Genomic DNA, 69,290 nt, shown 5'->3' with positions numbered 1-69,290 from the left:
GGCTCGACTTCACACTAATGCTCTCAGACTCTCAGTAGTATAGTCCACTTGAAAGTGAAAATAAAAGCAATGAAAGGTTAAATAATTGAGACTAACACGACGATTCAATAGATTCTTTCACAGACCAAAAGAGTCAATCGAAAATGGACCCCCCATTGTTCTCTTTCTGAGTAAGGCGTCTCTCAGCCGTCCGATCAACCGAGTCTCACTCCTCCTCTGCTCGATTCCCAACGCCCTTTACTGCCTCTTTTTCCGGTTCCATGCAGAAAAAGCCCGACATTTTTCACAAACTCCAACAATTTCCCCCTTTCTCTCTCTCCTATTCAACTCACTGCTGTATTCATCATCACACACTTATTTATTGCGATTTCCAACTATAATCTTCATTTTCTAGCCTGAATCTGAGCCTCTGGTATGTGAATTTCGATTTTCCTCTTTTGTGTGTGTGTGATCGAAGTGGAAATTATTTGCTGATTTTTGCGATTCGACTCTTTCTGCAGTGGTTGGCGAATGATTGGATGGTGATGATGGGGATGAATTGCGACTGAGTCGTTATTTCTTAGTTTGGTAATTTTACCTCTGCTTTTTCTGTGAGTGATGTTTTTCAGGGTGTGGATTTCCTTTCCAATGCGGTGATTTTGTGTTTGTTGATTCGGATTTTGTTAGGTTTGTGAGTGAAGAAGAAGGGCAGAGGTATATTTTTTATATGCAATTTGAGGAATGACGGATTCTTTTGGCAAATTTAATTGTGTTTGGTTACAGAGTGAATCTATGTTGCAGAATTAAAGAAATAATGGCAGGTTTCTGACGAATTTTGATGATTTTTTTTGTGGCTTTAGTATTAAAAAGGGATTTTATATTTGGTGAAGCAGATCTCACATGTCAGATTACTCTATAAAAAGCCAATGCCTATTTTTGAGTAAACAAGTGTGTTTTTCCCAACCCCTTATGAATTCATGTCTTGAAAATCTCACTTGTTGTCTTTCCCACTTTTAAATTTCTGGGAAATGTTGTGTAGAGGTTTTTCCAAGAGTGAACTTTCATTTATTACTTTTTGTTTTTACAGTTTAGAATTGGATTGGCAACTACTGAAATCTTCAATAAATGACTTGAATAGAGTTTGAGTTTGGTGTGATTTATTTCTCTTTAGCAAAAGGATTCATCTCACTCTATAAGGAATCATGAAGAGGGTGCAGATACATCAGAGTAACCATCCATTTGATCCATATCGTAAGTTCAAAGCCAGTTTATATTGTTCGTTGTTCGTTATCTTGAACACTGCCACTTACATGCTTCACTCACATCAATTTCATTTTCCTCCATGATATAGTAAAAGCCATTTCTAGCCTTTTGTAGTAATATCTTCTTTAATATGAATTGGTTATCGAAAATATTTATTGACTTCTAGCTTTTGCTTCATACTTTACCAATTCGTAGCGTTTGAGGCCTTTTGGAATGGCTCATGGCAACCTGTGGAGCGCCTCAAGATTAATGGTGGGGCTATCTCGTCACACATCGTCGAAAAAGGAGTGGTCATTGACGAGGATCTTCCAATGTCGCATCTCCGTGTAAGGTCAAAAAGAGCTACTGTCTCTGACTGTATATCCTTCTTAAGGCAAGGGGTTGATGTTTGTGTATTCTCTACATTTCACAATCCTGAAGATTCAGACGATGAGAGGAACAACGAGCCTGTAAGTTTTAACAAAATATTCATTGGATGTGCTGAAGTTTGCCTCTAGTGCCACATTTCTCTTCACATTTTGCATAATTTGAAGTGTCCTGTCATTTTTAGCTATACTTTTCCACACAACAAACTAGACCCGCATTTGTCTTTGCTTGATTATATCAACCGGCGTTGATGTGGTTTAGGTCTGGGTTGATGCGAAGATAAGATCCATCGAGAGAAAACATGATGGCGTGTCGTGTAATTGTGAGTTCTATATCAGTTTCTACCTCGACCAAGGCCCTGATCTTTATCTGTTGAACAAAAAGCTTTGTAAAGCAACAACCATGCTGAAGATCGACCAGATTTCTGTACATCAAAAGCTCGAACTGAAGCCATTAGAAAGCCAGTACTACCGTTGGGGATCTTCTGAGAGCTGTTTTTCAGTTCAAAAGTCCAAGCTGTTTAGTGGGATGTTCTGCACCGATCTCTCATGGCTCATTGTTGCATCTATTCTGAAGCAAACGGCTTTTGATGTGAGATCGATTAATAATCATATTGTCTACGAGGTTACAGAATATAATCCCGACAGAGGTCAAACGGATTCTCCAAATCATTCATATTGTTTGAGTTTCAAGGTGGAAAATGAAGTTTTGACCCCTTTGGTTATGCAAGTTGATCCAACCACCAAGGAGGAAGGTTCCGAAGGATGTGAGCTCGGGATCTTGTGTCCGTACGATCCCACTGAACTGCGGAGATCAAAACGTCGAAATGCACAGCCAGATCGTTACTTGGGCTGCGATAACCTTCCAGATTACGAGGTTGAGGTGACTCGTTTAGGTGAGAGCAAGACGTACATGAAGGAGTATGATGAGAGCTCATCAGAGGAAGAAGAAGAAGAGTATGATGAGTATCGGAGGGCTCTCTCAGTTCAGGATGACAACGAATTTCAGCAACACCGTTCAGGTGAAAACGGCAGTATCTCTAGTAAAAGAAAGTCCAAAGATGGCGCTGGAAGTGATGTGGATTCAGACGCGCCTAAATGTAAGAGCAGTAAGAAATCGGGCATGTCTAAGTTTGAACGGACATTAGCTGCTCTCAAAGCAGCTCGATTAGAAGAGCTTTCTATCGTTCCTACAGACGGTTCTGCAGACAAAGGCCTCGATAAAAATTTCATGAATTTCAAGGTCCCTGAGGAGAATCCGAAAGATATCGGAGAAATGGTTTCGAAATATTTCTACATGAATGGATTTCAGTCCACACAAAAAAGGAAAACATTGGACTTCATGGATGTTGAGAGTGGAGGAAGGAAGGGTTTAAAAGCCACACGTCGAAAATATCAAAGAGTGAGCAGCCATATGAATAGTTTGAAGAGGGATTGCTTTTATGTTCGAGAGAGCATCTACGACGTGAGGAGTTTCAGGAAGGGATCTGTAACGGCACAACTATGCCGAGAATTGATCAGAAGATGTATGAACAATATTGATGCCACTCTAAAAAATGAGCCGGTGCAGCCGCCAGTGGTTGAGCAGTGGAAAGAGCACCAGTCGAAGATATCCTCGAATGAGAAGGAACCGGACGAGAAACCTACTGTGAACAATGATGGAGGGAACAATGAGGAAGGAATATCGGAGATCGATATGTTGTGGAATGAAATGGAAGTTGCTTTGGCATCATGGTACCTTCTTGATAACAATGAGGTACAGCTTTTGAATCTTCATGAATTTTGAATTTTTCATGCTTAATATGGTTGAGTTACAAAATGATTTAATTATCGACTTTGTCTCTTTGGAACATTCCACAGGAATCTCATGTCAAACCCTCTGATGAAATGCAAAACTCGAGCTGGATCGGAGCGAATAATAGGTGTGCACATGATTATCGACTCGATGAGGAAGTTGGAATGGTTTGCCAATTATGTGGATCAGTGGAGACCGAAATAAAGGATATTTTGCCACCATTTGTGAGTTGTTTTTTCATTTGGAATTTCAATCTTTAAGACTAGTTACAATTATTTAGTGAACTCATGAATATTAATCTTCTATTTCTTTTTTTGTTCTATAGACTCCAACAGCACATTGCACTCCAGCGAAGGAGCCAAGAACCGGAGACGACGTGGATGCAGAATACAAAAAGAGCGAAAATAAAGATCTGGAGCAGCTCTGCATTCCTGCTCCCTCGACTGCGCCTACAATAGGAAACGGGGAAAACAACGTGTGGTCGCTGATCCCAGAACTCAAAGATAAGCTACGGAGCCACCAAACGAGGGCCTTTGAATTTCTTTGGAGGAACATTGCTGGGTCATTGATCCCAACACGAATGGAGAAGAAAAAGAACAGACGAGGTGGCTGTGTCATCTCTCACACTCCTGGAGCAGGGAAGACTTTGCTCATCATCGCGTTTCTTGTGAGTTACCTGAAGCTTTTTCCCGGGTCGAGGCCATTAGTCCTAGCTCCAAAAACGACGTTGTACACGTGGTACAAAGAGATCATCAAGTGGAAGGTGCCGATTCCTGTATACCAAATCCATGGTGGTCAAACATATAAAGGCGAGGTCTTGAAGCAGAGAATGAAGCTTGCACCGGGCCTTCCCCGTAACCAAGACGTCATGCACGTTCTTGACTGCCTTGAGAAGATGCAACAATGGCTTTCACATCCCAGCATCCTGCTCATGGGGTACACCTCGTTCCTCACTCTGACTCGGGAAGATTCACCCTATGCACACAGGAAATACATGGCTCAACTACTCAAGCAGTGCCCCGGAATCATGATCCTCGATGAAGGGCACAATCCGAGGAGCACAAAGTCGAGGCTCAGAAAGGCTCTGATGAAGGTTAATACAAGACTGAGGGTTCTGCTCTCGGGGACATTATTTCAGAACAATTTCGGTGAATATTTCAACACACTTCTCTTAGCAAGGCCGAGCTTCGTGAACGAGGTGCTGAAGGAGCTGGATCCCAAGTATGAGAAGAGAAATAAAGAGAGACTAACGCAGTTTTCTCTGGAAAATAGGGGACGGAAGCTTCTCATCGATAAAATCTCGAAGAAAATAGACTCCAATAAAGACGGAGAAAGGGAGCAAGCGCTGAAGACGTTGAGGAAGCTGACTACTAAGTTCATAGATGTGTATGAGGGAGGCAGCTCGGACGAGCTCCCCGGCCTGCAATGCTACACATTAATGATGAAGTCAACGACCCTTCAACAAGAGGTTCTGTTGAAACTTCAGAACCAGAGGCGGGTGTACAAGGGATTCCCTCTCGAGCTCGAGCTACTGATCACCCTCGGTGCGATCCATCCTTGGTTGATCCGGTCGACAGCTTGCTCTGGCCAGTACTTCAGCCAGGAGGAACTGGAGGATCTCGAGAAATTCAAGTTCGACATGAGGTCGGGCTCCAAAGTCAGATTCGTTATGAACCTTGTGCCTAGATGCCTTCTCAGGAAAGAGAAGCTGCTGATATTCTGCCACAACATCGCCCCGATCAATCTTTTCCTGCAGATATTCGAGAGGTTCTATGGCTGGCGCAAAGGGCGAGAAGTCCTCGTGCTTCAAGGAGACATCGAGCTCTTCGAGAGAGGGCGAGTCATGGACAAGTTCGAGGAGCCAGGGGGCCCATCGAAAGTCATGCTGGCCTCCATCACAGCATGTGCTGAAGGCATCAGCTTGACCGCTGCCTCGCGCGTCATCTTGCTCGACTCCGAGTGGAATCCCTCCAAGAGCAAGCAGGCGATCGCTCGAGCATTCCGGCCCGGCCAGAACAAAGTTGTCTACGTGTATCAGCTGCTGGCCAGCGGCACACTAGAGGAGGAGAAGCACAGCAGGACTACTTGGAAGGAGTGGGTTTCGGATATGATTTTCAGCGATGAACACGTCGAGGACCCGTCTCACTGGCAAGCGCCGAAGATCGAGGACGAGCTGCTCCGGGAGATTGTCGAAGAGGACCGAGCAACGCTGTTCCACCGGATCATGAAGAACGAGAAAGCCTCCAATGTCATTAGAGGGAAAGGTATGCTCAAGAAAATGTGATAAATGATATATTATCATGTTTAGACTGTGACTAATGTACATTATGGTCCTTAATTTTATCCTGTTTTCATGAAGAAGTTCATGTGTTTGTCCATTTTCTGGACAAAGAGATGAATAATAATGACTCATTAAGACAATATGAAATTATGTGATTGAAGACAGGATGAATGAATAATTGATTGAGGACATTATCATTCTGTAGTAAATTTTGATCTTTCAAGTATTCTTTCTTTATGCACTTTAGTTAAATTTGTGTTCTGTTCTAGTGTTATACTACTACATAGGAAATTAGGAAAAATGTTATGCCAGATATCTAACGTTATTTATTTTATTTTATGTATTTATTTTAATTTTAATACTTTTAAAATTGCTATTGACATTATTAATTTTATGTAATAAAAACAATTTATTATTTTATTCATTTATTTGAAATTGTATTAAAAATTATAGCATAATTATTCTATTTAAGTATTTTAATTTATTTTTCCCCTTAGTCAGTCTAATTTGCCAGACTGAAGTGAACAGTATTAATTGAATTTTTATATCGTCAATGCATCCTCATATATGTAGGGCTTAAGTTGTTTTGGTGAGTGATGATTGTCGACAGAAATAATTTCAGCTAATTATTAGTTGAAAGTTTAAATGAGCACTTGGTATAAATCGAGAGTGAAAATTTCATCTATCCATCTTCCACTATTTGTTAAATAATTCAAAGTCATCTTGACAAATTCTAGATTACCATTCTTGGATAGATATTTTATTTTGTTTTCTTCCACTATTTTATTTTTTATATCTTTTCTTATTTGGGAGCAATGGAAGTTTTAATTTGTGTAAAAGACTTGGCAAGTAAGACTAAAAAACTGTGGGCACGTTTTTATAAATTAATTTAAGCTTCACTATCAAATAAGTCTAGATCAATCCAAAAATCTTCGTCATTATAATTCGAATTAATTCACTGTGTCACTGTGCTTATACTACTGTGCTAGTAATAGTTTATGATCGATTATATTCCCAAAATGCATTTGTTGCATGACTTCCATGCATTCACCATGTATTTTACTCACACATGGAGAGTGGTTAAACTAAGTACTATTCAATATAATGAAAGTGAATAACCATTTTTAGTTTTTCGATTACAGAAATTTCATGGCAGATATATTAAATAGTAAAAGTAAATAAGATATTTAATAGTTCATGTGATATATCAAAATGATAAAATAAGACATTTAACTGAGGATCAAATGAGTAGCAGATATGAATCTAAATCCGTACAATATTTCTAGAAATCCAAGTGAAAGTTCAAAATTATCCCACATGCAACTTATTCAATGAAAAGAATGATCCTATAATTTTTTTTCACATTTTTAACTCTTCAATTTTAGCAAAGCAAACGTCATTGCATACATAAGGATTAAGGAATATGAATAAGATAGTGGGTGACTTTCTCCTTTGTAAAATGCTCCTCTTTTTTGCAGCTGAATTCGAGAAGTAATAAGTTATGATTAAATACTGTTTGAAATTTGTGTCATTAAGTTTCTATATTTTTTATTTTTATTAAATAGCTACGTCCCCTTTTATCAGTCTTAGATAAATCTGTCAAGAGTGGACTTCTTGATATGAAATATTGTAACAATATAAAAAATTTATACAAATAATACTATACAAACTACTCCATAAGATAGGGTTTATCTTGTGTTGTGCTATATATCATAAAACAAAATAATTCAGGGCAAATAACTTTAGAGTTAGTCAATCCATCAAAATAAAACACATTAACCTATATTAGGAAAATTGTCAGAAAAATCATGAAATTTGATCTAATTTAGGTTTGTACCACAACTTTAAAAATTCGTCGAAAAAACCAGGGGGTTTGAATTTATTCGCAATTATTCCACATCGATTTCTTTTTGTGAAATTGTATATAGTATACAACTTTAAAATTCATACATGAACGTCAGCCGATGAGATAAGCAATGTCGTCTATTTATTAAAAAAATTTGAAGTTGTCAACAATATAATACATGTAGGTGATCAGATATTTTCGACGTAGGATAATTGTGAAAAAGTTCCAAATTTGCCACATGTACATCCAAGTAATTAGAGACTCGGATCGAATCAGTATTGATATACCGACCTATACACAATTCATTTTACCAGACTCTTTTCTCTTAAGAAACGCTAGTTTCAAGAATAAGTGATTTTCCTTCTTCGACCCTTAGTGCCCCAACTTGACCATGGATGGTTGTGCATCATGTATTTGACATTTTCATGCCTAACAATTTTGAAACGTATCTCAAACTCTTATCAGATGGAGTTGAAATTAATAACAAGGTGCAACTTGATCAAGAACATGATGTCCATCACCAATAAAGCAACTAGATCCATTGATTTTCTCAAATTTTAACTACATGTTGCCTCTTTATGAGTCAATCTTTCTAGCAAGAAGATAAACTAGTTGGTACATTCGCTCTATTATAAAAATATTTTATATCATTACATTATTGCTATGAATATTATATACACATAAAGGGAAATGCATCCTTTGCTACATACAATGTACGGTACATGGGTTTACCAAATTAATAATTAATATATATACATGGGCTTGATTAAATTATATATATGGACTTCAAGATTGTAATCCAAAATTTTTAAAATTAGTGAGATTTTGCCATTAAATGTAGTATTGTATATATCAAGCTTGAATAAGTCCAGAGTGGTAGAGATATTATCACACAACTTGCCCAATTTGGTACACTACTAATTAATTTCTCAAACTGGTCATGCATGTGTTAGCATAAAGCTAATCTCTCTCTAGACTATTGCTCAATGTAGTTTCTTAAATATTTGTATTTTGCATAATCCAATTGCTGTTTTTTGTCGTATGTTTTTGGTTTTATTGGATTGAATTTGGGAAGATGATTGGGTGAATAATTTAAATCACTTACTTTTCGTTAGATTTCAAACTATCCACAAAATGACGTGAACTCATTAATTTGCTACTATTATATACGAATCTCAAAATGTTATTTTATTCATAGAAGGACAACTTTAGAATTCCATTTACAAGTAAAACATAATTTTAGTCTAATATGGATTTAGTATTCTACCCAATAAAAATAGTCTCATCTTTTTATCTTTTTCATTTTGGTCCGTCTCAAAATTACTCTCATTTCTATCTGAAGAAACTTTCTCACAACTTTTTTTTTCTCATACTTTATCCACTTTTTATCTCATAATATCATTACCAATTCAGCATTAAGGGTTTAGGGTTACATTCTACAACGTACGTAAGCATAATTGTATACAAGTACCCAAGACATGCGATTTTTCTCACTTCTACAATCATCGTACTCCTAATTCGAGCAATCTTTATCGACCGTAAATAAAATTTTCGATTCACATTTTTCTAGTTAAATTACTCAATCTAGCATGCTATATCATTATTCTAGCATGCTATATCATTATTCGAGCATCAGAATATTTTTGTTGGGATATAAATGTGATTTTTCGGAATTTACCTAAGATTTTAAAATTAAAATTGCTTAGGGTTTCTAGTTTTCTCTGAATCACTTTTTTGTTTGATTTGCAAAAACATATTGATCTAATTAAAGAATTAGAGAGATGAGGCCTCAGTTTTATACACATAGTTGAGGCCTTTTTGAATCAATAATTAACCACTTATATTAAGATATATATTAGTGCTGTGTTTATCTATATATAATCAATTATCGATTACAAGTATACGTTAAAAAATAATGTTAGTAGCCAATAAACAAAAAAGGGAAATCATGACGACACCATGCAGGAAAATTAAATAAAATTCATAAGAGTAGAATTATATTCTTTTCATTATGAATATCTTCTTAATTATTTGGAAATGTGCCTAATAATTTTTAACACCAAAGCTAGTTTTATCAACAAACAAACCGTAGGGTTTGAATTTAAGAAGACTCTCAAGTTGAAGAAAGATCTTTAGACAAAACGCAAACAGCTTGTAAAGAGTGACTACGAATTTATTAAAGATTACAAGTTGATCAAAGTTGGTGGCAATAGACAAATGAGAAAGGGCTCATAGTAATTGTCAAATTGGGTTATTTAAACTTATGTTAAATATGTAGAAAAAGAGAAAAATCTACGAAATATATTTGAATTGATTTATTCCAAAACAACTATAGCGACTACAGATAGTACCATACGGCGAGGTCTAAAAAATTGACATAATTGATGTTATAATTTGAGTATATATAAGTGATGGTTTGGCGAATTTTTGATGGTGATGAATGCAGGAAAATGCAGATCACGACACAGAGATTTACGTGGTTCGATTTACTGAGGTAAATCTACGTCCACGGGAAGAAAAGAGGGTAGAGTTGTATTGCTTGATCTGTTTTCTACAGCTTACAATACAGACTTGCTATATGATCTTTTATGTATCTCGAGAGCTCCCTTTTCCTTCTGATCTAAGTTCTATTTATACATTGAACTAAGATCGTGGCTTGCATCACCACTAACTAGGTCGTGGCTTACATCACCACTAACTAGGTCGTGGCTTACATCACCACTAAGTATGTCGTGGATGTCGTGGATGTCGTGGAGGTCCTGCATGGGTCCACTATCTCCCAGTTCGGTCGAACTATCCTGCATGTGATCCTGCATGAGTTGACTATCTTCCAGTTCGGTCGAATACTGAGACCGAACTGCTGAACTATTGCCGAGCAGCTTTAGCCGATCTGAGAGTAGAGCTTGACTGGTCGGCTTTTACCGAGCTGTAGGCTGGGGCCGAACTCTTTGGTAATGCCGAACTGATACTCTTCCTTGGGCTTTGGGCTGATGGGCCGTCACTGCTGTTGGGCTTGTTTAGTCCGTACCCCATCACTACCCCCCCCCGAAAAACGAAGTGAATCACTTCGGCGAAGCGAGTCACTTCGGCATTTTGATAAAGGTGCGGGGGAGGCTGACGTCAGGGGACGTGCCTTGCGCGTGACTGCATTAAATGCGACAGTAAAATCCGGCCGTTGAATCCTAAAAAGGTGGGATTCGAAACGGTGCGATGATTTTGAAATCTTCTCCGAATCTGATAAATACGCCCTTTCTTCATCCTTTGAATACTTTTGCTATTGCTTCTTCTGCACTCTGTCTCTTTTGCGTAAAAATTTCCTTCCGCTTTCAAGAATTTCTTCAGAATTTCTTCAGATTTTGCAAAGAGTAAGAACCATGTCTTCTTCTTCTTCTTCTGAGTTAGGTAGCGGTAGGAAAGGGGGCAAGGGGTCTTCTAGCCGGAAAGAGTCCGGGGAGAAGACTGTAGAATACTTTCACAGCGTCTTGAGTAAGGACACCGTGATATCTCTACACGAAAAATATCTTCTTCCCGGGGGGAAGGCGGTGGTTCCCGACGATGATCATAGGGCTAACGACCCGCCGGAGGGTTATGCCACCGTTTACGAAGCCTGCTTAGAATGCGGGCTTCGTTTCCCTCTTCCCCCACCTTTTGTAGAGCTTCTTGATTTTTTTCAACTCCCTTTAGGTCAGGTGACTCCGAATTCTTGGAGGCACTTGTCGGCTTTTGCTGCCGAACTCCGTAGGCTAGATAAGGATCTGTCTCTGCGGGCAATCCTTAATTTTTTCCAGTTTAAAAGGAAAGGATCTTGGTTTTACTTGATCCCCTTACAGCCTTTTAGGGCCTTCTGCAAAACCAAGTGGCCGAAATGGCAAAACCGTTTCTTTTTTTATAATAGGACTTCGGCTCCGGGCTTTCCTTGGAGAGGGCCGAAGTCCGTGATTCCCCATCCTCGGTTAGAACCGTTGGCCGAGCTCGAGGGCGAGCTCAATAAGATTCCTATGATTAGGAAACAATACTCGGAAACTGAGCTCGTCAAGGGCGACCTCGTGTTCAATATCTCGTCTTCGGACGAAGAGACTGAGGGTGAGGATTTCTTTTTTATGCCTTACTGCTTTAGCGGCGAAAACTAACCTTGTTTCCTTGTTTTTCGGTAGTGAACATATTGAATAAGCTGAGCCGCAAATCTTCGGAGTCCAAGGAGCCGGAGAGGCCGAAAACCACCAGCTCGGCGTCTGATGCCGAGAGGACTCCGAAGAGGCAAAAAACCTCTTCGGATCCGAAGAAGCCGGAGTCGACTTCGGCAAGTAGGAAGGGGAAGACCCAGAAGCCCCCGAGAGCGCCAGAGAAAGACGTGGTCTTGGCGCCTCCTTCGGAACATATCTGTGAGCCCTTTTTATGGCCCACGGACTTCGCCGAGGTGAATTCTCTTCTTGATTTTCTGGCCTTGCTTTTTTTCCTGTATTTTTTGTGGCCCCTCTGTTGACTTTTTGCTTTTTCCATTTTCAGAGGAACGATATGCTCTCCAAGCTCGTCGCCGTTGAACTCTCCAAAGCGTCCAACGACTATGCTGAGATGCAGAGGAAGTTGGCGGCTGCTTGTCACCGGGCCGAGCAAGCTGAGGCAAACTTTGAGAAAGCCAGAGCTGCTAGGATTTCGGCCCAGGATGAAGCTCAGTTTGCCAAAAACCAGCTCGTCATCCAGCGAGAGCAGACGAAACGGAGGGATGCTGCCGCCGTGGTTGCCCAAGGGGAGGTTCTCCGTGCTTTCGCGGAGAAACTCTTTCTGAGCAACCAATTTTCAGCCTTTGTCGGTGATCTGCTGAAACTGATGACCGATAAAGCCGAGCAGGGTCCCGAAGTCATCCTGCCGCTGTACGGCCGAGAGATAGCAGCTCGGCTTCAGAGTCTGCCGGTGCTTGAGGAGCTTGCTTCGTCCTCGGTCCTGCTTTCTGCAGACCAAGTTCGTAGTTGCCGAGCTGACCGCGATGAGAACATGGAGGCTATCTTTGCCTCCATAGGGTCAGTTTCACCCGCTCCAATTTTCCATGGAGAGGGTGAGACCGAGCAGCATGAGCGGCAGACCGGCGATGAGCAGGCCGAGCAGGAGGCGCAGCAGATCGGCTACGGTGGCGCCGAGCAGGCTGGGGAGAGCAGGGAGGCCGAGGCTGAAGCTGAAGCAGACGAGAAGGAAGCTGAACCTCACCGAGAAGGCGGAGACGAAGCTGGCGGAGTATGATTTCGTCTCCCTTCTCTTAGTTTAGTTTCTTCCTTCTTGTAAAACGGCCTTGAAGCCCTTGTGTAGAAAATTTTTTTTCTTATGAATGAAAAAATTCTTCTTTCTGCTCTTGTGTCTTCGTATAGCCTTTCGTACTCTCTTTTACTCCTGTTGTGGTTTACTACCTGCTCAGTAATCTGAAATGCCGAACTGACATAGCTGCTCTATATTCTGAACTCTTAAGGAGCTGGAGGTACTTCACTGGAAGCGGCTGTACTCTTCGGCTTTAGACGAAGCTGAGAAAAGAGCCATAGCTGACCAGGTGAAGAATGACGAACTCTTGGCTCGTTCAGTGAAGCTGGAGGCCGACAATAAGGACTTAGAGTCCGAAAAGAAAGATCTGGAGGCCGAGCTGAATACCGCCGTCGCTGAGAGGACTGCGTATGAGGATTTCATCTGCAGGCGCGGGGGAATGACCATCTCTGAAGTTCAGGAACGAGTTGACGAACTGTGGGAGGAATATCATGTACTCCGGAGGAACAATGCGCTGGAGAGCTCGGCTTGCCAACAAGTCGTGAAATCATTGCGGCGCTGGGCTTCTCGGTACGACATCATTCTTTCCCGGCGTCCCTCAATCGAGAGATTCCTTAGGCATTTCCCGTCAACAGATGGTCACACTCCAGCTCAAACCCCTGATTCACTTGCTCAAAACCTTACTCCAAGTCAGCAACGAACTCAGGAACAGCCGGAAACGTCAAGACGAGAACGGACTCAGGAGCAACCGGAAACGTCAAGACAAGGACGGACTGAAGTTCGTAGAGGAGCTGTGATTATGAGTGAGCAAGATCAACAAATGCTTCGTGAAGAGACTCTTCGCCGCCGAGGTGCTAGAGCTTCTCGGGCTCAGGGAAGAGGCGGTAGGTCGATTAGAGCATCTCGTCGACCTGCTTATTCTTCAGCTGCCGAGAACGCCCGAACTCGGCTTCACGAGGATTTTGTGAATAGATGGCTCAACTTTAGCAACCAGGGACAGTAGAATAGTCCTTTGTAATGGCGTAACGCCTTCTTGTAGGGCAGCAGAATTGTATGCCGAACAAGTTTTAATAAATGAAATCTTCATTTCGCTTCTATCACTGCGTATTTACAGCTTAGCGAAAAAATTTCATCGTGCTCGTCCTCGGTCTTATGAAGTAGACTTCTTTGACCGGACTCGTCCTCGGTCTTATGAAGTAAGCTTCTTTGACCGGACTCGTCTTTGGTCTTATGAAGTAAACTTCTTTGACCGGACTTGGTCCTCGGTCTTATGAAATAAACTTCTTTGACCGGACTCGTCTTTGGTCTTATGAAGTAAACTTCTTTGACCGGACTCGTCTTTGGTCTTATGAAGTAAATTTCTTTGACCGGACTAAGCTTGTGTCCTAATTTGGCGAGTTTTATCGCTTGGATCGGACTTTCCCTTGTCCTAATTCGGCGAGTTTTATCGCGTGGATCGGACTTTTCCTTTGTTGCAGTTCGTTTCAGACGAACTGCTTGTTTCTTAAGCCGAATTGTGGTCTTGTATCCTCCTTAGAAGCTTGGACTCACAATCGTTGGCTTATTGTTGCAGTTCGTTTCAGACGAACTGCTTGTTTTTTAAGCTGAATTGTGGTCTTGTATCCTCCTTAGAAGCTTGGACTCACAATCGTTGGCTTATATATGTTCTAAAAAGGGGATCAGCCTTTGAAGAACAAGATACCTCAGTAACATTTGTAAGAGACGACACGCACATAGACAGACAAAACACATCTAGACAAGCAAGACGCACATAAACGAACGAGACGCACATAGACAAACAAAAAGCACATAGACAAAGTAAAAAAAAAACAAAGAAAACACATACCTCTAGGACCGAACTAGACACAAGACGGACTGACCGGACTGCCTCTTACAAATGGAACTTCTTGAGGTTGGAAATGTGCCATGTTCGGGGTACTTGTTCTCCTGACATGTGAGTCAATTTGTAAGACCCTTTGCCGAGGACTTCTGACACCCGATATGGACCTTCCCATGTGGGTTCGAGCTTGCCCAGCTTTTCTGCTCGGCTTACTTCGTTGTTTCTCAAGACAAGATCTCCCACTTGAAATTGCAGCTTTTTCACCCTTTGGTTATAATACCGGGCTACTTGCTCCTTGTACTTGGCTGCTTTTATGCAGGCCAATTCTCTTCTTTCTTCGGCCAGATCTAGTTCGGCTCTCAGTCCATCATCATTCATTTCTGAAGAGAAATTTAGAGTTCGGGGACTGGGTACGCCGATCTCAACCGGAATCACGGCTTCAGTGCCGTACACCAGACTGTACGGAGTTTCACCGTTGGATTTTTTGGGTGTAGTTCGGTAGGACCATAGGACTTGAGGGAGATTTTCTACCCATTGTCCTTTGGCTTGTTCTAACCGAGCTTTTAACCCTTTCACCAATATACGGTTTGTTACCTCCGTTTGTCCGTTTGCTTGTGGGTGGGAGACCGAAGTGAACCGCTGTTGAATATTCAGCTCTTGGCACCAATTCTTGAATGTCTTGTCGGTGAACTGAGTCCCGTTATCCGAAATGAGGATGTGGGGTAAGCCAAATCGGCACACTATGTTCTTCCAGACGAAATCCAATGCCTTCGAGCTCGTTATCGTAGCTAACGGTTCAGCTTCTACCCACTTTGTAAAGTAATCCACGGCAACGATAAGGAATTTCATTTGCCGAGGAGCTTGTGGTAGTGGTCCCACTATGTGTATGCCCCATTGCATAAAAGGCCAAGGGCTTTGCATAACATATAGATCGGTCTGCGGCATCTTTGGGATATTTGCATGGATTTGGCACTTAGTGCATGTCTTGACGAGCTGCACTGCGTCTTGTACCAAAGTTGGCCAATAATACCCCCATCTCAGAACTTTTTTAGCTAAAGCTCTAGCTCCGATGTGGCTACCGCAAGATCCTTCATGAACTTCTCTAAGGATGTAGTCCGTCTCTTCTGGCCCTACACATCGCAATAACGGCTGAAGGTAGGACTTTCTGTATAGGACTCCTCCATGAAGTTCGTACCGAAGGGCTCGGCATGTGATTTTCCGAGCTTCTCTCTTATCCTCGGGCAGTTGTCCTTGATCTAGATACTGTAAGATCGGCGTCATCCAGTTCGGCGAGCTGGCTACTGAAAGTACCTCAGCTTCATCAATGCTTCTGTGCATCAATTCCTCCACCTTTGAACTTGGATATGAGGCTAACTTACTTAAAATATCTGCTCGGCTGTTTTCCGCTCTGGGAATGCGGATTATCCGAAAATAAGAGAAACTTCGGCTAATGCTTTGCGCTTTGTCCCAATATTTCCTCATCCTCTCATCACGGGCTTCACTTGTACCCAACATGTGATTCACTATGACTTGTGAATCACAATGGATTTTGAGAGACTTGATAAATAGACTTTGCGCTAGCTTGAGTCCGGCAAGGAGAGCTTCGTATTCGGCCTCATTATTAGTAGTTGGGAATAAGAACCGAAGTGAGTAAGTTACCTCGTGTCCGTCGGGAGCGATAAGTAAAATACCAGCTCCACTTCCCGTTTTATTCGAAGCTCCATCTACGAATCCGCTCCAGCAGTCCGGTGGCTCTACTTCGGATTCCAGGGGCTGTGCTAGTTCGGCATTGGTAGAATTTTTCTGTTCGGCAATGACAGGGATTGCTTGATCGAACTTTGCCTCTACAAGAAAATCTGCCAAAGCTTGTCCCTTGATGGCTTTCCGAGGTAGGTATTCGATTGAGTGTTCTCCCAACTCTATGGCCCATTTGGCGATTCTGCCTGATGCTTCTGGCTTGGTCAAAACTTGCCGAAGTGGAAGATCGGTTAAGACGCATACCTTGTGAGCATAGAAATATGGCCGCAGTCTCCTTGCTGCATTTACTAATGCCAGAGCAATTTTTTCCAGAGGTTGATACCTTGTTTCTGGACCTCTTAATGCTCGGCTTGTAAAGTAGATGGGAAGCTGCTTTAGGCCTTCTTCTCGTACAAGCACCGCGCTAATGGTCTGATCCGATGCCGCTAAGTATAAGAATATCACTTCAGCATCTGTTGGAGCAGAGAGAATAGGAAGCTCGGCTAAATAACTTTTGAGCTCGTCAAAAGCCTTTTTCTGCTCGACTCCCCACTCAAACTTTGGTGCCTTCTTTAACACTTTGAAGAATGGCATTTGCTTTTCGGCTGCTTGGGAAAGGAATCTATTCAGTGCGGCTAGACATCCAGTTAGCCTTTGCACATCATGTATGGACTTCGGCATTGCCATGTTCTGAACAACTTGAACTTTTAGCGGATTTGCCTTGAGTCCTTCCTTTGAAACCCAACAACCTAGAAACTTTCCCGAATCTACCAAAAAGGTACATTTTTGGGGATTGAGTTTGAGGTTGGCTTTTCGGAGCACGTCGAGAGTGGACTTGAGATTGTCTTCGTACTCCGAAGTGCTTCTGCTTTTAACGATTATGTCGTCAACATACACTTCAACCTCCTTTCCGATCAAATGCCGAAAAAGCTTATCTACCATCCTTTGATATGTGGCTCCGGCATTCTTTAAACCGAACGGCATTTTTTTATAAGCAAAGATGCCGAAGTCAGTAATGAAAGCCGTTTTTGGAGCATCATTCTCATCCATTAAGACTTGGTGGTAGCCTTTGTATAAATCAAGAAAACAGAAAATTTCGAAGCCGATCAAAGCTTCTACTTTTTTGTCTATGTTCGGAAGGGGATAGCAATCTTTAGGACAGTGCTTGTTTAGATCGGTAAAATCTATGCACATCCGCCATCCTCCTTCTTTTTTCTTGATCATCACAGGATTGGCCACCCAAGAGGGATATTTCACCTCGAATAATACATCCGCTTTCAGTAATTGGCGGACTTCGTCATGGATGACTTGATTTCTTTCTGCCGCAAAGAGTCTTTGCTTCTGTTTTATAGGCCGGACTGATGGATCAATATTTAACCGATGAGTGATTACCTCAGAGGGCACTCCGGTCATGTCCAACGGAGACCATGCAAAGACATCTTTGTACTCCTTGAGGAGCTGGATGGTCTTTTCCCGGAGTAGAGGCGTTCCCGCGAAACCGATCTTGACCGTTCTGGATGGATCATCTTCGTATAACTGAACGGTCATTGAGTTCGGCTCTGGTGTGACTTCGGTCATTTCGCTTGCCTCTGACTCCGGCTGCTGTGATTGCTATGCTTGATGATGCCGATCTGATTGCTCGGCGCTTTTAAGCGCAATCTGCAGACACTCTTTTGCTCTCTTTTGATCACCTCGGATGACCGCTATCCCCCCTTTAGTGGGGAGCTTGATGGTGAGATGATAAGTAGAGCAAACGGCCCGAACTGCGTTGAGCCAGTCTCTTCCCAGGATGATGTTGTACGGAGACCGAGCTTTTACTACAAAGAACTCGATCATCGTACTAGAGCTGGTAGGCGCTTTTCCCACTGTGATCGGAAGGCTGATAATACCTTCAGGGCGGGTGTCCTCCTGGGCGAAACTTTTTCAGAGGAAGTGGTGCCGGACTAAGCCGAGCTGGATCCACTTCTAGTTTATCGAAACATTCTTTAAAAAGAATGCTGACTGACGCTCCTGTATCCACAAACACTCTGTGGATTAGTTTGTTTGCCACTCCGGCTTGGATGACAATAGCGTCTTGATGAGGAGAGATGGCCGGGACGGGATCTGCATCTGAAAATGTAATCACTTCGTCCTGCTTCAGCCTTTTATGCGTTGGCTCCTCTCGATTGAAGCCTCTGCGCTCTGACTTCAGGGACGATTTAGTCTTCCCGGCAGGGAGAGCATCAATAGTCAGGATTACTCCATCATATTGCTGCTCGTCATCGTCTTCGGGATCCTGTTGCCTTTTCGGATCCTGAGGAGCGCAGTTCGCACCTCTCTGCTTTTTGTTCTTTTTCGGCTGCTTGCTTTGGTATTTTTTTAATGTCCCTGCTTTCACAAGAGCATCAATACCTGCAGCCAAATGTCGGCACTCCTCGGTATCGTGACCGTGGTCTTGATGGAAGGAGCAATATTGATCCTGAGGTCGACGCGCGGCCGATTTCGTCATCCGCTTTGGTTTTTCGAACATATCGGAATGCAGTTCGAAAATTTCCGCTCTTGACTTGTTCAATGGTACGAACTGAGCGGGCGGCTTCTCAGGATTGAGACGTGGCCCCAATCGGTCTTGCACCGGAGTCCTTTGAATCCTTTCAAAAGGAGTTCGGCGAGGATGTCCCTGATCGCCAAAAGGAGTTCGGCGAGGATGTCCCTGATCGCTATGATCGGGCTTCCTCCTGTCTCCTCGGGATGAGCTGTCTAAAGACCGTTTGCGACGGTCTGCCTCATCGGCACGGGAGAACTGGTCCGCAATGTCCCACATCTCTTGAGCTGTTTGCGGACTGCATTCCACGAGCTTTCTGTAGAGAGCTCCGGGCAGGATTCCTTTTTGGAATGCCGAAATGACAAGTAGATCGTTGAGATCATCTACTTGTAGGCATTCCTTGTGGAATCTCGTCATGAAGTCGCTGATCTTTTCGTCGCGACCTTGACGTATAGAAAGCAGCTGAGCCGAAGTGATCCGGGCTTCCGCTTTCTGAAAGAACCTCCTGTGGAAAGCATCCATTAGATCTCGGTAAGATCTAATGCTGCCTTGGGGGAGGCTATCGAACCACCTTCTCGCGTTCCCGATAAGCAGCTCGGGGAACAGCTTGCACATATGGACCTCATTGAGACCCTGGTTCGCCATATTATACTGATAGCGTCCCAGGAAGTCATGAGGATCCACCAACCCGTCATAAGTCATCGACGGAGTTCGGTAGTTCTGTGGAAGGGGAGTTCGGGTGATATCGTTCGAGAACGGAGTCTTCAATGCTCCGTACATGGCGAACCCGGCATCTCTTCGGTGTGGAGGAGATGGAGATCTCCTGTGATTCCGGTACCGAGGAGGAATAGGAACATGTCGGGGTTGAGGATTCTTCTTCCTGGAAGACACGGCACTACTGCGGTAGTGACTTTCATGTCTGGATGAGGAAGGAGAATCCACCGTTTTCGTCTTCGGTTCTTGGCTCTTTTGCAGGAAGGCTAAGAACTCATCCTGCTTCTCAGCCAAGAACAGCTTGACAGCCTCATTCAAATCAGGCTGCTGGGAAGACTCGGTGTGTGGACCTTTTGAGCGGCTTGTTCCTTCATCGTGAAAACTGGAAGTAGATGTCTCCCGAGGCTGTTTTCCGGACCTGCGGGCTGGACTAGCTTCCTCATGGTTTTCACGAACGGTATTACGGGTAGTATGTGATCTGGTATGCATTTTTTTTTGGGGTGGAAAAAGGGTCAAAAATTCGCTTTATCACAAATTTGGTTCTCTGCTTCCCACAGACGGCGCCAGTGATGGTTTGGCGAATTTTTGATGGTGATGAATGCAGGAAAATGCAGATCACGACACAGAGATTTACGTGGTTCGATTTACTGAGGTAAATCTACGTCCACGGGAAGAAAAGAGGGTAGAGTTGTATTGCTTGATCTGTTTTCTACAGCTTACAATACAGACTTGCTATATGATCTTTTATGTATCTCGAGAGCTCCCTTTTCCTTCTGATCTAAGTTCTATTTATACATTGAACTAAGATCGTGGCTTGCATCACCACTAACTAGGTCGTGGCTTACATCACCACTAACTAGGTCGTGGCTTACATCACCACTAAGTATGTCGTGGATGTCGTGGATGTCGTGGAGGTCCTGCATGGGTCCACTATCTCCCAGTTCGGTCGAACTATCCTGCATGTGATCCTGCATGAGTTGACTATCTTCCAGTTCGGTCGAATACTGAGACCGAACTGCTGAACTATTGCCGAGCAGCTTTAGCCGATCTGAGAGTAGAGCTTGACTGGTCGGCTTTTACCGAGCTGTAGGCTGGGGCCGAACTCTTTGGTAATGCCGAACTGATACTCTTCCTTGGGCTTTGGGCTGATGGGCCGTCACTGCTGTTGGGCTTGTTTAGTCCGTACCCCATCAATAAACCACTTGATTAAATAATGATTAGCTTCTTAATATCATCGTTGAGAGGAAATATATTAAAGCAACAACAACTTTTTCTTATATACATTTAAGTAACATTTAATTTTCAAGAAAAAAAGGGTAGACATGAGATACCATCGCCGTCGCGTGATTATGTGAAGATAAAAATTACATATGTATATATAAGAATTAAGAAAAAGACCAATTAAATGCCTTTTTAATAGTATTAGTATATATAGTTCTTTATTAAAAATATCCAATGTCATTATAAGTTTGGTTTTTTGTCCATAATTTTTGTGTATATAAATTACTCGACTTGAAAATTTTGATGAAAAATCTTACATCACATGTGTGGTATATTTATTGTGCATCAAATGTGTAGTAATATAAGTTGTTTGTGTATTCAAAAATAAAATTACAAATTACTATAGAGTGCATGCACGTGGCTTATGGAGTAAGTTATAACCGATTGTGCGACAATTAAATCTAATTAATTAGAAGTAGGCGAATTGGTTATATATTCACTATAACGTATATAATTAATTAATGATTTTAGGGGCTATACACTAACTCTGACATATATAATTGTGATTTTGCACATTAATCACAAAATTCGAATGACAATATATGAAATTCTAATTCTTCTTAATTTCCACAAATTCTTGTTTAAGTTAAATCGGAAACTATTTGTGAAATTGAATTCCAACGTGGAAAAAAAGGTTAACGAACTAAAAAACCATAGTCCATTACAAAAATAACACATCGATCGTCATCTCATTTCAAACTACCTTTTCCATTCTCCTCCTTCAAATTTCAACAAAAACAAAGACTTTTACTTTAATTCTTGAATTTCTTGCTTTATGCACAATTCTTTCTCAATGGGACAAAGTTAAGCATTTTGGGGTTAGTATTGGACGATTTAGAATGATCGCTAGTGCTACTGAAAATTCCCTAATGAAGTCAACAGGAAAAGAGTTTATTAATTATCCATTCGTCTCGTTATAAATGACTTATTCGAGTTAGTATGTAAAGATAAGAGACTACGAGTACTATGTTTTTTTGAAGTGGAACATTTCATTTTCGAATCATAATTTTATGTAGTATTATTTTATGAGTTAAGTGCAGAGATTAAGTAAGAGAGAAGGAAAACATAGAGAGAGTGATGTTTCTATTTTTAGAAATACGACATTTAGAGTGGAACATTTCAAAAAAGAAAAAATGTGCCACTTAGAGTGAAACGGAAAGAGTATATACTCCCTCCATCCCCAAAGAATATGCACTTCGGGTAATGCATGAGTTTTAATGCAAAATTGATAAAGTAAGAGAGAGATAGAGGGAAAAAGTAAATAAAATATTGTTAGTGGAGAATGAGTCTCACCTCATTAGAGATAACAGAGTTTCCAAAATTAGAAACTGCATATTCTTGTGGGACGGACTAAAAAGGAAAGAGTGCATACTCTTATGGGACGAAGGGAGTATGTTTCAATGAACGATACGGTAAATAGCTCGAATAAAAGCCAACATAAGATCAATTCTCGAACCGAAATCCGTCGAATTTAACATGACATGATACAATAATATTCAGATATCAAACAAATAAGAAAGATTTAATTAGACGTAACTTATCCCACAAATGGAAAGAATATTTGAACAAAAATCGATCATATATATACATGAACCAGAAGAGGAAGGAGTATATGCTGCTACACTTAGATTGAGATTAATTTCAATATACTAGTGATTCATTCTTCCTACCGTTTTGAGATAAAATCTCATTACGCTTTGAGCAGTCTCACCTTCACATATCAGATATCTAAGATTCACATACATCAAAAATACGAAGTTAAAACATATTTTAGCCTTATATAATCCCAAGATGAAAGAATATTTGAATAAAAATTCGATTAGTATAAAAAGAAAAAAAGAAAAAAAAGTGCAGATGTTACGACTACTTGCTAGCTTAGGTAGTCAGAACATCAGAACTACAGTGGAGATCCCTCCCATCCCAATCCGGCCCCCACGTACGGCCGTCGGCAGTTATATCCACACGGGCTTTCTCGTCATTCCACACCACGTAATTACAGCCACTTTCCAAAACAAAAGCACCAACTTGCCCTTCCCACTTGCTCCCATCATACAAACCTCCCATGAATAAAACCTCTCCATTTTATTACTACAACTTGTCTCCCTCTCTCTTCACATATCCATCCACCATTTTATATACCACCCCAAATCACTCCTTATCTCCATCACTCCAATTTCACAATCCCACAAAACCCCAAAAAAATAAGGAAATGCCCTCCTCCCTCCAAATAATCAAGCCCATGAGCTTCCTCCCCCAGAGGTCGGTGAGGGCGAAGGCGCCCTCGCCGGCCCCAGTCTGCCCTGCCGCGGCCGCGGGGGCCTCCCTCCCCGTGGACCTGCTCCGCCACCACACCCACGCGGTGGCCCCCGAGCAGTGCTGCTCCGCGGCGGTGCAGGCCATCGACGCGCCCCTCGAGGCCGTCTGGTCCGTGGTGCGCCGCTTCGACCGGCCCCACGAGTACAAAAAATTCTTAAAAAGCTGCCACGTCATCCTCGGGGACGGCAGTGCGGTAGGCACCCTCCGCGAGGTGGCCGTGGTTTCCGGCCTCCCGGCCGGGACCAGCACCGAGCGGCTCGAGATCCTGGACGATGAGAGCCACGTCATCGGGTTCAGCGTCGTTGGGGGCGATCACCGCCTCCGGAACTACCGATCCGTCACCACCGTGGCCGCCGCCGCCGGAGGCGGCGGCGGCACGGTGGTGGTGGAGTCGTACGTGGTGGACGTGCCGCCGGGGAATACGGAGGAGGAGACGCGGGCGTTCGTCGACACCATTGTGAAGTGCAATCTGCAGTCTCTCGCAGAGATTTCGCGGAAAAATAATACTTCATCCGTCAATGAAGAATAGTCTGATCGAATTTGGTGAGGATGGGGTACTTTTTCTTTGTAGATCGGGTTTCTAATTTTTTTTCTTTTAAAGCTAAATTATATGGGCTGATATTTGGTGTTTTAAATTAATCATGTGGAATTAGTTCTTGGAGATCATTATTTGATGTGTTTTGGCAAGTTATTGTACATATTTTTATGCTTGAATTAATCAAAAGATCTTTTTAGGTATTTGGTTTCTTTTCTTTCTTGTGGATTTAAATGAAATAATTGCGATTAAATAAATTATGTGAATTAGGATTGGTTACCAAATCTATATATTGATTGAGATATGATTTAGAGAAAATGTGTGTATGCATGATATGTACGTCCACTTCCGTGCAAGCTGAATTATTAGAAAAATAATTAAACAATGAAAGTAAAATAAAACAGTACTACTCCCTCAGTTTCATCTCATGTGATGGATTTCTTTTCGATATGGGAATGAAGAAAATGATAAGTATTGAGTTAAAGTGGAGAAAATAAGTATGAGCGAGGAAAAAAGTAAGAGAGAATAAAGTAAGAAAGAAAGAATAAAGTAAGAAAGATGATTGAAGTTTTGTTTTTAGCTAAAAAAATGAAATCAATCACTTGAGGTGACACAATCCAAAATGGAAAGTCTTGAGGTGGGACAGAGGGAGTATTATTTTTGTGAACACTTAATATAAATGTATTATGCTTGCTGAAATTTATTACTTGTTCGAGTAACGAGGCCATAATTTTATTAACACGAGCAACAATTTATGAATCTTTGCATAACCCAAAATATGAATACATTTTAAGCTCTAAAATCACCGAAGCAATGAATTAAATGGATGATTTTATTATATAAATCCTTTTGAATTATGTAGCAGTTAAGTTACACTTAATAACAATGGCATTTTTTTGTCCTTGAATACTGATTCACTATTAACGGGCAACATTATGTTCATTTAACCATCAAAAAAGAAAAATGTAGAGCTTCTAGAAAACACACATAAATTATGCATCACTAAGGTGTTATAAATCATATAGGTGGATAAAATGAAAATACATTTAACTTTGTCATGCATGGAAATTTCTACATTGAAATGAAGAGAGAGAAATACAAGTATATAAATATATTTCAAGTAGCCAACTTTGTTGGTTGAAATGAGGAATCAATCAAACAGCTTTAATCAGCCTAATTTGAAATCAAAGCCAACTTGTTGTACAAATAAATCACAACTTGTCTTGCTATTAATTTCTTTTGGGGTTTTCTATCTCTTTTCCATGAATTTTCTTTTAATATTTTAATTTTCTCAGATGAAAGGATGTGCAAGTGGCCAAGCAGGCCATTCAATTCATGATTGTCCTCTCTGTTTATGCAATTATTAATTTATTTTACTAAGAAAGCTTTTCTATTATATTTATTGTAAATGTTTTATATTGTCAATGTAAGAAGCTATTTATTTGGCCTTGCATGTAATTCAGTTACTACACGAATAATAGTAACAAGATACATTAATTAAGTGATTCTTGATTTTCCTAATTGTAATATTCCAAGTGTTTCCAATTTTATTAGTATAAATGAATTAAGTTGTAAATATAATGCAGTCAATTCTTGGGGTTGGTCAATTTATTTCAGTGGCGCAGTTGGAAGATTTTTTTTCCTAAAAAACTTGGACGGTCTCGTGTCGGTTTATGTGTAACACAAGAACTAAATTTACTGTATATTTTGTCTTATTATATATAGTGGAGTATCATATTTAATAATGTTAATAAAATATACATGCAGTGTTCAATTTGATAAATTAAGATGGAAGTAATTCAATTGGAAATATGCAGTTCGATATTTTATATATATCAGGACAATGTCACATAAAATTAATTTCAGATAATGTTGAGTTCGAATTAAAATATTGAGAGACCACACATCTCTCTTGTCAATTTTGACCTGATTTGCTTCAACTCAATTATTCCCATTAATATATTATAGATATTTTGCTAACCTCTACCCAGGTACTTGGAAATTACTCGGAAATTATGCAGAGTAACACTCCCAATTACATTTTATGGATATAATGCTGAAAAGCCCATATAGATTGAAGGAAATACTATCGGAACAGCGGTCGCGGTGGCGGAAAGACCACAACGGCAAAGGCCTGTGATCGGAGAAAACGAGCGTTTAAAACTCTTTAACTTATTAATGGGATTAACAAACATAAAATTGATTTGATTATATAGATATTGGGCTTGTTATACTTTCATTGATGGGCATGCTATACCTTATTTTATTTTTGAATAATTATTTTATAGGCCTATTTTAAATATACAAGTGTTCCAAAATGGTCTTCCGTATACCCGGTCGTATTCGAATAATAATTTGGATTCATAACCAAATAAATGAAATAATATTGTATAGAAGCGTCTTCTTTGGCACAAAATTAAAAAAATGAAATTTGTTAGTTAAGCAAAGAAAATAAAATATCGAGAAAAATAAAGTAAGAGAGAATATGCAAAAAAATTCAATAATTAAGTTCTTCTCATACTTATCCTCTATTCACGTACTCGAAAAATAGAAATAGAAATAGAAATAGAAATAGAAATATAATCAAGGATATAAAAGCTTAGCAAAAAGAAGTTCATTCCAAGTATCCGGAAGCCCAGGCAAACACCAGTGAACGCAATCGGCATAGGTCGCCGGGTCCGCGATCTCCTCGGGCGTCAGAGGGCTCCATTTCCTCTTATTATAAACCGACACGTGTGCATCCTTTCTGTAGCTCGACAACTGTGTGATGTTGAGCAACGTTATCGGATATCTCGACTTTGCGAACTCTTCCCCTATCACCTTCATCACATTCTTATCGTTGTCTAATCCCGAGTATTTACCCTTCTCGTCGTCTATCCTCACCGTCTCGTTGTAGCAATTGCCCTTCGCATCACCTCCCCATTGAGTAGCACTGTAAGATGTTATTCAACATTTTGTATTAGCAAGTGTTGTAGCAAAAGGGGTTATGTTGTTTGATCATGTCACTCACTTTTCGTGCACGGGTGACAGGGTAGTGAAGAAGACTCTCGTCGCGTTGGGATCCATGTTTTCGTTAATCCACCACGCCAAGTTCTTCATCGCCATCCGATAAGCCTCCTCGATCGCCACCTCCTCTATCTCTCTGTTTTGGTCGTAGAAGGTTCCTTGTCTGTTGGAAAAAGAAAGCAAGTTTTTGAAAATATCGAAAATTGGATGTGTGTCTGTCAATGCTTACAATATCTTGATGTTGAGACCCGTCATCCACCAGTAATAGGTGTTGAACACCAGTATATCGGCTCCTTTCCAGTTATCACCGTGCGTGTTGATGGAGTCCTTCCGGACAATTCTGTCGCTTTTTTCTATATGGTGTACCAGTGGATCGTCGGCGTTCGACTCCAGGAGATACGGCGCCCAATAGAATTCTATAGTGGCATTGTAATCCTGTAAACAGATTAGGGTTTTTTAAATGTTTCATTTTTAAGTTGTATATGTGGTGGTACATGTTAAATTCTCTAAATTCTGTCCCACATTGACTTGGTGAAGATCCCATCTAATCTATATAAATATGGATAACCCTTCCCTTATAAGCCCTTTTAAGGGGTGAGTGGCTCATTTCTAATTCTCTTTATCTCTTATCTACCTCTCACAAGTGAAAGACCGATGTACTTTCCGGCCCACCCACATCGATGATGGTTCTCTTATCTCGTGCATTGCCTACCCATGATGGTTTTCTTATCTCTTGCATTGCCTACCCACGTGATGGAAGACCGATATCCGAAGACCGATAACCTTTTCTTATCTCTTGCATTGCCTACCCACGTGATGGAAGACCGATATCCGAAGACCGATATCCTTTCCGGCCCACACGTGAGGGGCGTGTTAAATTCTCTAAATTCTGTCCCACATAAAGATCCCATCTAATCTATATAACTGTGGATAACCATATAAGCTATTTTTAAGGGGTGAGTGGTCCATTTCTAATAGTACGCTAGTGGCCCATTTCTAATAGTACGCTAGTTACATTCCTACTTGACTTTATCTCGTAAATGATCGTGCTTGAAAAAAATGTGACATGAGATTGAAGGAGTATAGTATGTGGTATGAATCATGTACCTTGGCTCTGAAAATTCTGAGTGAACGATTAAATCTAGTGGAAAAGGATTTGGCAGACGAGGGTATGAACTTTTGTACAAGGCAGACCATCGAATAAAACTGGCCCACATTTAGAGAGTCGCCCACGTACATCATTCTCTTTCCTCGAAGAGTTTCTAGCACTACTGATACATTGAAACTGTTCGTGTTTCAAACGTAAGATGTTAATTTTCAGCCAAGCTTACATGAAGATTAACAATACTAAGTAAAATGAAACCTTGGAAGAGAGCAGGCTTTAGGCTGCCATCGCCAATGCTGGTAATCCGTGTCGGGGTTTCCGAATTTGTCACACAAGGGCGAATAAAGGTAAGAGCATTCGGCCTCATTGTAGAGCGGGCGGTCGTCGTCCCACACCCACCGCCCACTGAAGACGTCGCAACTATTATCGGCCTCCCCCACCGCGAAAGGCAACTTTTCTCCTTTATTCTCTAAATACCAAAAAAAATGTTCACACATAGTAGTATATAAGTTATAGTAACATATTAGACCTTAGCCAGACCCGACCCGACCCGACACAAAACACGACAACTCACTTGTTGTCCATGATGATCTCAGGTAAGCGTGGTAGTCCTCGTTGTAGAGGATTGTCATGAACAGAAAGAGGGCCGTCATGGTGAAGAAGTATGGTGATCGGAACACGGAGGCGGAGGACGGCGGCGCTGCCTTCATTTTTTTTTGGTGGTTATGTGATAATTTAATGTTGATTAATATGCATGAGGAGTCAATAAATATAAAAGTATGCAATAGTTGGGAGGAAGTTTTTATTGTTACTACAATAATTAATTACGCATTGATTTTTTTATTTTTTTTAATTTAAAATGACAATCATTATCATATATATACAAATTGCCTTTCCATAAACTCAATATCTTTTATACCTTATACGTTTCCATAAACTCATTATCCTTAAAGAAAACGAGTTTTTAAGTTTTTATGGAGAGTTTGATAATAAATTTATTACTATATTATAAATAGAAGGTGAAGAGTCGACATTATATAACACATTCAATAATATGGATCTTATTTTACTAAATTGACTTATGTAGATTAGATCGGCATCTACTCTGGCGTTACTATCACAATGAAACAATTCAAAATTAGTAAATTTGTTCGTTAACTTAGTTTTTATAATTATCAGATGCAAATTCGTAAATATGGGTGAACATTCGGATTTCGTATCACTTTTTTGCCTAATTCAATCAGATTTGAAAATTTGAATTTTAAGATACTATAAATCAGAACCAATTCAGAATATCCAAAATCCAAATCCAAAAAAAAATTACAACAAAGTCGGAACTAAACGAATAATTCTAAAAATATCGGAATAACTAAAATGAAAGAATTTCATTATTATATTATATTAGAAGTATTTAAATAAAATATTATCTAGATCTAGATAAAATGTTTTATTTATCTACTGTATTAAATATTACTAGTGTTTGGATTTTGAATTTTTTTAGTTTTAAGAAAACAATTCGAATGATGATATGAACCAAATTTTAAACATTGATTTTGTGCAATTTGATTATTCTAATTACGGATATTTTGTTCATCTCGATGCAAAAACACTCCAATTCATACTGGGCTAATTATAATGGACCAATTACATTTTCTGGCCCTAATGCGTAATGGGCAACTAAAAATAAATTTGAGTGAAAGCCCATAAAATATAAGAAAATAAACTCTCTTTGAGAAGCGGAGCTGTGGAATGAGAGGCGCGGTTCTTTTGAAAGACGAAAGAGAGCGGCGATCCGTGGTGGTGGAGTGACCACCACGGTGGCCCGGAGAGAGAGATAAGACTATAAAAGTCTTTATTTAAACAATTGAGTCAAGAAAAATGAATTGGTTTGATTTATTTAGATTTTGGGCTTGTTATACTATCAGTAATGGGCCTACTAAAGTTTATTTTATTTTCAAATAATTAGCAATGGGGGCTGCAGTAATGGGCCTACTGACTTATATAGGCGCTTGACCAAAATGTATCAAGCTCGAATTAAATAAATCATGAATTACGAAAAAATCCTATATATATAGGGTTTGATACATATTTGAATAATGGGTTTTAAGTACATTTTGGTATCATAACCAAATAAATAAAATTGTAATGTACTCATATGTCTCATTCTTAAAAATAAATAAAATTGTAATGTACTCATATGTCTCATTCTTATTAAAAATAAAACGTTTCCACAAATGAAAACAATATTATTTCTATTTTTTTTATCTCTCTTACTTTTTTCTCTCCTTATTAACTCATAAAACTACACTACTTAAAATCTCATACTGAAAAATAAATGTTTCATTTTTAACGGGACTGAAGGAGTATAAATTAATATAATCAACTTGACTTTTAATCAACTAATAGGCAAAACTAAAGAAAAAATAACTCGAGCAAAGAAAACTTGGCAGCTTCAATGCAATCAACAACTCTTTTCTTCCCCGTCTTGAAATATAAATACTCCCTCATCCTACATTAACTGAATCGTATTTCTCTTTTTTAGAATGTTCAGAGATAAATGAGTATTACTTACTCCCTTTGTCCATAAAGATAGACCACATTTGTCATTTTTTATTGTCCACTAAAAAAAGATCAGGTTTGAAAAAAGATCACACGTTTGCTACCTAACACAATTAACACTATACTAATAATATCGAACTTGAAGAAATTTTCATTTCTATGCAATATTAAGTTTTCACGACCAAGTTTATACTTAAAAGTTTTATGGTAATGAAAAATCTCAGGTTATTTTCCCATGTAGTTGTTGCAGAGAGATCGAATTTCCATTGTATTAACCAACTATTGTATTAACCAACTATGTAAGACTGCACACCCTTCACCACAGAAACAATTCTAACGTCATTCAACATTTAGCCCACGTTATATAATTACTACAGATTTGGATCAATTATTTATTTGCTTGATTAAATAATTAATAGACGGCTCTTAAAAATAAAACGTTACATGTATTAGTAATTTATTTAAATGTGATAATGAAAAGCACAGTTAGGACATAGTCTATATTAAAACAGAAAGCCCACAAAAATATTCAAAAAGCCCACACAATGCTATATAATTGAAAAGCCCACCTCGTTCACTTAATTTCTTTTAACTTGAATTTTCTTTTTAATCTTAATGGGCTAAAACAATTCATATATCCTTATGGAAATGGTAACTGATTGGCGTTGAGGTGGAGAGATTTACGGATCAGACGTGGATTAGGAAATTAAAGATTTGTTGGGCTACAATTTAAAATGAAAAGCTAATTTTGGGCCTTCTCAATTGTGGCCTCAAAAAGAATTGGGCTATAATAAAGTAAAACAAATAAACGTGGCGATTGACTACAAATTTATGCCCAAATTGGGAAGTAGTAGGGGTGTGCATTCGGGTTTCGGTTCGGTTTTTTGCCAAAACCGAACCAAAACCGAAAAACCGAATTTAGTTCAAAATCCAAACCGAACCGAACCCGAAAAACCTAAACCGAAAAACCCGAACAAAACCGAAAACCCGAAAAAAAACCGAAAAACATGAAAAAAAATAAATATAATATAAATATATATTTATATATGTGTATTTTATTTTATTTTATATATACTAATAGAATATTTATATTTAATATAAAATTAATAATACATATAATATATATTATATAGTAGAGTATATTAAAAGAATATATATATTATATACATAATATAATATATTAAATTAATAGAATATACATATAATTCGGTTTTTCGGTTTTTTGGTTTTTTTTCTTCGCCCGAACCGAACCGAAAAATCAAAATTTTTTTATTTTTAAAACTGAACCGAACCGAAAAACCGAACCGAATTTCAAAATTTCGGTTTGGTTCGGTTCGGATATTCGGTTTCGGGTTTTTTTGCTCACCCCTAGGAAGTAGTATAAAGATCGTTCCCAGCCAAAATAGCCCTAGATACACGATGAAATAAAACTTTGTTAGTAAAACAATTTCCCCTAAGTAATTGATTGGGATTGAAAATAATTAATATAAAATATTTAATAAACCTATTAAAAATTCAAAAAACAAAATTTGGCTTAAAAGCTCTATTGGATATGAATTTAGACCCAAAATGAGCAGCATCATAGACGACACACTAGAATATTTAAACACTGCATTTTGGGAGGCGAGCAATGCAGCAAAATCGAGCAATGGATAAGTCTTGCTATTCCACAACTGAAAATGAGAAAGACAATGGGTATTCACATCCTCTTCAATTAATAATCCCATCATTAAAAAGCAGAGAAAGTAAAGAGAATTGCAATGTGAGGATGTTTCTTACCAGTAAACATGAAGACAGGTTGAGCAGTTCAAATGGACACTTTAGAGGCACCCACTCATCAAACTCTTAGTATGTTTTCTCCTTCTCCCTTTAACTATCAAACACAAAAATGATTAATGGAGAAAAAGGTTAAAATCAACAAGTCACTGAAAGTCAATATAATGTGGTGGTGAGGAAATAGACATTCAACTGTTTCTATTAAAAGGAAACAAGAAAATGTATTCATACTCACCTATTCTGTCTCCATCAATCTGAATGATGCGGATATGGGAAATGTTGGGCCATTGGGAATCAGCTGCATCACTTTGTTGTTCAATACTTATTTGTGGGCAGCCCTCGATTTCTAAGATATGAAGTGATGTGAGGCCCCGCAGTGCATGTAGACGCCTTAACTTCTTGCAATTATATAAATGCAAGAGCCTTAGAGATGAGAGGTTCCCCAACCATTCAGGCAACTCTTCCATTCCATAATTCTCTATCTTTAACCAATGGATAGAGGTGAGATGTTGAATTGATTCTGGCAAATTTCCCCAACCTTCCCTCCCTTTCAATTCTAAACCCCGAAGTGAGCGGGAGTTGAATCCTTGCAATAAGCCTTCAACGCTCTCCATACATCCCTCCATACTAACATCTATGTCTAACCCATGACCAGAAAAACTTGCCATAAATTGAGAAACATTAGTAATTCGAAAATGTGTTAGACGAGGCCATTTCGGCAGATGGTCAATTATTTCGGGAAGATTCTTTAGGCTTCTTAGTTCCTTCAACTCCAGTTTCTCAAGCAAGGATCCTACCATTTCACATGGTATATACAGCAAAGCTTTGCATTCCCAAATCCCCAATGTTTTAAGACATGTGAGGCTTCCTTGTGATTGTTGTGCACCAATATCTGATACTCGTTCCAAATTTGGACAGTAGGTTATAATCAACTTCTCCAAAGAATTGAGGGTGCCTAGACCCTCTGGTAGTTCTCTCAAGTTGGAACACATTCTTATACTTAACTCCAAGAGATTGGGATGGTTATAGAATAGCCAATTTGGGAGATATTCCAGATCATCTATTCCTTCTATCCAAAGCTCTGTTAGCAACTTTAGTTTCGTCTTGAATATGCATCTTAAAGGCATGCTCCCAGTCCCCTTGATGATCAAACTTTTGAGGCATGACCACGAATAATTAGGAAAAGTCATCAATTGCTTGCACTTAGAGATCTCCAAGTGTTGGAGGTTAGGAAACACCTTCACATCACTTGCACCTGCAGATTCTTCTTCTGCCCACTCTGCAAGATTAGGCATGTCATCCAACACAAGCCTTTCTAGAGCTGGAAAAACAATACGTGTCTCCTCATTCATTAATCCATAGAAAGAAGAATTAATGGACTTCAAGTTTGTCAATTCTTCTAACCAGAGAGACTTGAGATTTGGCAACTGCCCAAACATTGGGATTTCTTCACATTCTGAGCACTTGGAGAGTTTTATCTCAATCAACTTATTAAGTGGTATCCAACAGCCTTGAGTTACATTTTCAACTGCCATCTTCTGGGTCCATGACGGAAATTTTTTGCCTTTGAATCCTTCAATTTGTAGCTTCTTCAGATTAGAGTGAGGTTGGAGGCCTTCCAACACATTCTCATCATTTGTAGCTTCAACTTCTCTATCATCATCCCATCTCAAACACAAATCCAATATTTTTGACTTGTTAGATAGACTTGCTTTCTCAGCCTCTTCCTCGTTTTCAACCCTTTCAAGCTTATAAATTTCCAATTTTCCTTTGAGACCATTCATACTCCCGAGCTCTTCAATTTTGCATCCATTCTTTTTGCCAACATTAAAATACTCTAGCGTCCGGAGAGAAGTTAAATTCCCAATCCCGGCAGGCAACTTTGCAAAGGAATTGATATAAAGATGCCTTAAATTAATCAAGTACTTCAGAGTACTAGGCAGTTCCCACAAGCTTTCTGAACATGCGTTTAATGTTTGCAACTTATGGAAGTCACCAATCCAGTCCGGCAAGTATTCGATAAGCGTCAACGAAATATCAAGTTTCCTTAAATGTATCAACTTTCTTATCGAACTTGGCAACTTTTCACATCCAATATCTGCAAGAATTAAAACATGTAGACGCTCGAAATCTGCAAATTTGTTACGATAAATGTATCCCTCGATCAATAACGTACGTAGATATTTTGCCACTTCTTTTGGAATACGACTTTCTCCATCATGTATCATGTATCTCACTCGGCTCCCGCCTTCTGTATTATTAGAAGACCCTGAAATTGAACATGCGAGATCATGCACAAGATCGTGCATCACACAACTCTCTACATTTCCATAATCATCTCTTTCTGCAACTTGTAGTAGAGAGTTGTGCAAAAGAACTTTCATAAATTTGTCGCCCAAGCACTCCATCTCATTGTTTCCATTAGCTTCAAGAAATCCTTCTGCCATCCAATACTCAATCAGTTCCTGACTTTTGATTTTGCGACCTTTAGGAAAGACCGAACAACATGCAAAACACTTCTTGAGTGACGGTAGAGACAAATTATCAAAGCTCAACTTCAATATCTCTGTGATACGATCCCCTTCATCATGTGAAAGCCATTTCTCTTCAATCGAGAGCCATTCTTCTTCAGATTTATTGCATAGTGCTCCACCAACTACATTGGCTGCTAATGGCAAACCTTGACATCTTGTTGCAATCTTCCTCCCTATGGCCTCAAACTCTGATGGAATATCCTCTTTTCCAAAAGTTTTTGCTTGGATTATTGACCAACAATCTTCATGTGATAATCCTTTGAGCTCATGTGTATGAAGTGATTGCATAGTTGAAGCAACTTCCATATTTCTGGTGGTAATAACAATTGCATTCCTCTTGGTAGAAGTAACGCCAACCAAAGAATTAATAAAATCATCCCATTTGGGACGATCTTGATTCCAAACATCATCAAGAATTAGAAGATAAGTTTTGTCAGTCAAAGCTCCTTGAAGCTTTTTCATAATATCTTCCCTACTCTCAACTTCAACTTTATCAGTAGAAGTTAAGCATTTGAGGATTTTCTTGAAAAGAGTGATTGAATCAAAAATTTGAGAAACATGCACCCAATTATGTGAACCAAAGTGATTTTTTATCTTTGGATGATGAAAGACATTTCTAGTCAAAGTTGTCTTCCCCAATCCTCCCATTCCAACAATGGCAAAGATAGAAATTACACGTTCATCAGTTGTGGTACTAGTGTTAATAATCTCAACTATTTCCGACACCAACTCATCTCTTCCAATGAAAATTGGATCATGTGAGAAGGAATCGGTTTCAAAAGTAGGCAAAGTTTGCTCACCATTGGAAATCCTCCCTTGGAGGCCAAGCCCGGCTCCCTCTTTGTAAATGGACTCCAAATTCTCATTGATTTCTTGGATTTTAAGAGCTATATTTCTGGGATGCGCAATATGACTCAAAGATGAGAAGCATGATAGTACCTTTTCTTTCATGGGTTTGATGGACTTGATTCGTTTGGAGAGAAGATGATAGTTGAGTTCATCCAAAACGTTGTCAGCATCAAACGCCACATCTTCGAGCTTCCTCAGCCAGCTTTTGACAGCCCCACCGGGAATGGTACGGCTCTCAGCATCGTTCAACAATTGTTGGATCGTATCTAAACTCCCAGCTAGCTTTGCTGCTTCTTTGTCGAGACCTCGGATCAGTGAGATCTCTGTCTTGGAATGGTCGATGAGGTTTTGAACTAAAACTTTAATGACGGCGGCGACAGCTTCTCCTTCCATTGTTTGAGTTTGTAACTGATTCAGAAAGAGGCAAAGAATGAATTGGTATAGAGAGAAGGAGAGAGCTGCAATCGAAAGTGATAAGAATAATTGTGGTGAGCTGCAGTATAGTTTACACTTCACACTTTACAGCCTTCCATTCAAGATACTTTGCTTTCATTTTCATACTACTGTTATTTTAATTCTTGCCTACAACTTTTTTTTTAATCTTGATAAAAGGATTGAGAATTGTAATTACTGAATGGAAAATGCTACTGATCGAGAGTTGAATATACGCGCCATCCTGTTACCAAAAACAAAAATACAAATAATGTTAAACAACTTCTCTAACACAGAGAGTTAAACGAAAGTTTAAATCTTTTAGATGGCGTAAGTTTGGCAGAGTTATTATATGATCATTATTTATAACTTAATTAATTCGTAATAGTATTTTTTAAGATTAAACAAAAATACTTTTTAATTAAAAGGAAAAGTATGGGCTCATTTTCTGCACAGAATAGGATCCCATTCCCTTTAATATTTTATTATGCATATGCTTATCTTGTGGGCTAACTTTATAAATATGCTAATCTTGTGTAGGCTAACTTTCATTCAAGTATGCTTTTCTTTTTCATTTTCTTATATTTTTTAATTCTTCCAAGCAACTTTTTTGTTTTAGTTTAAAATTTAGTTGTGGTTCGACGACCAGATATAATAAACATACGGAGTATTATATATCTATTGAAATTTTTTATTTAATAAAGATTTGTTCAAACTCTCGTAACAAAGTTTCTTCCCATAAAAGGTGGAGTTTGACTTGAACCAATTTGCTTGTGATGAGTAGTTATTGTTTTAAGGGCAAACTGCCTTAATAGTCACAAACTTTTTAATTTCCGATTTTTTCCCATGAACTAAAAAATTGGCGTATAATGTCATGAACTTTATATTCGATTGCCATTTTTCCATGACTGATTTTCCGGCCATGAAGCAAGCTTACGTGTCTATTTAAGTTGACGTGGCTGCTGAGCGTATAAGTTGACGTAGGTGCTGACGTGCAAATTGCCCAAAAAGTCAAACTATTCCCATTTTCCGGGTTTTCCCATGAACTAAAAAATTATTCTGCTGACATGTCCTTTTAAGCTGACGTGGTTGCTGAGCGAGTGCTGAGTGTGTACTGACGTGTTAAAATTAAGCTTACTCGTATTTTAACCCACAAAATCCCCAAATTTACCCTAATTCACACTCCATTTTCTTACCCTAAATTCATCCCCAAATTCCTTTCATTTCACTCTCAAATCGGTGCCGACGACAATGAGTACGACGGCGGCGAGGGGCTTTTGCGTGCGGCAGAGAGTCACTTTCCTGTTTTTTTAAAGCTGCCACGTCGACTGACCGCGACTTCTTCCTGCCCCACTTCCTACACAGGATAAATAATAGTAACAGCAGGAGAAACCGCCCTAAAACAGATCCAAATGCATTTCCCGCAATGGAGCCGCCAGATAGCTTCTTCTCCCCTTCACCTCCGCCACTCGTAGAAATAGCCGGAGTTTTGGGGCACACGGTGTCAAGAGGCTTCCCACAAAGAGAAATGTCGAGAAGTTATTTCTTCGATTTTCCTACAAGGCCTTTTGGAATGAAATCGTTTAATTTGTTGAAAGATACGTTGAATTGGTCAAGATTTGGGAGCTAGAATGATTATTCTAAAAAAACAAAATTGAGATTGAAACCATACATTCAAACCAGAAAATTCACTAATTTTGAACAAATCAAAAAATCGCACTTTCAATCAAAATTGACCAAAAATCGATTGTTTGATATGGTAAAAATTTGAAATTGGATTACGACAGAAATCCTGGGAGAAGAAATCGCGACGGGAGAATGGGAAAAGTTCGTGGGAAAAACCGGAAAATAGGAAAAGTTTGTGACTTTTAGGGCTAACGAATTTCCGGCGTTTTCCACGTCAGATTTCAGGCTTTCCACGTGCGCAAGATTTCGACCAGAAAACTCTAGGATCGGGTCAAATGGGAAATTCCAACAACCTGGTAAAGTTCATGACATTATACGCCAATTTTTTAGTTCGTGGAAAAAACCGGAAAATGAAAAAAGTTAAATAACTTTTAGTGCAGTTTGCCCTTGTTTTAATGAGGAAACTTATTTATCAATAATACGGATATTGGTCTTAAATATATTGGAATATTTTTGGTACTTTATACTAATCTTAAAAGTGATCTTAAGCTTACTATTACGATGTCGAGATAGTGATGGAGTTAGAATTTTGGGGAAGTGATTGGATTGGATTAGTACTTCCCCCGTCCCTAAAAATTTGTCACCTATTTCCTTTTTCATTCGTCCCTAAAAATTTGTCACCTTTCACTTTTACCATTTTTTTGTTGTGGACTCTACATTCCACTAACTCATTCACACTCACATTTTATTATAAAACTAATATATAAAAGTAGGACTCACATGACACCAAATTTTTCAACCCACTTTCTATTATATTTCTTAAAACTCATGCCGGGTCAAATGCTGATGAATTATTAGGGACGAAGGGAGTATTATTGTGTATGAGATTTTATTTGGGTGTTTTGAATTTTATTTCACAGTTTATAGTGTATATTGTTAGAATTCTATTTACTACTAGTATTTTTGGATCAAGAACGAAAATGGGCCTATTTGTTACAAATTTTTTGTTTGGGCTATGAACAGAATATCCAAACTATAGCATCTGTTTATAGTTATTGTTTCATTTGTGTATTGGGCCTCATCCATAGAGTCTAAAGCAGTGTTTTAAAAACCGGACCGGCCGGGGCCGGCCGGTCAGACCGTGAACCGGAAACCGATTTTTCACTTTTTCAAAATATTTTTTAAAAATTTGTTGTTGTTAGGACTTGAACACATAACCTCATCTCTAAATACCAACTTCTTTACCACTCCACCACATGGTCATTTTGAAATATTATGAACATTAATTATCCTTATACATTAAATTTGAAATTCTTTTTCCACCGAAACTAATAATTCATTTTAATTTTGTATTCTTTTAAGATAATTCATTTTAATTTTATATTCTTTTAAGAAATTGTTAATTATAATATTTTTCTTGTATTTTAATTATATTTTTACAATCACTAATATTTTACAATATAGGAGTATATAATTATACATAGAGTTTAATACTAGTTTTTAATATTGTATTCATTAAATATTCTAATATACTAGTACAAGACTTGTTTTCTATAATAATACTATTAAATGTATAATACTATATTATTTATTGATAAAACATATAATTAAATTTTATTATTTACTACTAAATAAATAAATATATATGTATAAACAGTGTTCCGGTTCAACTAATGGTTCGACCAGTGAACCGGTTGAACCAGTGAACCAGTAACGACTCCGGTTCGCTTGCCGGTCCGATTTTTAAAACATTGGTCTAAAGGGTCGTAATTTTTGAATTAGAGTGTCAATTTATGCATCACGAATTGTAATTAAATATTTATTATTAATTAAATTATTTTATCAATCTTGTCTTGTCATTCAAACTCATGTAAACATGTACTATTTCTCATATTAGCACAATTGTATAAATTATATTCTCTCCGTCCCACAACAATATGCACTTTTTTCTTTCTAATCCGTTCCACAAGAATATGCATTATTTTAATTTTGAAAACTCTTTTATCTTTAATAAGGTGGGATCCATTTTTCACTAACAATACTTTAATTATTTTATCTTTCTACCTTTTACTTTATCAATTTAGCATTAAAGCCAGAACCGAACCCAAATGGTATATTCTTTTGGGACGAGGGGGGGGGGGGGGGGCGTATTTGACTTCGATTTCCATTGATATATATCTCTGTAGGGATGTGGTCAATTGCTAACTAATTAGCAATCCAAAATTAAGACCAATTTTTAACCGTTAGATTAGGATATATAGTGGTTGATATAATGTCAAGTGGATTATATTTTAAATTTAAATAATTATTAAATAAAATTAAAGGGTATTAATGAAAATTTTCTCTTATAAAAATTAACCTAAAACTTTAAATTTACGTAACTCTCTTGATTTAAATTATTTTTTCGCAAAAAACATATCAAATTAAAGGTAATTGTATAAGGATTCTAACGAGATCTCAATTGCATATGTTTCGACGACGTTCGGATGATGAAATTTTATGATTTTTATTTCAGTTTTCGTACATGTTGATAAACAGATTTTTGTCAACAAATACATCAAAAAATCTCAATATAATGCATGTAAAATCTCAATAAAACTATGTTGATATTTTCGTATACTTGTGTTGAAATACTAAGCCATATGTATCGTCTCTGTACCGTTCCAATTTTATAAACGAACCAGAGTATCAATATATACAACTTGACATTGCCTTACGATTACGAAAAATCCGTAAAATTAAACCATCCATTTCATTGTGAAGAATCAATCAAGGATAAAAAAGCTTAGCAAAGAGAAGCTCATTCCAAGTATCTTGAAGTCCAGGCAAACACCAATGAACACAATCCGCGTAGCTCACCGGGTTGGCCAGCTGCTCGGGCGTTAAAGGGTCCCATTGCTTCTTATGAATAGAAGTGTGCGCATCCTTTCTATAGCTCGACATCTGCGTGATGTTGAGCAACGTTATCGGATATCTCGACTTCCTGAACTCTTCCTCTATCACGGCCATCACATTCTTCTTACAATCCGAGCCCCAGTAGTTAGCATCATCTATCATCACTGTCTGGTTGTAGCAATTTCCCTTCTCATCACCTCCCCATTCAATAGCACTGTATAATATAATTCAATATTTTGCATTAGGCAGTGTTATTATAGAAAAAAGAGGTAATATTGTATGATCATACACTGACCTTTCGTGCACGGGCGACATGCTAGTGAAGAAGACTCTCGTCTTATTCGGATCCATGTTTTTGTTAACCCACCGCAGCATGCCCTTCATCGCCATGCGATAAGCCTCCTCGGTCGCCACCTCCGCTATGTCATTGTTTTCGTCGTCGAAGGTTCCCTGTCTGCTGGAAAAAATGATATTGACTTATAGCCAGGAGCGCACGCAGAAAAATCGACTTATAGTCAATGCTTACAGTATCTTGAACTTGAGACCTGTCCTCCACCAGATATAGGTGCTGAATACCATTATATCGGCTCCTTTCCAGTGATCGCCGTGCATGTTGATGGAGTCCTTTCGCACAACTCTGTCGCTTTGTTTTACTCTGTGTATCTTTGGATTGTCGGCATTCGACTCGAGTAGAAATGGCGCCCAGTAGAATTCTATACGAGCGTTGTAATCCTGTAAACGAGTAATTTTAAATGTCTTATCTTTTAAAGTTAAATTGTGGGGTTGTTGGCAATTGAAACATAAAAATGAATATAATAATATCCCACATCAGTATACACAAAGAGCTTAATCCACTGTATAAGTCTCATGAGCCTCTCCTCCTATCACCAATTTGTTTTAGGATGAAACCCATGGATTTCTATCAGGGGTACATATGTCAATTTTTAAATTCTTTATAGGTGGTGGCACACCAGTGCTAGTTAACTTTATCGGTACCCGAAATAAATGTGAGATTTGATATGAGGCTGAAGGAATATATGAGGTCAAAATCGAGTACCTTGGCTGTGAAAACTTTGAGCGAACGGTTCATTTCCATGGTAATGGATTTTGCATTGTTTGACGGTATGAACTTTTGTACAAGGCAGACCATCGAATAAAACTGGCCCAAAGTTAGAGAGTCGCCCACAAACATCATTCTCTTTCCTCGAAGAGTATCTAGCATTAGTGACGCATTGAAACTGTCGTGTTTCAACCGTAAGATGTTAATTTTGAGCTAACTTACATGAAATTACAATTTTAATTTAGAACATATAAATTGATAATGAAATTAAATGCAACAAAAAATTGGAATTCCACTCCTATAGAGTCGGGATTAAACTATCATTTCTAGCAGGAAATTTCAATTTTGAGGCAAAGTTTGGTTATATGAAGTTGGTTATTATGAAAATTAAAGTATATTCCATTGTAAGAATGTTATGATACTATTAAATTAATGGAGTACATAACAAAGCAAAACTTTTGTTCCATATGAGATTCCAAATGTTACATTAATTCCAAAAAAATGAAGATTTTGTTCCATATGGGACTAGAGTGCAAATGTTACATTAATTTCAAAAAAAATGCATTACTATTGTAGTCTTTTACGACTGAATGACTAAAATAGTAATTGCATTCGCTGTGAAATTAACTATATATATATATATATATATATATATATATATATATATATAAAAAGAAACCTTGGAAGAGAGCAGGCTTGAGGCTGCCATCGCCAATGCTGGTAATCCGTGTCGGTGCGGCCGTGTAACTGACACACATTGGGTGAAGAAAGGAAAGGACATTCGGCCTCCTCGTAGAGCGGGTGGTGGTCGTCCCACACCCACCGCCCACTGAAGACGTCGCAGCTGCTATCGGCCTCCCCCACCGCGAAAGCCAGCTTTTCCCCCTTCTCTAAATACCAAAACATAGTTCACTCACATATAAGTTATAGTACTCCCTGTTCGCAAAATGTTCTTCACATTTGACTCGACGCGGATTTTAAGAAATGCGAAGAAAAATTAATAGAAAAAGTTAGTATTATGTGAGTCCCATATTAATACTATTAGTTTTATAATAGAATATAGGCAAAATAAGTTAATGGAAAATAAGGTCCATTTACAAAAAATGGAAAAAAAATTAAAGTGGACAACATTTTAAGAACGGGCTGAAATGGCAAAAGTACACAACAACTCTCTTGTTGCTCGTGATAGTTTGTTAGTATTGTGTGGGTCCCATATTAATATCTATTAGTTTTATAATAGAATATGAATATAATAAGTTAATAGAAAGTGGGGTCCATTTATCAAAAATTGGAAAAAATAAAAGTGGAAAACATTTTGCGGACAGAATGAATGACAAAAGTGGACAATATTTCACAGACGGAGGGAGTAACATATTAGCCCTTAAGCCTGACCCGACCCGACTTGACCCAACTCGACTCAAAACATGACAACTCACTTGTTGTCCATGACGATCTCAGGTAAGCGCGGTAGTCCTCGTTGTAGAGGATTGTCATGAACAGAATGAGGGCCGTTATGGTGAAGAAGTACGGTGACCGGAACCCCTTGAGGAGGAGGGCGGCTGAGGACGGCAGCGCTAACTTCATTTTACTAATATTAGCATATAAATAAGGCTGGCTTTATACCTCGCTTGTGATAAATTGTCACACGTTAATATTATGTTTGATTGCATAAACTATTCTGAATATAGATCTTAATTTACTGAGTTAACATATGCGGAGATCGGCTTCTACTCGGGCGTTACTATCAAAAATAATTTCAATATTTGCAAATTTGTTCCCTAAAACACACTCATAAACATGAATTAGGGATGGAGAAAAATATTGAAATACCGATATACCAAATGTATCGCATGGAAAAATACCAAAAATACAGAATTTTCGGCAAATCGTGATTTTCAGTACAGTATGATACCTTATCAAAGGATTTCGGTATGGATTTTCTGGTCTAATGCTCAATGGGTTACTAAAAATAAATTTGCCTTTGACAGTCGTAAGTTGGGGAAGGAGAGGCGGATGCTTGTTCGAAAGACTAACGAGAGCGGTGGTCCATGGTGGCCGAGAATGGCCACCGCGGTGGCCAAGGAGAGATAAAAGTTTTGAAGTCTTTAATTAAATAATGGGGCCAAGAAAAATAAATTGGTTTCATTTATTAAGATATTGGGCTTATTAGCACCTTGAGTGCAATCACCATGTCTTTCTTCCCCATCTTGAACTATACGACATTAATTAATTAAGTCATATTCCTTTTTGAGATGTTCTAACATAAGTGAATCGTTTTTGTTTTATGAAATCAATTAGCTAATCTCACCCACTTTATTCTTTTTATACTTATTTACTTTATTCTCTATCAATCTACAACAAGAAATGCCTCACTTACATTCTCAAAGAGGAAGTACTAATAACTCTAGATTTCTTGTGTTTACAAAGAATCAATAAAATTTCTCTCAATTTCTCAATTTATGGAGTGTCAAACCAATTATCATATATGTCCCCAATATATACAACTTCACTTTGTCTTACAATTACACAAAATCCTTGAAACCAATCATTCATTTTTGGAGAATCAATCAAGGATAAAAAAGCTTAACAAAAAGAAGTTCATTCCGAGTATCTTGAAGTCCAGGCAAACACCAATGAACACAATCCGCATAGCTCACCGGGTCGGCTAGCTGCTCGGGCGTCAAAGGGTTCCATTGCTTCTTATAAATAGAAGTGTGTGCATCCTTTCTGTAGCTCGACATCTGCGTGATGTTGAGCAACGTTATCGGATATCTTGACTTCCTAAACACTTCCCCTATCACGCTCATCACATTCTTCCGACAGTCCGATCCCCAGTAGTTTGCATCATCTATCATATCTGTCTGGTTGTAGCAATTTCCCTTCCCACCACCTCCCCATTCAATAGCTCTGCAAGATATTATTCAATATTCTGCATCACATATTTATTTATGAGTGGAAAGGAGTAATTAAATTGTGTGATCATGTTGTGATTGTCACTGACTTTATGTGAATAGGCGACATGGTGGTGGAAAAGACTCTTGTCTTGTTGGGATCATGTTTTTGTTAACCCACCACAACATGCTCTTCATCGCCATCCGGAAGGCCTCCTCCTTTGGCACCTCCGCTATGTCTTTGTCTTCGTCGTCGAAGTTTCCTCGCCTGTTTGCAAAAAAAATTGCTCTCGAAATATAGTCTCATTTTATCATTTTAGTATCTTTCCAGAAATTTTTCCTTTTTACATCTAGTCTTACAATATATTGAACTTGAGGCCAGTCATCCACCAGAGATAGGTATTGAACACCATTATGTCGACGCCTTTCCAATGCTCGCCGTGCTTGTTGATGGATCCCTTCCGAACCAACCTGTCGCTTATTTTGTGCACTATGGCACCGACTGAGTTCGACTCCAGGAGAAATGGCACCCAATAGAATTCTATTGTCGCATTGTAATCCTGTAAACGAGTCGAGCTATTTTTAATGTCTCATATTTCAATTTCGACTGTCCATTTTTCATTTATTGATTAATTTAATTTCATAAATATCGTGCCAAAAATAAATGAGACTAGAAGGAATAAATGTTGTCATAAACATGAACCTTGGCGGTAAAAACCCTAATCGAACCGTTGACGGTCATGGATTTGGCGTGGTCCGGTATTATCTTGTGGAGGAGGCAAAACATCGACACGAACTGGCCCCGGTTCAGAGAGTCGCCAACGAACATCATTCTCTTGTCTCAAAGAGTTTCTAGCATTAATGTCACGTTAAAACTGCCGTTTTTCATTTATTAGTGTAAAAATATGAAGTCATTGCATTCACAGTGAAATTAATTATACTAGTAAAAAGAGGTTTTCGGTTTATATGATAAATCGAAAAACCTTGGAAGAGAGCACGTGTGAGACTGCCATCGCCAGTGCTGGTACCCCGTGTCAGGGCAGCCGTGTTCCTGACACGTCAGCTGTGGGTTAATGTACGGACATTCCGCCTCCTTTAGAGCGGGCGGTGTTCGTCCCACACCCACCGCCCACTAAAAACGTTGCAGCCTGTCTCCCCCCACGAAAGTTAGCTTTTCTCTCTCTTTCTCTTAACACAAAAAAAAAATCAAACCCGTATTAGCCCTTATGAAAATTCAACTCAACTCGACTCGACTTGACTCAAAACACGACAACACACTCGTTCCCGATGGTGTGCTCCGGGAAGGGCGGTTGTTCTCGAATTGGACGCCGAAGATGCAGCGGAAGTTCTCGCCGTAGAGGATCATGATGAACAGAATGAAGGCTAATAGGGTGAATAAGTACCGAGACAGCCACCGCTCCTTGCGGAGGAAGGCGAAGGAGGACGGCGGCGGTGCCTTCATTTTTGAGGAATTAGTACATGGTTTGTGTGTGTGTGTGTTATAATAACCAAGTATTATGAGGTAGTTGGGGGGAATTTTTCATTGTGATGGTTTTGATTATAATAAGTAATTTAGTTTAGTTTTGCATCAATATATAATTATGGTATCATTATTTTAGATAGAACGACATTCATTAAACTCAACTTTCTAAATGAATCACTTATATTGTATGGTTGTGGAGTTGTTTTTTCAATGGTCAACCATCAACCTAAGGCCACCCGCAACGCGTTACGCGGGTGGCCCGTGTCTCCTTACACCGAGACGGAACTGGGGCGGGACGCGTTGCAGCGTCTCGTCCCGTTCCCAGCCCGTATCCCAATCGCGTGACGTCTCGCCACGCAGCGAGGCGACGTGGTGAGCTCCCAGGCGTTACGTGACGCCCACTCGCCGACCAGCGAGTGAGATACGTCACGCTGACGCAATAATTTATTTTTTTTAAAAAAATCAAAATAAAAAAAATTAAGTTGTGAAAACGGTAATGTTACCGTTTTTATAGCCGTTTCCAATTTTTTTTACTCTACAAATACTCCTAATTCATCTTCATTTCACACACAACTACACATCTATTCTTCCCAAATCATCTCCATTTCCTCTCAAATTTTCATCTCAAATCATATCTCTTTTATTCTTCCCCCAAATTTAATCGATCTCATGGATCCATATGAGCAAATGCGTCAAATAATGGAAGAATCACTTGAAGAAGATCGACGCCGGGAAGAGGAGAAAGCCGCACCGCCCCAAAGATGCTCCCGGACTTACATCCATCGTAACCAGGAGGAAGCCGCAAGGTTAGTCCGCGACTACTTCTGCGATAATCTGGTGTGGGGAGATACCTACTTTCGTCGTCGTTTCCGCATGCGGCGACTGCTATTTCTCCACATCGCGAATACATTGGCGGGCCGGGAAGAGTTCTTCCAAGAAAGGTTCGACGCCGTTGGCCGTCCCAGCCACACGACATTGCAGAAATGTACTGCAGCAATCCGTCAACTTGCGACTGGACAAACGGCGGATGTATTCGACGAATACCTCCACATTGGAGACATCACTGGGAGAATGTGCTTGCTACAATTCTGCAAAGGCGTCCGGGAAGCTTTCACCACGAATTTCTCCGGAAGCCAAGCACGACAGATTGTCAGTTCCTGCTCCGCCTTCACGAACAAGTGCATGGCTTTCCCGGGATGCTTGGCGGCGTCGACTGCATGCACTGGCAATGGAAGAATTGCCAGGTGGCGTGGAGGGGGTCGTACACGAGCGGCCACAAAGGCACCCACCCCACCGTTATACTCGAGGTCGTCGCCGACTACTGGCTATGGATCTGGCATGCGTACTTCGGGGTCACCGGCTCGAACAACGACATAAACGTGTTCCAGCAATCCGACCTCTTCACCGATGTTTTGGATGGTAAAGCATCGGCCATCAACTTCACCGCTAACAACCGGCGCTATAGAATGGGGTACTATCTTGCCGACAGCATCTACCCGAAGTGGCCAACCTTCGTGAAGACGTGCGCTAGGCCTGTGAACGCAAAGCAGACTCTTTTTGCGCAGAAGCAGGAGACTGCTCGGAAGGATGTGGAGCGGGCATTCGGGGTTCTCCAAGCGCGCTTCAACATTATCAAAGCCCCAGCTCGTTCGTGGTTCATGGAGAACATGGTCGACATCATGTATACGTGCATAATCTTGCACAACATGATTGTCCAAGACGAAGAACCCGAGGCGGGAAATTGGTTCGACCCCGAAGCCCCCAAAAGCTCAACCGCTAGTAGTCCGCCTTGAAGTGGAGTGCATCCATCTATAAAAGAACGATTGTCTATTCGGGCAAGGACACGTGACTCTTTCGCCCATGCCCAACTCCAAGATGATCTAATGGAGCACATTTGGGCAAACTTTGGCGGAGGAAATTAAATTATGTATTTTTAATTTTTTAAGGATTTTTAATTATGTTTTTTATAATTTTTTACAAATTTTATATTGTAATGTTATTTTATTTTTAATGAAGTGTGTTTTTATTAATTGAATTTGATGGAAAAAAAAATAAAAAAATGAAATTGAATTAATAGTAATTTAAGGGACGGTTAAGGGACGGAGGGTTGCAGGTTCTGTCCCTTAGTTAAGGGATGGAGTACAAAAGTACAGTGGGGCCCGCAAATAGTGTTTTAAGGGACAATTAAGGGACGGTATAGTGACAGCGTTGTGGATGGCCTAACCTACGCATGGACTTTTTTATAATTATTAAGAAATTGAAATATATCAAGATTTAGATGTTTCAACTTTTAAGAGGGGTATATACAGGGGTGTGATCCGTTGCTAACTTTTCGTAAATTGCTAACTTGCTAACTCATCAACGCAGTATATTAAAAGTGTTAATACGATCACATTAAAATGTCACCACATATTTGTGTTGACATTTTAATAAACTGTGTTGACATTTAAAGATTAATGTCAACACAATATATTAAAATGTCACTTTAATGCTTATCCTTATACATATATATTTCCCCACTTCCATATTAATTCATTGAGTTATTTAATTATTTTTTGACAATATCTTTTGTTGAAAACCAATCATATTAGTTTTATTAAACTTTATACTCTCTATACTTGTTACTATACCATCTCCTTCTATATTCTCTCCATTCAATTTACTGAACACAACTTTCTTAATCTTCGTCTCCAATGAGAAAATACCTCACAGAGACTTATCATGGATCCATGGAACCGAGGGAGTTACTAATAAAATCACAAAACCCGTACATTTCTTTTCTTTTTTGAAAAAAATGATTAAAATTTCTTCTTTGAATCCAAGAATCAATCATACCAGCAAATATACAACTTGCCTTTCCCTTAAAATTACGCAAAATCCTTGAAACCATCCATTTCATTTTTGGAGAAGGTATCAAGGATAAAAAAGATTAGCAAAAAGAAGTTCATTCCAAGTATCTTGTAGTCCAGGCAAACACCAATGAGCACAATCCGCATAGCTCACCGGGTCGGCTAGCTGCTCGGGCGTCAAGGGGCTCCACTGCTTCTTATAAATAGAAGTGTGTGCATCCTTTCTGTAGCTCGACATCTGCGTGATGTTGAGCAACGTTATCGGATATCTTGACTTCCTAAACACTTCCCCTATCACGCTCATCACATTCTTCTGACAGTCTGATCCCCAGTAGTTTGCATCATCTATCATATCTGTCTGGTTGTAGCAATTTCCCTTTTTGTCACCTCCCCATTCAATAGCTCTGTAAGATATTACTCAGTATTTTTCGCCTCAAGACAAATCTCACATATATTATAAAAGGAGTAATTAGTACTTACTTTTTGTGTCTAGGCGACATGCTGGTGAAGAAGACTCTCGTCTTGTTCGGATCCATGTTTTTCTTGACCCACCGGAGCATGCTCTTCATCGCCATCTGATAGGCGTCCTCTGATCGCATCACCACTACGTCTTTGTCTTTGTCGGCAAAGGCACCTTGTCTATTTCCAAAAAAATGGTCTCTTTTTGTCATTTTAATAACTTTAAATACTAGATCATGACATATTACACTTATTAAAGTCAAATTGTCGGAAAAACGGCTAATTTTGATCAAATTCTAGTATGTCACGCAAAAATCATGGAATTTGACTACTTTCGCAAGAACTTAGATTTGTGTTGAATTGCATCTGAAATGAAACTCTCGTAAACTCCATCTGAATATTTATATCTAAAATACTCATCAGTTTGATGATAAGCTAACACCTACTCAATACTAATCCTATTTTTTTTGTACGGAGTTAGTATTTTTTTTTCTTGAAAGATGGAAGATGGTATAGACTTACAATATATTTATCTTGGGCTCTATCGTCCACCAGAGATAGGTGTTGAACACCATTATGTCGACTCCTTTCCAGTGATTGCCATGCTTGTTGATAGAGCCCTTCCGCACCAACTTCTCACTTACTCTGTGCATAATGGCGTCGTCAGAGTTCGACTCTAGGAGAAATGGCGCCCAATAGAATTCTATTGTCGCATTGTAATCCTATAAATGAATTGAGCTATTTTAAATGTCTCATTTTCCAATTTGAATTTTCCCGCTACATTATAACCTAGAATTAGGGATACAGGGGTGCGTTATAATGCTAGCTTTTCTTAAGTTGCTAACTTGCCAACTTATTAACGTAGTGTATTAAAAATGTCAACAGGATCACATTAAAATGTCAACACATATTTGTGTTGACATTTTATTAAACTGTGTTGATATTTAAATATTAATGTCACCACAATGTATTAAAATATCAACTTAAGTTTATGTTGACATTTCATTATCATCGTGTTTACATTTTTAATACACTACGTTGATAAATTAACAAGTTAGCAACTTAAGAAAAGTTATCAACGGATCACACGGGTACATACGACATTTTTTATATGTAGTGGAATGCCAATTGTTAATCTTATTGACTTTGTCTGATATAGTAATAAATATTTGTGCCTAAAAGAAATGAGCCAAATAGCATTGATCACGAACCTTGGCTGTGAAAACCGTGAGGGAACCATTGGTGATAATGGATTTCCGGCCATCGGGTATGATCCTGTGGATGAGGCACACCATAGAAACGAACTGGCCCCGGTTTATAGAGTCGCCCACGAACATCATTCTTTTGTCTCGAAGAGTTTCTAGCATTAATGTCGCGTTGAAACTGCATTGTTTCAAGCATGAGGTGTTAACTTTGAGCCAAAGTTAATTACATAATGTTGGTTGTCGAGAAAATTACTATATATGTTCACCAATAGTTGAGACATTTTTCAGCAGGAGATAAAATACGTTCAGAAATATATGTTTATTGTGTTAAACATGTAGAATAGAATAATGTTACCACATGTAGAATGACTTAATTTTGTTGGAACTTTCCACAATGGAAAAAACGACTCAGAACGGGGTGTATATATTCTTTTGTAAGAATGTATAGATAGGGGTGCGTTATGGTGACATCACTCTTAAAGTGACAACGTGACAATTTTAACATGCAATCTGCAATGCATATGCAAGCAATATGTAATACATAGGCAACCAATTCGACATATGGTTCCAAGCAATATGAGATATGAAATCAGAGCACTATGATGCCACCATAGTTGAAATGACAATCTAGGCAAACAATCTGTAATACATAGGCAAGCATTCTGCAATACATAAGTAAGCAATACGACATATGATTTCAAGCAATTTGCAATATGAAATCAAAGATAATAAAGCAATCTACGATACATAGGCAAACAAGTCTGCCACGTGGCAGACTAAGGTTGAATCTGCTCCTAAATCTAAAGGTTGTCCCTGGTGGTACAGTGTCATCTTAAATGCTGTTGTCATTTTAACACAAACCTTTATAGATATTGTTTAACTTATTAAGTCATAATCAAGTTAAATTAATATTGAAAATAAAATGTTTGTTCATTAAAAACATCATTGCAGATTTTCGGGATTCAAAGACTAAGATAATGACTGGATTCGTAACAAAATTAATTTTACTGAAAATGAAAATTTGATGTGATTTGAATGCAGATGTTGTATTCATTCAATAAGAAATGCATCATTGTAGATTTTTGCATTCAAAATGACAAAAAAAAGTGATTGTAATTGCTATGAAACTATTTATATTAAAATTACTCCCTCCATTCCTAGTTAGTTAATTGATTCATAGAGTCATTTTCATTTCTAACAAAAATATTATATTTATCTTTCTTATTTTATTCTATCATTATTTAATATGGAATACTACATATATTTTTTCTAATCTATGTGCCAAAAAGAAACGACTCAACTAATAAAAAATGGAGATATACTTTTTATTCATGTATCATTCAAATGCAAACCATGTATTCGTACTAAAATTAATTAAATTTGTTCATCTTATTTTTCATTTAATAAGAAAATAAATCTTAGAGATTAAAGTGCTAAAAATACCTTGGAAGTGAGCAGCCGTGAGGCTGCCATCGCCAATGCTGGTAGTCCGTGTCGGGGCGGCCGTGCTCCTGACACGTCAGCTGCGGATGGATGTACGGACACTCCGCCTCCTCATACAGCGGGTGGTGCTCGTCCCACACCCACCGCCCGCTGAACACATCACACCCGCCCTCGGCCTCTCCCACCGAAAAAGCTAGCTTTTCTCCCTTCTTCTCTTATAAAAAATAAATAAAAATAAAAAATAAAATCACGCACATTAGCTCCTACACACATTCGACTCGACTCGGGTCAAAACACGAAAACTCACTTGCTCGCTCAGGTAAGGGCGGTTGTAGTCGTAAAATTGGCCGCCGAAGAAGCAGCTGAAGTCCTCGCCGTAGAGGATTGTTACGAACAAAATGAACGCGAGAAGGGTGAAGAGGTACGGCGACAGCCGCGCCCTGCGGCGGAGGGCGGCGGAGGACGGCCGCGGCGCCTTCATTTTTTGTGGTAATTTTGTTGTTTGAATGAATACAAGTGTGGATTACTTTGGAGGGTGGTTTTATTCCATTTGTTTCTTTGCTGTATGAGGAATTGTTTTGGTTATATTTAATTTGCCATATGTGAAAGTGGAAAATAAGGAATGCTAGTAATATTTTGTTTAAATCGTTTTAGTTTAGTTTTGTAACAATGTACAATTATGGTGTTAATGGAAGGTGGAGGGTGCGTTTCGATGGTTATGAAATTAATCTTGAGTTTGGATTTTGGTGACGTTATTGAGATTAAATATTTTAAAACTAATTTTGTATAATTGTGCGACAATTATTTTTTCACAGGTCAGCCATCTACCTAATCCATGGATTTTAGTAGTGGAAATTTTATTGATATTTATGACTTTAACATTATGGCAAATTGCCAGAAAATTTATGAAGTTCAAATTAAATTTTAGCTTGTTCCGTAATTTTTAAAATCGGTTAGGAAAACAACGAAATTTGAATTTATTTTTATATATTTCAAAGTGAAAGATTATGATCGCTTAAGTGTAATATATTGTTCACATTTTTCAACCAACCGATTTGGTTTTCTTAATGAATAGACAACATTTTATAACTCGTTGACTTAGTGTTTTCAATTGTCATATCAAAAACAATTTCACAAAAAAAATATCATGTAATACATTCGAATTTTATGGTTATTCTGGCTGATTGTAAAATTTGTGAGATATATTAAACTTTTGGCCAAACTTTATAATCATTCTACAATTTGTCGTTAATGATGGAAACTAACTCCACTTGTATTCAATCAATTCATTTTTATGTAATATTTGGATCAATTCATTATGTATCCAAAAGTTGTGTGCACTTTAGCAAGGAGTACTAAAATAATTTTGTAAATGAAATTATAATGTTAGTGCATAAATGACATCACTAAAATACAATTAGTATGTAGTGAAATGCAAGTTAAACTTTTATATTAATGATGAATATATAAGTGAAATGATTTGGTGAAATACACATGTACCAAAAAATAAGAGTATTGACATTTATTTCTGATGTGAGAGTATGTAATATTCATACTGATAAATAAGGTTGGCTTTATACATCACATGTGATAAATTGTCACATGATAATATCATGTTGATTGCTGGGTTAACATATGCAGAGATCGACATCTACTCGGGCGTTACTATAAAAAAAAACTTTCAAAATTTGCAAATTTGTTCCCTAAAACACACTCATAAGAACGGATTAGGGGTGGAGAAAAATATTGAAATGCATATATACCAGACTTAACGCACAGAAAAATACCAAAATTACCGAATTACAGAATTTTCGGCAAATCGTGATTTTCAGTATAATATACTCCTTATCAAAGGATTTCGGTATGGATTTTCTGGCCCTAATGCTCAATGGGTTACTATTTTAAGTAATAGAGGAATGACCGCCGGCGGCAAAGGCTTGTTGCCGGAGAGAGATGAGAGTTTAAAGTTTTTCAATAAATAATGGGCCAACAAAAATTAAATGGTTTCCTAAGATATTGGGCTTCATATATTTTAAGTAATGGGCCAGCAATAGTTTTATTTTTAAAATACTCGTGGGCTGCGTATTCGGCCTGCTTAATATATAAAGGAGCTGGACCGCAATGTATCAACTATCAAGCTCCAATGAATTACGATTTTTAAAAAAATGATTAAAATACTAAACTAGTCGTTTCCCAAATTTTTTTAAAAAAGAAAAGGGTGCTTACTCTTCTGAAATGGAAAAAAAATAATTTTTATTTTTAACCCATTCGTGTGCTTTTGTACTCATCTTCACGCCGTTGTGCATGTTCTAAGTCATAACCTGAGAAAAAAAATAATTCAAGTAAAGAAAACGTGACAACTTTAATGTGTATCCTTATACATATATACTTCCCCACACTTCCAGATTAATTAATTGAGTTGTAACTTTTTTTTGTCAACAACATAAATGAGTTATTTCTTTTCTTTTTGTTAAATACTACTCATATTAATTTAATCAAACTTTATTCTCTTTTTACTAGTTACCATACCATCTCCGATCCTTCTATATTTTCTCTATTCAACTTACTGAACACAACTTTTTAAATCTCAATCTCCAACGAGAAATGCCTCACGAGACCTATCATGAAACCGAGGGAGTACTAACCCATGCATTTCTTCTTTTTTTTTATTGAAAAAAATCAATACAATCAAATATACAACTTGCCTTTCCCTTACAATTACACAAAACCCTCGAAACAATCCATTCCATTTTGGAAAATCAATCAAGGATAGAAAAGCTTAGCAAAAAGAAGCTCATTCCAAGTATCTTGAAGCCCGGGCAGACACCAATGCGTGCAATCGGCATAGCTCACCGGGTCGGCTAGCTGCTCGGGCGTCAAAGGGCTCCACTGCTTCTTATAAATAGAAGTGTGTGCATCCTTTCTGTAGCTCGACATCTGCGTGATGTTGAGCAACGTTATCGGATATCTTGACTTCCTAAACACTTCCCCTATCACGCTCATCACATTCTTCCGACAGTCTGATCCCCAGTAGTTTCCATCATCTATCATATCTGTCTGGTTGTAGCAATTTCCCTTTTTGTCACCTCCCCATTCAATAGCTCTGTAAGATATTACTCAGTATTTTTCGCCTCAAGACAAATTTCACATAAATTAAAAAGAGTAAATGATTCATGATTGTCGCTTACTTTTCGTGTGTGGGAGACATGCTGGTGAAGAAGACTCTCGTCTTGTTTGGATCCATGTTTTTTTTGACCCACCGCAACATGCTCTTCATTGCCATCCGGTAGGCGTCCTCTGTTCGCATCACCACTACGTCTTTGTCTTTGTCGGCAAAGGTACCTTGTCTGTTTCCAAAAAATAGTCTCTTTTTGTTATTTTAGTAATTTTAAATACTACCTCATGACATATTACACTTATTAAAGTCAAAATGTCAAGAGAAACTGCGAATTTTGGTCAAATTCTGATATCACAAACAAAAATCATGGAATTTGACTACTTTCACAAGGACTTTGATTTGTGTTGAATTGCATCTGAAATGAAACTCAAATAAACTCCATCTGAATATTTATATCTTAAATACTCATCAGTTTGATAAAAAACTAACACCTACTCAATACTAATCCTTTTTTTTTTGTACGGAGTTTAGGGTTTAGGGAATATGGTATAGACTTACAGTATATTGAATCTGAGGCCTGTCATCCACCAAAGATAGGTGTTGAGCACCATTATGTCGACTCCTTTCCAGTGATTGCCATGCTTGTTGATGGAGCCCTTCCGCACCAACCGGTCACTTACTCTGTGCACAATGGCGTCGTCAGAGTTTGACTCCAGGAGAAATGGCGCCCAATAGAATTCTATTGTCGCATTGTAATCCTATAAGGGGGTGTTCGGTTGACAAGATTAAATCTCATGATTAAATATGTATCATGTTTGGTTCATAAGATTGAACCCTTCAACTTAATCCTAGATGGATAGTCTCATGATAATTAGTCTTAGCCTCACCCCTCCAACTAAAATAATCCCACAACTTAATCCTAGATGGATAGTCTCATGATATTAGTCATGGCAACCGAACGCCACCTAAATGAACTCAGCTATTTTAAATGTCTCATTTTCCAATTTGGATTGTCCCGCTACATTGTAAACTAGAATTAGGGCTACATATGACATTTTTTATATGTAGTGCAACGCCAATAAATAATCTAATTGACTTTGTCTCATATAATAAATAGTTGTGCCCAAAAGAAATGAGCCAAATAGGATTGACCACATACCTTGGCTGTGAATACCGTGAGGGAACCATTGGTGATCATGGATTTCCGGTCATCGGGTATGATCCTGTGGATAAGGCACACCATCGAAACAAACTGGCCACGGTTTAGAGAGTCACCAACGAACATCATTCTTTTGTCTCGAAGAGTCTCTAGCATTAATGTCGCGTTGAAACTGCGGTGTTTCAAGCACGAGGTGTTAATTTTGAGCCAAAGTTAATTACATAATGTTGGTTGTCGAAAAAATCATTTCTACTGTTCTGCCATAGTTGAGACGTTTTTTTGTGGAAGATTAAAAAAATATATGTTTGTTGTGTTAAATGAAGAGATAATAAAATAAGAAAGAGAATAAAGTATGGCATAGAATAAAGTTAGAAAAGAAAACGTGTTAATTATTACCACATATAAAAATAACTCAATTTTGATAAAACTTTTCAAAATAGAAAAACATCTCAACTTGGTGGAATGGAGGAAATACTATATTCTTTTGTAAGAATGTATACATATGACTCTATCTATCCTATAAAAATACGTGCAATTTCCATTTTCGTTCGTCCCACAAAAATATGTGCATTCCATTTTTGGAAAGTTATATCAATTAAATAATGTAGATCTTACTATCCACTAACTCTACTTTAATTACCATTCTCATCATTTCTTTTACTTTACCATATCATTTACCATATCATTTTTTACCCATCTCTCTTACTTTACCAATTTTGTCTTAATTCTCGTGGCATCTCATCCGCCCATATTTTTATGGGATGGAGGGAGTATTAAACTTATAATGTTACATTCAAGTTAAATTATTATTGAAAATAAAATGTTTGTTCCATGTGGGATACAAATGCATATGTTGTATTTATTAAATACATCATTGTAGATTTTCGGGATTGAAAGACTAAGAAAGTGATTGGCTTCGTAATAAAATTAATTATACTGAAAATGAAAATTTTGATGAGATTTGAATGCAGATGTTGTATTCATTCAATAAGAAAGGCCTCATTGTAGATTTTTGCTTTCAAAATGATAAAAAAAAAAGTGATTGCATTTGCAATGAAACTATCAGACTTTATAAATTACTCCCTTCATTCCTTATTAATTAAACTGTTTACATTTTGAAAAGTTTCAAGACGTCAAAAGTCATTTTTAATTTTAGCAAAAAGTATTACATTTATTTATCCTCATTTAACATGGAGTACTACACATTTTTTTCCTAATCTATATGCAGAAGAGAAACTACTCAACTAACAATAAACGAAGAGATACTTTTTATCTCTACGAGATCCAAATGCAAACCATGTATTCATTCAATAAAAACTGAATTAATGTAGCAATTGCATTCGTACTAAAATTAATCAAATTTGTTCATCTTATATTCATTTAATATTGCATCGTTATAAATCTAAGCGATTAAAGGGCTAAAATAAATACCTTGGAAGTGAGCAGACGTGAGGCTGCCATCGCCAATGCTGGTAGTCCGTGTCAGGGCGGCCGTGTTCCTGACACGTCAGCTGCGGCTGAATGTACGGACACTCCGCCTCCTCGTACAACGGGCGGTGCTCGTCCCACACCCACCGCCCGCTGAAGACATCACAGCCGGCCTCGGCCTCTCCCACCGCAAAAGCTACCTTTTCTCCCTTCTTCTCTTTCCACCAATTTTTTTAAAAAATAAAAAAATCACACATTAGTACTTAGTATTTAAAAATGAGTCAGTCCTCGAGGATTATCATTTATCCAATCTTATATAGATTAGATGGGATCTTCACCAAGTCAGATGTGAAACAAGATTTAAGAAATTTAACACAACCCCGCACGTGTGGAATGGTATGACACATCGGACTTCCATCACGTGGATATGCAAGACAAGTATTAAAGAGATGAAATTCATCATGGCTTGGACTGCTATGATACCATATTAGAAATAGGTCATTCACCCCTTAAAAACAGTTACGCTCAATCAACTCGACTCGACTCAACTCAAAACACAAAAACTCACTTGCTCACTTGGGTAAGGGCGGTTGTAGTCGTAGAATTGGCCGCCGAAGAAGCAGCGGAAGTCCTCGCCGTAGAGGATTGTTACGAACAAAATGAACGCTAGGAGGGTGAAGAGGTACGGCGACAGCCGCGCCCTGCGGAGGAGGGCGGCGGAGGACGGCGGCGGCGCCTTCATTTTTTGTGGGTTTTGTGATAATTTTGTTACAAGTGTGGATTAGTTTGGAGGAAGGTTTTATTCCAGTTGTTTCTTTGCTGTATGAGGAATTGTTTTGGTTATAATTAATTTGTCATGTGTGAAGTGGAAAATAAGGAATACTAGTAATATTTAATTTAATTCATTTTATTTAAGTTTTGTAACAATGTACAATTATGGTGTTAATGGAAGGTGGAGGGTGCATTTCGATCGATGGCTATGCTTTACAGTTTGTGACAATGATTTTAGTTTTGGTTTTGGTTTTGAAATTAAGATTGAGTGTGGAATTTGGTGACGTTATTGAGATTAATTATTTTAAAACAAATTTTGTATGCTTGTGCGACAATTATTTTTTCACAGATCAGCCATCTACCTAATCCATGGATTCTAGCATTGGAAATTTTATTGATACTCAATCCGTCCCCTAAAAATAGAAATTTTTGAAACGATACAGATTTTAATGTAAAATTGGTAAAATAAGAGAGATAGAAGAAAAGTGTGTTAGTGGAAAATGAGTCCCTCTTTATTAGAGAGAGAAATTTCCGAAAATAGAAAGTTTCTATTTTTAGGTGACGGACCAAAAATGAAAGAGTTTTTATTTTTAGTAGACTGGGGTATCTATGACTTTAGCGTTATGGCAAATTGACAGAAAAATTATGAAGTTCAATCAAATTTTAGTGTGTTTCATAATTTTTAAAATCAATTAGGAAAACAATGAAATTTGGATTTATTTTAATTTATTTCCAAATGAAAAATTATGGTCGCTTACGCTTACGTGTAATATGTTTTTCATATTTTCCAACCAACTGATTTGATTTTCTTAATGAATAGACATCATTTTTTAACTCATTGACAGTAGTGTTTTCAATTGACATATCAAAACAATTTCAAAAAAATTATCATGTAATGATTGAAAATACATTCGAATTTTATGGTTATTCAGGCTGATTGTGACATACTAAACTTTGGCCAAACTTTATAATTATTCTACAATTTGTCGTTAATAATGGAAACTAACTCCACTTGTATTCAATCATTTCTTTTTTATGTAATATTTGGATCAATTTATTATGTATATAAAAGCTGGGTGCACTTTTGCAAGGAGTACTAAAATAAAATTTTTATATTAAATTATAATGTTAGCACTATACGCGTGGACCTTGGCGATAAAATATACTCCACCATTTTGTTTCTTCACGGCTTCTAAGAATTGTGGAACGTTAGTAAAATATATATATGACTACTATATATTATTTTAATGATGAATAAGTGAAATGATTTAGTGAAATATATAATACTCATACTGGAATTCAAAATTAATTAAACTTACTCTTACAAATTAAACAGAAGCCAATATTTATATGATCATTCTCATTTACTTTTTGGGTCATTTATTTCAGATATAGTAGTAAGGATGAGTTAAAAATCCTTGAAGTCTAAATTAATTAAACTTACTCTTACAAATTAAAGAGAAACCAATATTTATATGATCATTCTCATGTACTTTTTGGGTCATTTTTTTTTCAGATATTATTATGAGTTGAAATTCAAATGATTAATAGTAATGATGGAATCACATGAATGGAAAGCCATCCAACTTTGCTTGGCTTCAAATACAAGTGTTATAGTGGAAAGACGATAAATCATTTTCTTCACTCATGGGTCATGTAATTGATTAAGTATATGTTTGGAAAAACAAGATAGATGAACATCATGAACTTATATAAAGTGTTATAACTATATGAATGGTTTTGGTAAGAATTTGGTGGAGAGTAACTATGCTTCTTGGTGAAACTTCACCTTCAGTAGTTGTGATTTGGTTCCAAATTTCATGAATTTCTTTATCAATTGAAATTGGAAATCATTTATAACTATAAAAGAATAATTTGAACACTTGCAACAATATCCCAATATTGAGGGAAAAGACAACAAATAATTTACTTCACAAAACTAACAAAACAGGGAGATGAAAGCAAAAGTTGATGAACTAAAATCAAATCATCAAAACTAAATATCATTAATAAACTAAGAATACTCAAGATGCTACCCATCATCTGTAAAAATGTGACCAACTTGAGCAAGAATTAGATAATCTTTTGCACAAGCAATGTGTAGATCTCTCGCAGAAGTATAGGCGGACGTAAATAACCCTCAGCCGTAGAGCTCTTGTGCTCTCAAAAGTTCAGCTTCGCAGCAGTGATAAGGAATGATTCAGCTCAGAAATCGACTGGAGAATACGAGCTCCTGTGTACTTGTGAAGCTCCTGTGAATCTCCGAAGCAAAGAGTGATACAAATTCTGCAGATGATGAGTTGGGAAATTAGAAGATATGCGAAAGTTATATCCCCTTATAGTTAAGTAGGCAGAAAGTCTATCGAAGGCGGAAGGGATAAAGCATGATTATCAAATTGATGTACCTGTATTCTATGTGGCAAGCTAGCCCACAACTCCAGATTGGGAATTACCTGAAAACCGCAATCAACAGATTTATCAAATCACAGTGATGCAACTGAAGAAAAAAAAGGTATGACTCCATGACTAGGTTCTGTTTCTTCTATTTCATGAAAAATACATTGCAGGTCGAAAGAGGCCATAGCATGAAGACAATGCGGAGCACCAAAGCCTTGTCCTGAGTATAAATACTTAGTGGCATACTAAATATTCACATGTAGAGATCTTCATAAGGCGATCATGATTCTTCTCTAATGTCGTACAAAAACATGATCATGGAACAACTGAATCACAGTTTTAAATAAATTTTAAGCCTAGAGGTTTTTTCTAGTGGCCCCGCAATGGAATGATGAGTCAACTCTCCAGGTTCTAAGTTGGATTTTTGGTTGATAATGTTTTATGTCCCCAACTTCCATGTTTTTATTTAAAACACTCAATTTCGAAAAAAGTCAATTAATGTCCAATTTGTTGGGAATATTTTTTGAAAATCGTAAAGTAGGACACAGAACATATTTAAAAACAAAATTCGCAGCAATCAAACTATAACTCACTCACCTAAGAGCCAGGCGAGACGAGCTAACTCATCATTTTGTTGCCAGATTATGTCAACCAGGACACAAATCAAAGGTTGAGGGTTTTTAGGAGAAAACGCATGTTGAGGAATTTTTTTCTAAAGCAGTGAAAGTTGGCCACACAAAGCACGATTAACCCAAAAATATATACCACCTTTTATGATCAATATTCAATAACAAAAAATTAATTACAAATTGCATGGGGAAAGGATAGAGGGTTTGCATACATCTATTCCACGAACATGCAGGAAGAAATACCGGTACACCGCACCAGCCAATAAGTAAGATCCAAAGAGGCACAAGATTCTACAAAAAACAAAGAAAGAAGTGATCTTTTGCAAACCAAGGGTGCAAAAATGATAAGGGTTCTCACACAAGTCAAATGAACTTACATGATTATGAACGTACCAAACCAACCCATTCCATTTCCATTAGAGGATATAGTCCTGGCACAACCTAATGGATGCTTTAACTCTGTGTTCTGGCAGTTCAATTAGTAAAGTTATGAAACAAAATCCATTTATTTTAATAGCCAAACTATCCTCAGACCACTCTAACATCAAAAACATTGTGTTTGACCATAAAAAGGGTCATTTGTAAGATTCATAGCATTTCCAATGCAATGTCTATACTTGCAAGATGATACTTAGAAGACACACAATTGCTCCATTGTATCCATCCTACCAACGGTATGAGGAAACGACATGGAAAAAATAAAACGCCATCGGACCTTCTGTATATGAAGAAATAATGCTAGAGTTTCTAGATGTAAAAGTAAATTGTTTCAAAAGTGAAAATTAGGGAATTTTGCATAGGATATCCTTAACATCAAAATAGGAGAATTTCAGCCACATGAGGAATTAGCATGTTTTAAAACTTTATAATGCATAGAGAAAATGAACTGTTATTGAAGTTCTGAAAGCTGACTTGAACTGTTATCCACAAAAGAGGATTAATCCATCACTTAAGAATCCAACAACATGACTCATCATTTCATGGCCCGAATTATGTTTAGCAGAACATAAATCAAACTTTTCACATAGTCGGGGTTTTGTTATGAGAAAACTAAGTTAGGGACATTTTTCTAGGAAAAAAACTGTTACACTAATCTGATTAACACTAAACTTTACACAAATATGTTTATTTACAGAAACATAAAAAGAAGGTAGTCAGGAAAGACTGAGACTTGACAAGATATCAAGGATCTTACATAATCACATACACCAACACTCTCCAACATCTGAGGACCCTGAAAAACAGCAATATGGCCAATTAGTAAAAAAATACTAAACCTGATAGTAGCATGATGGAACAAGATGAAGCACTAAAAGAAACTACATCATACTTGAACTTCTTTTGAGTTACATATAACTGATACAGAGAGTGAACAGTTACGCTTCAGGCCACTGTTTGTCATCTTAACAATGATACCTTTTTCGGGACTCTTCTTATCTGCCATAAAGTGAAACCATAAGACCAAATTTTGCACTAAGAACCATAAACATGAAATACATAATGGTGAGAGCGAGTTGAGGATTCTAACCCAAAAGGCAAAATTAACTAATCAATGTGAATAGTGTTTCAGACTTTCTGTTTTTTATATATTTCCCTTCTAAAATAAATGAGAACAACTAACCGAGGACATCAATGAGTGTGCTTGAAGGCTGACCGAGACTTGTACAAACAGGATAACCTGCAGTAAATTTGATTTTATGGTATAAATGAACTTAGCACTTCCTTATATGGTGGTGGCTATGCCACACATTAGTTGTAAGCAACAGAATTCAAAAGTTGAAGGTAATAAGAGTAAAATGAATAAACAAAAGAAGGGCAACGAATAATATTTCCCCTTAAGGTTTCAAATAACCAAATAGAATTGACTAATAAAATGAATCTTCACATCTTCCTCTAAGAGAAATGTAATCATTATAACAAAGAGTTGGTAAAGGTCAAAAGTTCAAGTCAGATCCATTATATTCGATGAATTCATCTACCTATAATCAAGCCAATGCCTAATTCCAGAAGAACACCTGATGGACCAGACCAAATATATGCCAGAGATAGAAAATTCCTCCAACCATGCACACTCTCTAGAACCCTTTTCATTAAACAAAAAGAAAAATCTTATTTAAATTCCCTGCTCAATTTTAATCTATCAATTTTTAACAACTTGACAATCATCTATATCACTTTAGTAGTTCAGTTGGGTACATAAATGTAGTAGTAAGTACTAACCTTCTATCTTGCTAGAAACAAGTGCACTGCAACCCATACCACAGTGTGATTGACCACCACAGTCCTACAGAAGTAAAAGAATTCACACATCAAAAGCTAACTCAAACTTATATCTTTCTTAATTCCATTTTTAGATAATATAAGGCACCCAACCTAATCGATCAGTCATGTTGATGGTCCAGTGTTCCCAAATTCATATCAACAGGAATTTTGAATAAAAATTTCAAAGTTGGCAAATGGCAAGGTGCAAATGCAATTATTAGTTCTATAGCCAATCCCATGTTTAAATCCACTAAAGCACTGTAGCTATCCTGCTATCCCAACTCATATAACTTGCAGCAAAAATTTGCATCCCGGAAACCATATTCTGTTTAACAATCACCTTCAGCAATATAAGTTGTGCAATTGGGACCAATACAAAAAATTTAATTAACTACTACTTCCTAAAATTGTTACCATATTTGAAATTAAAATTCTTGCGAAACGGTGCTGCTTAAAAGAAGTCATTACCTTACACCCAACGCACATAGGAGGATCATGGTTGAATATCATTGTGTCACAAAGCTGCTCCAAGTCAACAGTGAAAATTATATACATAAAAATGCAGTAATTAAATTGACTAAAAGTATCTCAATTAACTCAGAACGCAGAACAGTATACAGCAAAGTATTACAAGCAGTCAACAGAAACCCAATGAAAACTGACTATACAACTTATATGTGGTAGCATTTACTGAATGGAAAAGAAATCTAAAATAGTAACCTGATGGAGCCAACCTGAAACCAAACCACGGTCCCATTTGCAGCCACCTTATAATACCTAAATCACCCCCAAAAAATAAAGAAAAAGAAGAAGAGGAAAACATCAAAACTTGTATATTTTCGCTGTACAATTCAACGAAGATTCTCTTGTACAAAGTCCATGAGCACACAAACACGCACATTAGTGCTTATGTATATGGTGAAGAGTCATTAAATTAATATACAAGCAACCATGAGCATTACATCACACACCACTTCAAATTTCCTAATTTTCACCTATAAATTACATCTCAAATGTTTAAACTCAACCGTTCTCCAAATTCCCTAATTCAGTAAAACAACATGCATTCTCATTATTAACAGCATATGTGCATGAAGCTTCTGGCGGCGATATTTTCAGATTATGTTTCAAATTAACAACGAGGTCGCCACAGCAACAGCCATAAATCAATCAAAAGAAGAATTAATTCAGGAGAGGGCAACAGCATCAGGAAAATTACCCATCTTCACTCAATATGCCGTGCGGAAAATCACGAACCGGCGCGACCAGGCTGTAGTAGTAGACCTTGTTGTTTTTCTCGACATTGAGCTCACACACCGCCGACGCGGCCGCGTCTCGGTGGAGAATCGCCGCCACAAATACTAGAACGAGAAATTGTGCACCGCCAATTCTCATTTTCTCCTCCGCATCTGGCAAACGAAATCCGAGCATTTGGCGATGAATCTCGTTGAAATCGAGAAGTCGCGCGGAATTTGGGAGATGGAAGCAGAAGAAATTGGAGGCCTGTAAAAATATTTGGGGAAGCCCAATATATTTTAATCAGCCCAATTACAACAGCAATATTTAGTCACAAATTTTTATTCAAATGTTAGATAACTTTATTTCAAATTATACTCATTTATCTTTGTAAATTGTGATATTTTATGGTCACAAATTCTCGATAGATGCTAGGATTTTCTTTTACAGAAATGTTTTGTTGAATAGTAAGATGAATATTATCATGATCATCGTTCTCACTAAGGCCACATTAACCTTATTTATTTTTGTTTTATGTATCTATTTTGATTTTAACACTTTAAATGTTGTTTTTATGTCATAATTTTGCAAATAATGTAACATTCCAAATTAGGTGATGGACGAATAAATGATGAATTTTTGACACGTAATAAATTATGTAAAATCTTATTGATTCTAATTATTCAGTTACATATCGAATCCAAACAAGCAAGTAAAATGGTTTCGAGCAACTTTTATTTATTATTTGTGCAACTTTTAGTATGTCATTCTAGAATTACTATAATTTTATCAGTGATGAGGCGTAAGTTCATTTATATTTTCCTACATTTTAATGAAATAAAAAGTTAAGAGGATGAGGTTGGAAAACAAAGATTTTGGAAGCATATATTGGCCTCGAGCCCTCAAACCAGAAATGGGTTTAAATTCATCTATTCTTCTATTTTCAAAAGGGAATCTGCAAAAATCGAGGTTGCACAAATGTTTTCTTGTTTGTCTTGTATCAGAAATTTCCATGATTTTAATCTTATGCTTTTTAATTCACTTTGACCCAATTTCGCCTTTTCCTATATATAATGCTCATTTCCTCGAATTCTTCATAAAAGTTGAGGCCGTATACTACAAACTTAAATAATTGTGATTGCAAAATAACCCATAAAAAAACAATAACAAGAATATAATAATAAGGTTACGCAGCCATATCATAACTTTCCAAAAAAAATTTATAAATTTCAATAACTATATTAATAAAGAAGAAGACATAACAGTGTCGTTTTGAATTTTTTTTTAACATTCATGTTATAAGATTACAGTTTCAGTCACAAATTTATTTATATCAATTTTAATAAATATAATAATAAATTAAATATCTTATTTAATTTTTGCGACCGCAATATGCCAAAGAAAAAATATAAAGAACGAAGAAGAAATTAGATAACATCGTTTTGAGATTTTTTTTTTGAACTTGTGTTACGAAATTATAATTTGACCTCATTCATTTACTAAGCAAATCATTTTCACCTAATAAATCCCCAAAACTATGTTCTAATTCTACAACAGTTCAGAGTGCTCGAAATCACAAGAATGTGTTAAGGATCTTCCTCCTTAACGTCGAATTCCACACACAATCAAGAAACGAGAGCCGTCGTTGTCGAGCGTCCAAGCGTTTGGGTCGGCGACGTGAACGGCGGAGGGGCAGTTGAGCACGAGATCAGCCTCGTCGGCAATCTTAGGAGATGTTTCTTGTTTGCTACTCAATTGAGCCAAAATAACGATAATTTCATATATTGATTGACTGAATAAAATGATAACAACTTATGACATTAATATCTGAATGAGACAAAATAAGGAAGTGAGTGGAAGGTAGGAGAGTTCTAAATTAAACAAACTCCCATTATATTAATTGACTAATTGAGATTCTCTCTCAACAATTAGCAGCTGATTAGACGTGTAATTGGTGAAGAAAGTGAAATATGTCGTTGAATATTATAATATAGCTACGAGTCCATGAACTGAGCACCTTCTTGAACCTCACGTGAACCAAGCTATTTACACACACACAAAATAGTTTTCTTAATTTAATTCTTTATCCTTTAATAGACTTCTCAATCATACATGCCGTATCACAATTGATTAACTAGTTTAATTATAGTACTAATATTGTACAAATTTATGAGTATGGTGAAGTGTAAAGGATTTAATTTGAGTCTCATAAATTGATATAATGTCTTGTGTAATTGGGTTTTTCTACTATGTTTATAACAGTAATAATAAAATTACTAATGAGAAAGGAAAACTTTGACTCATACTTGAAATCAAATTGTTACAGAATTAATGGATGCCATAAGCTCATAATTTTTTTAATTGGCACCGCCCTTTAGCATTCAATCATACTATAAAATATAATATATCTATATTAACTAAGTTTAATTAAGTAATTTGTTTATGAGTTCCACATGCTAGGGTTGACTTAAGAATTTACCCTTGTTTTCATACTTGTTACTCATATTGTTAATTGGCACCCATCTTGATTAATAATGTACTTGTCCTCGTTCTCTTATCATTTACTTAATTGACCTTGCCTATGTTTTTTGGGTTAAAGACATCAATAATAGTTTCTCATTTATGTCGTGCTGACTCGAACTCTCGACTTATTCATTGAAAGGAAAACGTCTTACCAACTGAGTTGTGTTTCATCGTCTAAATAGTGTGATTATGTATACATTCATGTACATCATGTATTCACAATATGAATATGACTTTTGAAAATTCTGGATGTCATTTTTACCAAAGTGATCTAATTTACAATTTTGACTCTTATTCACACATTTTCACACATTATATAATCTCAATAAGTTGTGATGCAAATAAACTATACTATTACGAATTGAAATACAAAAAAAATAAAGGTGAAAAACCAACCATGAAACTAATTTAATTTATTATGTAACATGGAAGAAACTACGAGACCATGTCATGTCCGTACAGGGATTCTTTTTTGAAAGAGTCGTAGTTTACATTAGCGACATTTGAAGTAGCGCTAGAGGAATTAATAAAGTTGTTTTGCAGAAAACACGACTTCTCATGCTCATCCATCATCAGCAGATTGATGTTGTGTTGCTGCTGATCATGGTCTTGCTGCATCTGGATGCAGACGATCTCCGCCTGCGCCACCGCCAGCTGCATTTGGAGCTGCGACACCTGGCTCTGCAGGTACGATATGGCCCCCACGCACCCATACACCGGGTCCCTCACCCTCGCATTCGCCTCGTACACGAGGCTGCTCACCGCGTCCCCCCTTTGGTGCACCGGGAGCTCCTACATGTTTATTTTAGTCACTTATCATATTATTAATATATTTATTGTAGTGTTTCCGTGCAAGTCCCTACTAAGATATTTTCTTTATAATATTATCAAATATTTGATATTTTGGAAAATTGCATTTCAATATTTTAAATATGAAATTTAGAAAAAGAATAATTCTGCGTCCGCCTCTGATTATGGTAATTGACCTGAAACGTCTATGTTTTGAAAAAAATTGACCATTTGGATGTTCACGAAGGGACTAGTGTTAATTATTACCTGAAGCATTTTGCTGATGTTGGAGGCGCCGAAGACTTTGTGGACAATGGCGAACTTGTGGGGGTCGTCGGACGGGAAGTAGGGGGCGAAGACGCAGTCTTTGGCGCAACGGCGGCGGAGGAGCTTGCACGAGGCGCACGGCGAGGTACCACCCATTGATTTTGATGTGGAAACTATGAGTATGGAAGAGAGAGAGAGAAAGGGAAGAGAGGTGTAATTGTATTTATACTGGAAAAAAGAGGTGTGTTAGTGTGAACTTATATTAATTAGGTATGGATTTATATAGATAGGGGCGAGGACATTTTGGTAAATTTACATGGAAGGTGGAGTATTGTTTTTTTGGAGTTCTTTTTTTGATTAACAATCAAATTTACTAGTAGTATGAATTGTGGCGGTTTAGGAGATTATTTAATAGTATGTTGTCCTAGTTTCTACAAATAGAGAATAAAGTTTTTGACTAATAATACTATCATTTTTTTGTTTCACATAAATAAACTCGTGATTGGTGTGCATCTTCAGTTGACATATGTTTATTTGTACGTACGTATATGTAATCATAATAGAAATTAATTATTTAGGTTTAAAGTGTTTTAGGCAGTGAATAATTATGGATGACAAATCACTTAAAAATATAGAAGGATCAGTTTGTGGCTTATTTGTTTTTATAAAATATATATCTTCAAAGGAATATCAAGTTGTAATAATAATAATAATAATAATATAGAATTTTTAAAATTAAAGAACATTGGGAGTTTGAGAAATTTTCCTTTATAAAAAGATTTTTGGTTGCTCCATGTAAATTGAAATGAAGTGTGCATT

At 37.6% G+C, this 69,290-nt stretch overlaps 9 protein-coding genes and 1 pseudogene across 14 annotated transcripts; 2 read left to right on the top strand and 8 right to left on the bottom strand.

Moving 5' to 3' along the window:
* The first annotated feature begins 127 nt into the window (after positions 1-127).
* On the top strand, positions 128-5,877 carry LOC121777068 (SNF2 domain-containing protein CLASSY 1-like). 4 transcript variants are annotated; one of them, XM_042174203.1, is made up of 8 exons: positions 128-412; positions 501-567; positions 667-693; positions 1,151-1,230; positions 1,438-1,691; positions 1,870-3,363; positions 3,468-3,626; positions 3,728-5,877. In XM_042174203.1, the coding sequence occupies exons 4-8, from the start codon at positions 1,182-1,184 to the stop codon at positions 5,684-5,686; spliced, it is 3,915 nt and encodes a 1,304-aa protein (XP_042030137.1). In that variant the 5' UTR covers positions 128-412; positions 501-567; positions 667-693; positions 1,151-1,181; the 3' UTR covers positions 5,687-5,877. The 4 variants fall into 4 exon arrangements, with proteins under 4 accessions (XP_042030137.1, XP_042030138.1, XP_042030139.1 ...); XM_042174204.1 differs by having other exon boundaries at positions 1,067-1,230; XM_042174205.1 differs by lacking the exon at positions 667-693.
* Positions 5,878-22,952: 17,075 nt separating this feature from the next.
* On the top strand, positions 22,953-23,923 carry LOC121775906 (abscisic acid receptor PYL4-like). Its single transcript, XM_042172995.1, has one exon. The coding sequence runs from the start codon at positions 23,079-23,081 to the stop codon at positions 23,712-23,714; it is 636 nt and encodes a 211-aa protein (XP_042028929.1). The 5' UTR covers positions 22,953-23,078; the 3' UTR covers positions 23,715-23,923.
* Positions 23,924-26,303: 2,380 nt separating this feature from the next.
* On the bottom strand, positions 26,304-28,541 carry LOC121776978 (protein trichome birefringence-like 33). Its single transcript, XM_042174112.1, has 6 exons — positions 28,406-28,541; positions 28,090-28,300; positions 27,834-28,011; positions 26,956-27,161; positions 26,731-26,889; positions 26,304-26,652 (listed from the first exon to the last, which is right to left on the bottom strand). The coding sequence occupies exons 1-6, from the start codon at positions 28,539-28,541 to the stop codon at positions 26,304-26,306; spliced, it is 1,239 nt and encodes a 412-aa protein (XP_042030046.1).
* Positions 28,542-31,837: 3,296 nt separating this feature from the next.
* LOC121776349 (disease resistance protein RGA2-like) lies at positions 31,838-36,013 on the bottom strand. The gene is made up of 3 exons (XM_042173523.1): positions 32,402-36,013; positions 32,170-32,263; positions 31,838-32,063 (listed from the first exon to the last, which is right to left on the bottom strand). The coding sequence occupies exons 1-2, from the start codon at positions 35,940-35,942 to the stop codon at positions 32,211-32,213; spliced, it is 3,594 nt and encodes a 1,197-aa protein (XP_042029457.1). The 5' UTR covers positions 35,943-36,013; the 3' UTR covers positions 31,838-32,063; positions 32,170-32,210.
* A 4,363-nt stretch (positions 36,014-40,376) lies between these two features.
* Positions 40,377-43,146, bottom strand: LOC121776977 (protein trichome birefringence-like 33). Its single transcript, XM_042174111.1, has 6 exons — positions 42,999-43,146; positions 42,242-42,452; positions 41,560-41,740; positions 41,029-41,234; positions 40,798-40,956; positions 40,377-40,716 (listed from the first exon to the last, which is right to left on the bottom strand). The coding sequence occupies exons 1-6, from the start codon at positions 43,144-43,146 to the stop codon at positions 40,377-40,379; spliced, it is 1,245 nt and encodes a 414-aa protein (XP_042030045.1).
* Positions 43,147-44,129: 983 nt separating this feature from the next.
* On the bottom strand, positions 44,130-45,915 carry LOC121776976 (annotated as a pseudogene).
* Positions 45,916-48,849: 2,934 nt separating this feature from the next.
* On the bottom strand, positions 48,850-52,373 carry LOC121776525 (protein trichome birefringence-like 33). The gene is made up of 6 exons (XM_042173689.1): positions 52,190-52,373; positions 51,893-52,106; positions 50,456-50,627; positions 49,767-49,966; positions 49,266-49,424; positions 48,850-49,189 (listed from the first exon to the last, which is right to left on the bottom strand). The coding sequence occupies exons 1-6, from the start codon at positions 52,371-52,373 to the stop codon at positions 48,850-48,852; spliced, it is 1,269 nt and encodes a 422-aa protein (XP_042029623.1).
* Positions 52,374-54,528: 2,155 nt separating this feature from the next.
* Positions 54,529-58,461, bottom strand: LOC121775775 (protein trichome birefringence-like 33). Its single transcript, XM_042172818.1, has 6 exons — positions 58,166-58,461; positions 57,601-57,809; positions 56,170-56,341; positions 55,569-55,768; positions 55,081-55,239; positions 54,529-54,995 (listed from the first exon to the last, which is right to left on the bottom strand). Exons 1-6 carry the CDS (start codon positions 58,337-58,339, stop codon positions 54,656-54,658), a joined length of 1,254 nt encoding a protein of 417 aa, XP_042028752.1. The 5' UTR covers positions 58,340-58,461; the 3' UTR covers positions 54,529-54,655.
* A 1,736-nt stretch (positions 58,462-60,197) lies between these two features.
* LOC121776546 (autophagy-related protein 27) lies at positions 60,198-65,169 on the bottom strand. Of its 3 annotated transcripts, none has more exons than XM_042173725.1 (11): positions 64,876-65,169; positions 64,391-64,433; positions 64,125-64,178; positions 63,615-63,678; positions 63,016-63,072; positions 62,725-62,831; positions 62,590-62,628; positions 61,772-61,860; positions 61,607-61,685; positions 60,774-60,821; positions 60,198-60,654 (listed from the first exon to the last, which is right to left on the bottom strand). In XM_042173725.1, exons 1-11 carry the CDS (start codon positions 65,085-65,087, stop codon positions 60,574-60,576), a joined length of 873 nt encoding a protein of 290 aa, XP_042029659.1. In that variant the 5' UTR covers positions 65,088-65,169; the 3' UTR covers positions 60,198-60,573. The 3 variants fall into 3 exon arrangements, with proteins under 3 accessions (XP_042029659.1, XP_042029660.1, XP_042029661.1); XM_042173726.1 differs by having other exon boundaries at positions 64,377-64,433; positions 64,876-64,978; XM_042173727.1 differs by lacking the exon at positions 64,391-64,433 and having other exon boundaries at positions 64,876-65,008.
* Positions 65,170-67,850: 2,681 nt separating this feature from the next.
* On the bottom strand, positions 67,851-68,704 carry LOC121776370 (LOB domain-containing protein 12-like). The gene is made up of 2 exons (XM_042173545.1): positions 68,472-68,704; positions 67,851-68,207 (listed from the first exon to the last, which is right to left on the bottom strand). Exons 1-2 carry the CDS (start codon positions 68,625-68,627, stop codon positions 67,851-67,853), a joined length of 513 nt encoding a protein of 170 aa, XP_042029479.1. The 5' UTR covers positions 68,628-68,704.
* Between the last annotated feature and the right edge of the window lie 586 nt (positions 68,705-69,290).

This window comes from Salvia splendens, chromosome 18 (genome assembly GCF_004379255.2).
Source record: "Salvia splendens isolate huo1 chromosome 18, SspV2, whole genome shotgun sequence".
Classification (NCBI taxonomy): Eukaryota; Viridiplantae; Streptophyta; class Magnoliopsida; order Lamiales; family Lamiaceae; genus Salvia; species Salvia splendens.
The sequence above is the reverse complement of the archived record's forward strand: the minus strand, read 5'-3'. Positions and strand labels throughout refer to the sequence as shown.

What these genes read in the sequence shown, in the direction of transcription:
- LOC121776525 (XM_042173689.1), bottom strand. Translation starts at nt 52,373, where the DNA reads ATGAAGGCGCCGCGGCCGTCCTCCGCCGCCCTCCGCCGCAGGGCGCGG. An exon ending in CACGGCTGCTCACTTCCAAG is followed by an intron (nt 50,628 to 51,892) that starts GTATTTTTAGCA and finishes GAAACAATGCAG; the next exon opens with TTTCAACGCGACATTAATGC. An exon ending in ATGTCGCCTAGACACAAAAA is followed by an intron (nt 49,190 to 49,265) that starts GTAAGTACTAAT and finishes AATATCTTACAG; the next exon opens with AGCTATTGAATGGGGAGGTG.
- LOC121776978 (XM_042174112.1), bottom strand. Translation starts at nt 28,541, where the DNA reads ATGAAGGCAGCGCCGCCGTCCTCCGCCTCCGTGTTCCGATCACCATAC. An exon ending in TCAGAATTTTCAGAGCCAAG is followed by an intron (nt 27,162 to 27,833) that starts GTACATGATTCA and finishes ATCTGTTTACAG; the next exon opens with GATTACAATGCCACTATAGA. An exon ending in GGTCTCAACATCAAGATATT is followed by an intron (nt 26,890 to 26,955) that starts GTAAGCATTGAC and finishes TTTTTCCAACAG; the next exon opens with ACAAGGAACCTTCTACGACC.
- LOC121775775 (XM_042172818.1), bottom strand. Translation starts at nt 58,339, where the DNA reads ATGAAGGCGCCGCCGCCGTCCTCCGCCGCCCTCCTCCGCAGGGCGCGG. An exon ending in CACGTCTGCTCACTTCCAAG is followed by an intron (nt 56,342 to 57,600) that starts GTATTTATTTTA and finishes GAAACACCGCAG; the next exon opens with TTTCAACGCGACATTAATGC. An exon ending in ATGTCTCCCACACACGAAAA is followed by an intron (nt 54,996 to 55,080) that starts GTAAGCGACAAT and finishes AATATCTTACAG; the next exon opens with AGCTATTGAATGGGGAGGTG.
- LOC121776349 (XM_042173523.1), bottom strand. Translation starts at nt 35,942, where the DNA reads ATGGAAGGAGAAGCTGTCGCCGCCGTCATTAAAGTTTTAGTTCAAAAC. An exon ending in GATTGATGGAGACAGAATAG is followed by an intron (nt 32,264 to 32,401) that starts GTGAGTATGAAT and finishes TGTGTTTGATAG; the next exon opens with TTAAAGGGAGAAGGAGAAAA.
- LOC121776977 (XM_042174111.1), bottom strand. Translation starts at nt 43,146, where the DNA reads ATGAAGTTAGCGCTGCCGTCCTCAGCCGCCCTCCTCCTCAAGGGGTTC. An exon ending in GAGATCGTCATGGACAACAA is followed by an intron (nt 42,453 to 42,998) that starts GTGAGTTGTCAT and finishes TTTGGTATTTAG; the next exon opens with AGAAGGGGGAAAAGCTGGCT. An exon ending in TCAAAGTTTTCACAGCCAAG is followed by an intron (nt 41,235 to 41,559) that starts GTACTCGATTTT and finishes ACTCGTTTACAG; the next exon opens with GATTACAACGCTCGTATAGA.
- LOC121775906 (XM_042172995.1), top strand. Translation starts at nt 23,079, where the DNA reads ATGCCCTCCTCCCTCCAAATAATCAAGCCCATGAGCTTCCTCCCCCAG.
- LOC121777068 (XM_042174205.1), top strand. Translation starts at nt 1,182, where the DNA reads ATGAAGAGGGTGCAGATACATCAGAGTAACCATCCATTTGATCCATAT. An exon ending in CCATCCATTTGATCCATATC is followed by an intron (nt 1,231 to 1,437) that starts GTAAGTTCAAAG and finishes ACCAATTCGTAG; the next exon opens with CGTTTGAGGCCTTTTGGAAT. An exon ending in AGGATATTTTGCCACCATTT is followed by an intron (nt 3,627 to 3,727) that starts GTGAGTTGTTTT and finishes TTTGTTCTATAG; the next exon opens with ACTCCAACAGCACATTGCAC.
- LOC121776370 (XM_042173545.1), bottom strand. Translation starts at nt 68,627, where the DNA reads ATGGGTGGTACCTCGCCGTGCGCCTCGTGCAAGCTCCTCCGCCGCCGT. An exon ending in ACATCAGCAAAATGCTTCAG is followed by an intron (nt 68,208 to 68,471) that starts GTAATAATTAAC and finishes ATAAACATGTAG; the next exon opens with GAGCTCCCGGTGCACCAAAG.
- LOC121776546 (XM_042173725.1), bottom strand. Translation starts at nt 65,087, where the DNA reads ATGCTCGGATTTCGTTTGCCAGATGCGGAGGAGAAAATGAGAATTGGC. An exon ending in TGTTTCTAGCAAGATAGAAG is followed by an intron (nt 63,073 to 63,614) that starts GTTAGTACTTAC and finishes AATTTACTGCAG; the next exon opens with GTTATCCTGTTTGTACAAGT. An exon ending in CACACTCATTGATGTCCTCG is followed by an intron (nt 62,832 to 63,015) that starts GTTAGTTGTTCT and finishes ACTTTATGGCAG; the next exon opens with ATAAGAAGAGTCCCGAAAAA.